The sequence below is a fragment of the Myotis lucifugus genome, unplaced genomic scaffold (genome assembly GCF_000147115.1).
Source record: "Myotis lucifugus unplaced genomic scaffold, Myoluc2.0 scaffold_138, whole genome shotgun sequence".
NCBI classification, from domain to species: domain Eukaryota; kingdom Metazoa; phylum Chordata; class Mammalia; order Chiroptera; family Vespertilionidae; genus Myotis; species Myotis lucifugus.
In genome coordinates, this window is record NW_005871186.1 from 2,548,368 (window position 1) to 2,600,755 (window position 52,388).

Sequence of the window (52,388 nt, forward strand, 5' to 3'; positions counted from 1 at the left end):
ACATAAAGGAATAAAGTGTCAGATAGAGTCTGCAATGAATATAAGCCCAAACCTAATAAAATAAGGCAGTCAATGCTTTAACCAAATGATGCCATTAGGACGTAGGGAGTGACCCCAACACTACCTAGTTCTTAATGTAACCTTGGACAAGTTGCTTAATGTCTCCATATCTCTGAACGATAGGATGAAATTATGACTTAGTTCATAGATTTGTTATGAGGAATAATTTCACTTATTGCATAAAGAAATAGGTACACAGTATATGCTCACTAAGTGTTATCTGTTGTCATAATATTATAAGTGTATACTTATAACTAAAGGGACACACCTTATTTTCAAAAAATTATTGGGAATAGAAATATTTTGAGGCATTTCTTTTCCCTTCTTTTTTTTTGATGGGAAGAAAAGAAAATTTATTGGGGGAAACAAAGCTTGAGGGAGGGAATACACAGACTAGGGGGCCCAAAATGGGTTACCCTATTTTCCTATATATTTAAATAAATATTACATATATTCAAGGTGTACAACATGATGGTGTGAGATACATATAAATTGTGAAATGTATTACTACCCTCAATAATTAACATATCTTTTTCTGAAAGTTGTCATTTTGTATATGTGATGACAGTAACTGAGATCTACTCTCCTCGCAAAAAAATTCATATTGTATCACTTACTATAGTCATCATGCTTTGCATTAGATCTCCAGATCTATTCAACCTACATAACTACAACTTTGTACCCTTTGACTAACACCTCCCTATTTCCCCCTCCTCCCCACCCCAGTAACCACTCTTCTATTCTCTGCTTCTATGTATTAAACTTTGTATTCCACATATAAGTAAGCGCATGCAACTTTTTCCTTCTCTCATTCTTTTGTTTTAAACGTTGGCAGCAGATTCCACTTATTTTGAAACACCATTCAGGCCTTCCAAAATAATTCTATGAGAGATACTTAGAATGGGCCATCATGTTGCGGCTTTTGGTCTACCTTCTCTCTCACCCTCACATTGGCCTTTTCCCTTTACTCACTGTCCCTGTCATAGTGCCTTTCTACTAGTATTCCTTTGACCAGTGAGTGTTTTCTGAGGCAATCTAAGACCTTACATTCTGGTTTAGAAGGAAAAACATCAATGGCTGATTTTTGAGAGTGAGGAAGTAGGACAGCTCAGCCCAACACAGATGATATAGGATCTTCTATAAAACTGAAAATGAAAAAGTCAGTGTGATGCCCAAGCTGGTTTGGAGAAGTTAACACATAGAGAAGTCTTACAGTAGTAATATTTGGGAGGACTCTTATTGTAGGCTCTGAAAAGGGAGGTGCAAGGAACTTGCAGACTTTCTTCATATTTTTGTATTTCTAACTTATCACACAGCACTGCCCCTAGCATGGTGTCTTGGCCCTAGTTAGTATGTCACACAGACTGAAATAGACAGATAAGTGTATGTTTTGGGTGCAATGAGTTTCTAATTACAGCTGGGTAAACAGAGATGCAGTGGGTTAGCCCTAAGTAGTAACTGAAGACTATAATACATGAATGTTCTCTTCCATAATCAAATGTGCAGCTTGGCCGAGGGGTCAAGAGGTCATTTGGGCAGGTATGGGCCTCCAGTGTTATCCAGCCCTACCTATAACCTATAATTCAACAATCTCTGTAATCCAAGATAGAGCCTCTTTCTATTCGGAACTTGTTTCTAGTTTGTTTGTTTGTTTGTTTGTTACTTCTTTACCTCTCAACTTTCCTAAGGAGATGCAACCATGTTGAGGAAGTATATCTGCAAATGTGGTTTGAACTCTGATCTCCAATCTCCAAAGAAAGTGGGTGGTAGAGGGTAAGGGTAGCTACTTCTGTTTCTTGGGTCCACAGTGGATGTCTGTGTGGGTGTTTTGTTTTGGAAAAAGCACAGTCTCTGCAGCAGCAGAACTGAGCCCCATCCCAGCCTCACTAGCTCAGTGGGCTTAAATAGGTTATTCCATCTCTTTGACCAGGCAGGTAGCAGGAGAGCCCAGAACACCTGGGTTCAAGTCACTAATTGGCTACTTCTTAGGTATACGTCTTCAATACATTTTCTTTTATTTTCTGTGCCTCGGTTTCCTCCTCTTAAGAAACATTAATCTACTTCTGAATATTAGTATGAGGATAAACTAAGATAGTTCATATGGTGCACTTTATGTATATTCTAGTATATACTAAATAATAAACAAAATATTACTGATCACAAGCATGAATTATAAAACGTTCAATACATATAACTCACAGGTGATTTAAATACCCTACAATGGCACCAGGCATTTTGAAAGATTTCAATACTAATTCCCATCCCCTTTTCATTTTCCTCTGGCTTAAATCCCTCTATTTCTTAAAGTCTATTCTTTGTTCACAAGTTCCTTAATCACTCTGTTTCCTGTTTAACTCCTGGTCAGATTCTTAGTGGACTTTTCATGCTTCAAAATCTTGGGTTGTATATACTCCCAATAAAGTGAGATTTTTTTTAACTCCAAAATTGTTGTCAGCTGCCTTCGTCTGTGCCCAGTGGCTTGAGGCTTCAACCCTTAAAGCTAAGCTCTGAATGTGGACCCTAGGACCTGGGAAGATGGTCTTACTGGGAGAAAGGGAAACTTCTGTTGTACAACATCTCAGGTCATTGCCAAATTAAATATTGGACTTTGAGCGTGCCTCTACATGTAAACAGTAGTTGGTGTTATTTTCTAGAAACTCTCTGCTGCTTTGAGACCTCTGGTCACTAGGAAGCCTACATTTCTGGCCTGAATTGTCGTCATTGGTTTAGAAACTGTGTAGCTCTGGATGCTCATAGTAACCCCGTTAGATAGATACAACTACTATCCTTATTTCATAGGTAATGAGGCTGAGCTCAGAGGAGTTAAGGCATTGCCCCTTGTTGATGGTGAGTCTCATGTGATAGTAAAATGCTGCTGTGCTGTGACTCCCTCCCCTTTCCCATGCTCAGCCCTTAGCTCACAATCTATCTCCCCTGAGACTCATGAGCTCCACCCAGAGCCACCAACCTGACCTGACCACCTATCTGAGCCCACAGACCTATAGCTCTTCTGGGCCCTGATAGCTGGCAGCTACCCCCGCCCCTGCCCTCCCTGCAACTTCCGATAGGCACATCTTACACACCAGCTCCCAAAGTCCCTACGGGTGCCTTGGGTTTGCTGAGTCAACATTTCCCGGTTCAAGCTATGAGAGACTCCTGCTCTCAAGTCTACAATTACCAATTTATCCATTCCCACTTCCTTCATCTACAGCTCAATTTCCATGCTTCCCCAGCTCCATCCATCAAATGCTCCTCGGCAGTGCAGCAAGGCTATGAGCAGTACATTCGGTGTCTGACTGGGTCCAGGCACTAGCATTGTCCCTTATATGTCTGACTTTAGACAAAAGCCTCAGCTACTCTGAGTTTAGTCCTGTCATCTAAATACAGGAATAATAATTGTACTTATCTTACCAAGTTAGTGTGAGAGATATAGAAAGAGATATGACACACGGTCTATAAAGCAGAATTGATTAGACTTTAAAATAAAAAATAAATTCTCAAGAAATAGGATATTTTACCATCCATTAACCCTGTCCTTCTTCACCCACAGCTCTCCTACTCACTCTTTATATTTTTATACACTTTCATTCCTCCTATTCATTCTCTCTTCCTTATAGTGCTCCCCCTTAAAACTAGTGATGCCAGGTATAAGATGGGATTTGGAAATAAGCCATTAAAAAGGGAGGAATTTCTTGAAGAGGCCATACTTACCGAATGGATCATCTCACATCTCAACAAGGTTCCGGGAGGAGGGGGAGGAAGGATTAAGGTCAGTGGATGGAGCCAAGGAAGGAACACCAGGAACTGGACTCACCCACCACCCTCCTGCTCTCCTTCCTATTCACCCACCTTCCTCTGTATTCTCATGTGTCCCCTGCTTTGCCTCACCAGGACCCCCACCTTTCACCTTATTTCCTTCTAACCTTATTTCCTGTTCCAGTGCATGTCCCCTTAAATAGAGTGCAAGAACATTGTGGAAGGAGAACCAAAGGACAGAAGATTGAGCGAATACCCCCACCCCTGGGCCAACCAGGTCCTTTATACATAATTACAACACAGAGATGTCCAGAAGTCAAGGAGGCCCCCGGCCAGGAAGTGGGGGAGGCAGGCAGGACTGGAGAGAAAAAGGAACCTAGCTCCACTTCACGGGTACGGGGAGCAACTAGTAAGAGGTGCTTAGTTGCCCTCCACTCGGGCAGTGTGGCTCCAGAGTCTGTGCTCTTAACCACTGCTGTTTACTACCTATGCCTTCCTGCAGCAAAAGGTTTGAGTCTCTGAAATGAATTAACGGGGATGGCTATGTGGGGACAGTGTCAATTTCTTTCCTAGTGTGTATGAGAACGGGAGAGAGAGGCAGCCTCGCTTCACACACCTAGTACCTACTGGGCCTGGCTGAGAAAGAGAATTTCATTGCTGAATAAAAGGACCTGGGGACATCTGCTAGTTCAGGGGTATTGGGTTCAATGACATTCCCAGTTTAAGAGCTGAGGGAGCTGATGAAATTAACAGAAATTCCCTGTTGGGACAAGGTCCCTCGATTCCAACCTATGTTTAGAGAAGAGGAAACTGGAGCTCAGAGAAGGGTAGGGATTTCCTCAGTATGACTTCATTTGTCATGAAAATGCCCAGACCAGAACTCAAAGCTCTGGACTTACTGTTCAGGACACTTGCCCTGAGCCCCTTTGCCTCCAAATGCTCATTCTGAAAGAAGGAACAGAGGGCATCTGAAATACCTCAGGTCATTTTCATGCCACAGCCAAAGCTGGGCAGGCTCCAGGCTATCTCTTTAAAAGTAAATCTATCATTTAAATACACAAATAAGCAAACCCTGCTCAGGGTCTGGGAGGGAGAGGTTGCCCTCCTGGTTCTTGGCCCCATAGATAGTGCTATCAGAGCCCTGCCAGGACCCCTCCAGTGCTGGGCCTTGGAGTGAGTCAGCCTCACACGGGCAGGACAAGCCATGTCATTCTGACCTGGAAACTGAGTGTGAGAGAAGAAAAAGGGCTCACGGTTACAACCTCAGGCTGTGGCTATAATTTCTCCCTAAAAAAGGAACAACACTCAGAGTTCTATGTATACCCCGTGTTCCCTTTTGTGTGCACCTGAGCCCCAAAGAGCTCTCTGCTCTAAGAGTGAAGGCAAGGCCACTACACTATGTGCCGTCTCATCCAAACCCTGGTCTGGCTTCACATACCAGTCATGATCAATATCCCTCCTCCCAGGCCAACATGCTTGCATTTGCATATTAGTCAAGGAATCATTGAGAAAAGTACTCTTTCACTGTTTTCTATTTTTCTTGCTTCAATGGCTCAGTGAGAAAAAATGTAGGTGTTGTTTTTTTTCTCATACATTGACAATAGATTTAATTTAATAACAATGTTGTTGTGTTTGTGTAAATTCACAACAGTTTTTAATGGCTAGTGTCTGGGAAAGTTACTTTATGGTGAATAAAAAGAAATCCATTATGAATGCAGAAAATAAAAGCTATCATCTCTAGGCCTGTTTTCTTATCAATAATATAAATATTATAAAAACTACCCACATTATTGTGATAATGTATATACAGCACCTAGTTCTATGACTGACACATGGTAGAAAATCAGGGAAAGGCTTTAAAGAGTATTTTAATGACTCGTTTCTGATTCTATTTGATGGATAGTAGACAGTAAACAATACATAATCAATGTTCCAAAAATGTGACTAGGGTAGGGTTAGGATAGAGGTAAGAATTCAATATTTTATAACCAAAAACATTTTAAAACAAGAGCTTGAGTTTTTCCAACAGAATGGACTGGGGTCCTATGCTTCCTGTTTAGCTATCCTCAGGTAGAAATCTCTCCAAATAACTAGTAGTCCCAAAAGGGCACTGTTTAAAGGTAAATGTTGCCTCCAGAATGGCCATGTCCTCTTTTTAAAAAACACAGTCATTTCCTTCTTCTGTTCCCTGAAGCCATCAGAGAGGTGACCTCTGCTTACCTTCAGGGTTAGAGAAGACTTAAGAAGTTTGGGTGTGCCCTTAGGGGTTGACATAATTTCCTTCTTTGTCTACCAAGTTCAATTCTCCTGTCTACCTCCAATGCCTGTGGCAGTAGGAGTGGGACTGGAATTGTTGAGAAGCTGGGGATTCAGATGAGAGAAAATAGGAGATATTAGTGTCCTTTCCCTATTAACAGGCTCTTAAATCATTTATGAGGCAGGGTTGTGGATTAGAAATTGTTTTTCAAATTTTTTGACTGCCTTTGACATCAGAATCTAACCTAGGCAGCTAGGATGAATTAAGGCCAGGTATGTCAGACCTGGGATAGACACATACCTGCTATCTTCCATTTATAGTTATGGAGTTGAATATTTGTCTTAAGTGCAGTGCATTTGCTTATCTGTATTACAATTTATTTTGCTGGTTTGTTTTCTTCCCCTCTGTCAGCAATACTTTTGGATCTAGTTGCTCAACAGTCATAACATTTTATAATGATTCCAGGAGGCTTGGGTGGGTTATCAGAGAAGCCATGGCTAGTGAATGAAACAAGGGCCACGCTGAGAAGTCAGATATAGGGAGTGACGGGAGGATGTCTCATGAGGGAGCATTCGCAAGAAGAATAGAGGATAAAGAAAGGAGGAGAATGATAAATATACTACAGACCTAAGTCCTGAGTGATTTCTATAAGGTTCATGAGTAAGAGAGATAGAAAGACAGGAGGGTCTAGCATTTAAAATTTGGATGTGGGAAAGTTCTGGCTGAGGAAAATGTCTTTAGAAACAGGCATGGAAAGAATGGTCAAAATGTAATGTAAGTGGAGGCTAAGACTAACCAGGTGAAAATTACTGGGAAATTGCAGGAAAACCGTTAATATCTATGCATTGAAACTTCCATCTGAGAAATATTACTCAACACTTAAAGAGGAATGAACTATTGAAAAATACAGCAGTCTGGATGAATCTTAAAGGCATTATGCTGAGTAAAACTACTCTCAGAAAGTTACATACTATGTGATTTTTGTTGTATAACATTCTTGAAAAGATAAACTACAGTGATAGAAAGCAGATCAGTGATTGCCCAGAGTTAAGAGTGGGATGGATATATATGACTATAAAAGGTAGTATGGAGGAGTTGTTTTGGTGTGTTGGAAGTGTTCTGCATCTTGAATAAGTCAATTTAATAGTATGCTAATTAAGAGAGGGAGAGGGAGAGAGAGAGAAAGAACCAGGTCTAATACTCTTGTTTTACAGATGGAGAAACTGAAGACTGAGGTGAGTCCTGGAGAAGATCACATGGCCAGTGAGTGTTTCTGGAACCATCCCTCCCCCGCCCCCACACACACATATACACACTTGCATGCAAAGCCCTACCCATGTCCACCAACCACCCATGAAGGAAGGGGAAGGAGATAAGACCTAGAGAAAGGACTTCTTAGAGGCTTAGTTACATTTTAGTTAAATGTTTGGAAATGTGGAGGTAAACCTTTTTTTTTTTTCCAGATTTCAGGTAAAAATAAAGAGAAACTTCACCATCTTCATTACCATGCTTAAATTATTAAATGTCTAAAACTAACACCTCTCCTCCATAAATCAGAATTGTTATATAATTGCCAAGCTCTGTGTGTCCTTAAACAGGATGTTTGAAAGCTGCATGCTACTTAGATATTTTTGTCCCTTCTCAGGAACTGCTGAGTTGGCATAAACATGCAACAAATTGATCCATGTAAAGCTCTTGGACTAACCCCTGAACAGGATGTTGACTCTGATTATGAAAAATTAACATCTTTCATGAATTAAATAAATCAACTCTAGCCACATCACACAAATAAAATTGTTTATTTGTATTTATTTATTTTGTTTACAGCTTTGGAGGTTTATAGAACAGCAGACAGTAATTCTTGAAAAGACCAGAAGCTGGTGAGGGAACATAATTACTCTCCTGGCTGCATTTGTACTATGATAGAGAGTACACTGCAAAGCATAGGCATGACTCCTGATTTGTGTCAGTACTGACTCAAGATGTTCTGTATGGGAGGCTCGTAGGTTTGGCAAACTGGATAGCAGAGGTCAGAATGAGAACAGACTGAGGCTTATCTGAAAGCTGCACTTATTTGGGAAGATTCTGTTTTTACTTAAATTCTCCTGTAAATATCCTTATATATGACTGGGTTGGTAGATAAATATTGATCTATTAATTAAAAAAGATTTTTCAAAGGAAGTAATTATTTAAAAATGTTATGTGTTTTATTTAAAATTGAAATTTATACATGTATATTTATTTTTAAAAATCAGTATTTTCAATATTCCATGTTTTTTCTGTCAATTTTTGACAATTTATACAGGCTATTTAAATATCAGTAGAGTGTAAAATTATATTATGGCATCCCTTGCTACCTACCACATAAATAAATTTGGGTTATTAACTCGATCCCATCACTTTTCCTTATTTACATTTAGGTTCCTCTATTCCTTTTACTAAATGGATGAGTTCTGTATTATACGTGATTTTATTTTTCAGCACCGTGCCTCTAAATTTGTACCACACATTTATTACTGTAGGGCATCTTCCTGTAACAATCATGCGAGTAGTGTTGGAATCCTCTTCTCATGATTTCTTGGGAAATAAGTTAATACATTTCATTTTCAATTTTTATCAAACTTTTTACTTGTCTAAGTTTCAATGCCATCAGACCTTTTCTTTTTCACTTATTGCCATCCCTGCAGTGGTCCATAGAGATGCAGGCTCCCTCTGTGAGGTTCATACTCTAAAATGGTGCTCATTGCAGACCACATGACAAAGGTAACTAGCAACCTATGTCCCTAAATGAAATGCACTTAATATGGCAACTTTAGAAAAATAAAATAAAATGGCACTTAGAGAACAACAACCAAAATAACCACGAATAGAACCCTCAGGTCCAGCTTTCCAAGAAGCATCACTAACCATTTGCACAATGACTGAATCCTTTAGAATAATTTTATTAATTTTGAGCTGTCCTGTATCCATATACTAGCATTCCTCCTAATTTGAAGGAATTCATTATTTAGAATTTAGCTTTTTATTAGTTCTGTCCCATCACAAAACTTAAAGGATGAGATTTTTGCTCTCTCCACACCCCAAATTCAGACTCAGTCTTATCCAGATTCTGACATTTAGAGTCTATAACTTGGTTCAAGAATGCTAAAAAAGTAAATTGAAACCTGTAACTTGGTTCAAAAGTGATATTAAAAAATAAGGAATAAGCTCTAGCTGGTTTAGCTCAGTGGATAGAGTGTTGGCCTGTGGACTGAAGGGTCCTGGATTTGATTCCAGTCAAGAGCACATGCCCAGGTTGTGAGCTCGATCCCCAGTAGGGGGCATGTAAGAAGCAGTAGATCAATGATTCTCTCTCATTATTGATGTTTCTATCTCTCTCTCCCTCTCCCTTACTCTCTGAATGATTTTTTAAATAAATAAAAATAAAATAAAAAATAAAGAATAAAATGTAATGCCTGGGAGTTGTAACCATGGTGTCCTCAGCTCTAGGTTTTATACCTGTGGCAGAAAATCCCATGTCTTATTTCTGCTAAAAAGAAATTGATGGAAACCTACTACTTATTCCATGGAAAATGCTTTATTTCCTTTGCAAATAATGTTGAATGTCACCCAATTATTCTGCCAGTAAATGTCATTTATTAGTCTAAGAGAGTCAGAATCTCTAACTTGAAAATTCTATTGCTTACAAATATTTCCAATAATACAGTAAATCTTATAAATGTTATTTTTCACATTGGTTATTATCTGAATTTTCATTTCTAATGAAAATATATATTAGAATGTATATATAGTATATTATATAGGTTATAATATATATTCTAATAAAACATTCTATAAATACTAGAAGCCTGGTGCACGGATTCATGCACATTAAAAGGAAATTAATTAGAAGAAATATTTTAGAGGCCGGGAAGGGACCATGGGAGATTGGCCAGCCAGGGAGGTGCTGCAGGAGGGTTCCAGGGCATATCTGGCCCATCTCTTACAGTCCTGATTGGCCAGACCCCAGCAGCAAGCTAACCTATCGGTCAGAATCTCTTCTCCCTGGTGGTCAGTGCATGCCATAGCGACTGGTCAAATGGTCAAATGAACAGTCGGACACTTAGCATATTAGGCTTTTATTATATAGGATATATTCTATTTTAATATGTATATTCTAATACAGGCTTAATATTACATATATATTTTTTCAAGTAAACTTTTAGCTTTATGTAATAATTAAAATCTCATCAAACTCTGAAAAAAAAAGAATATAAAACCTTTCCAATAATAGAAAAGGGCAAAAAATCCTACAGAGCTCAAGATTCTGGAATGAAGGCTCAAGCCCTACTGTGCCCAGAAAGACGAATGATACTTCTCTGAATCTGCTTGGTCTTGACACTGTATATAATGGGGTTCATGAATGGAGGAAAGAGAAAGTAGACATAGCTCATAGTAATGTGGACCACATGTGGGGCATGTTTTCCAAACCTGTGGATGAAAGTCAGGCCAATCACAGTGATGAAAAAGACTAGAACACAACTAATATGGGAGACACAGGTGTTGAGGGCCTTAGCTCGCTCTTCTATAGAAGCGATGGCCAGAACTGTCTTAAGGATTAGGATATAAGAGAAGAGGATAATCATAGCATCTAGGAAGAAAGTCAAAGCAACCAGAATAACTGGGTATATACGATTAAATGTAATATCAGCACAGGCGAGTTTCATAACATCTTGGTGGAGGCAAAAGGCATGGGAAAGAACATGGGAACGGCAATATGGGAACCAATAGAGTGGCAGAATTGGGGGTACAATGGACACAAAGCCCCTCATCAGTACCCCAAGTCCTATCTTCATCACCCGGGAATTGATGAGAATGGAGTTGTAACTCAGAGGATATCGGATAGCAATGAAACGATCATATGCCATAGCAAGCAAGACACCTGATTCTACAATGGCCAGGGAATGAATGAAATAGGATTGGGTAAAACAGGAACGCTGGGAAATTTCCCTCCAGTCCAACAACAGGACACTCAGGACTGTGGGCATTGTAGTTAGTGTCATTCCAAGGTCTGTAGTTGCCAGCATAGCCAGGAAGTAGTACATGGGCTCATGAAGATTGTGGTCACTCAGAATAAGGACGAGAAGTATGCCATTGCCAAAAAGAATGGAGAGGTAAATGATAAAGAAAGGGACAGAGATCCAGTGGTGAATTGCCTCTGAGCCCAGGAAGCCAGTCAGCAGGAAGGGAGCAGCACTGTTGTTGGACCACATGGTAGGTTTTACAAGTGGAGAAGAGCTTTTTCAGGGGATCTGACCTTTAAATGCTTAGCATGATTTCTTACTCTCCATCTTCTTGTAGCACATTGTCAGGTGATATTTCCCTTCCAAATGTACAAGATTTTGTGAATTATCTCACTCTTAATTATGTCTGTATTCACAAAGCCTTTGCCTGGAATAAGGAACAACAGTAATATTAATCACAGTAATGAATGTCAACAACTTACTCTTTAGCATCCAACCTTTATTCTGTCATTCACACAATTTACATCTGTTTCTAGTCTCTACTTCTAGTCCCCAAAAATAATTCCTTTGGCTCTATGTCATTGTCTTTAGTATCTTATTCCTCTTCTTATTATCTTTCCTACAGAACGTTGATGTATTTTTTTCCAATTTGAAACAATTCTTATTTTCTTTCTTGAAATCAATCAGATCTTTGTTTCAGGCGTAATCACTAAGGAAAATAATTAATCCATAGAAATGAGTCCATCTCTATAAAAATGTTTAAGAAATATTGTTATTGGTATTGCCATCTCAAATGACCTGTGAGATTCCAGAGAAATCAGAACAAGTGGGCAGAGTTGATAAACTGATTTTATAAGTGTGTGATTACTCAGTGGAATTGGGACTCAGGATGTGAGACCTGCAGTACCAGAGGCAAAGTTTAAAACAGGAAAAGACAGGAGCTGAAAGCTCCTAAAACAAAACAAAACAAAACAAAACATTAAAATGAAGACAGACTCCTAGAACAAAGGTCTCTTCAGATGCCAGAAGCCTAATACTTATCCTGAGCTCGAGATTTTAAGAAAAATGTATGATATCTGAAAGGCTAAAGCAATATCAGAATTTAATGATTGAATGCATATACTTTACACAAGCAGCTCTGGCAAGAAGATTAAGACTCAGATGTAAAACTACATTGCTGATGGAGACAATCACATGGGTATTCTAATATTCATGAATCTAGAAAGTCTACATTTATAAAACTTAAATTTGACTTTTATAGGGAACTTTAAAATAGGACTTCTTTATAATTATGATCTTATCAAATCAAATGAGCATTATTTGCATATAACCAACGATTTTTTGGCAAGTTGATTATGATAACAATTAAAAAGAACCACAAGAAAAACATTCGTTTCTTCCAAATTCAGTGGAATCTATATGTGTCCACAGTCTTTTAAATATTGTTTTCTCTCATAAGCATCACTACTGGTACCTTTGAAGAGGAATTCAGGAAGAATAAGGTGATAGTAATCTTTGCACCACTTCCATTTAATAAAAAATCTTTGAAAACAAGAATAATTTTTTCCTGAGATTTGGCACATGGTATCATCTCTACTAATGAACAGTCTGGTTGGTAGGAGAGATGGGTAGAGAAAAGATCAGTATGTTTTGGAAATGGCCGCCACTTCAGGGGACACTGTCAATGACAAAAAAGGTCAATGTAGGCACTGAAGTAGCAAATACTCTGAGGGAACTGATGTCTGCCATCTGGCTAGATCAACTGAACCACAGCTGATGTGGGGCTCAGCTTGACAATGCTTTTCTACCTCTGCACAGAAGTGATGTGTATGTCATCACAAATTGTAACCCCTACCTGCTAACATTGTAACCCTTAACCTTCTAACATTGTCTTTCCAATAAAACACATGAAATGAAAAGATAGAGAATAGATAAATGAATGCCACAATGTATTATATGGGACGGGGACAAATGACCTCTTTGGACCAGCTGTTGCCAGGAAGTGGACCAGATGGAGGAAGTAGGGGAAAATCCAGACTTGTTATTACTACATGCTGTTATAAAAGTCTGATCTATGGGTTTGGGAATTTGAGCTGAAGAGGGTTTAGGTATCAAAACTATGTGATAATCCCTTTGGCTAGAATTATTTTGATTCATTAATATTTTTGATTGACCTAAGTTAGAAAAGAGTATCCTATTTACTATCTGCAGTCCCTAGCAGCAGCCACATTGACTTTGATTATGGCAATTTGTCAGTGCCAGGAACTGCCCACATATCCCAAATATGCCAGGGGAAATAGCTGCCCAGTTTTGAGAGTCTCTTAATATGTGGTGTGACATTAGTGACAGTGGAATTTCTCAACACCATCCGGCAAGCCTAGAGTCTCCATCAGGGATGCAGGGATGACAGGAATTTGCTATCCCCTCATCCCACTCTGAGGGTCTTATGTGGGCCGAATCTCAGAAAGCAGCTAGCCCTTAGTCCTCCATAGTTTCTGGGAGTCACACAGATACATCATGCAACTTGCCATGCTGACTAGAGGTGGAAAAACTATTCCAGAAACCAGTTACAAATACATAAGAAGTTGAAGAATAAGGAAGAGAGAAGAGGGCACATGAGGATCATGATGAGAAAACAGGAATATCTTCCCTTTACTTCTGGATAATCTATAAGCACTCCATAAATCAGTGTATCCTGCCCCACTCCATTCATACAATTACCTATTGCCTGAGAATGTGTGCGCCCTTAGGAAAAAATAAATCTGAAATACCCCAGCTTTTAAGTGATTGACATCAGTTGTGGTTCAGTGAATCCAGTCAGTTGACAGACATCAGTTCCCCCAGAGCAGTGATCGGCAAACTGCGGCTCGGCAAATGGTGGCTCGCGAGCCACATGCGGCAATTTGGTCCCTTTACTTCTGGATAATCTATAAGCACTCCATAAATCAGTGTATCCTGCCCCACTCCATTCATACAATTACCTATTGCCTGAGAATGTGTGCGCCCTTAGGAAAAAATAAATCTGAAATACCCCAGCTTTTAAGTGATTGACATCAGTTGTGGTTCAGTGAATCCAGTCAGTGGTTTGCCGACCACTGCCCCAGAGTATTTGCTACTTCAGTGCTTACATTGACCTTTTTTGTCCTTGACAATATCCCCTAAAGTGGTGGTCATTTCCAGAACATATTGATCTTTTCTCTACCCATTTCTCCTACCAACCACATTGTTCATTAGTAGAGATGACACCATGTGCCAAATCTCAGGAAAATTTTACTTAGGTATGAATTAAAATGGGAAAGTATATGTGGAGAGAAATGTAAACCCAGGAAAACCTTCATTTTAGGACATAGGAAAAAAGGTATCAAAAGAGATGGACAAAGAAGTAGACAGAAATATAAGAGGACCATGAAGATGATCTGTTATTACAAAGCCAGTGAAAAATATATTTTAAAAAATTAGGTAGTAGTTTAATAGTGAAAAGTAATGTCAGAATTGGCAAGTAAGATAAAAAATTAAATGTGTCCATTGTTTTTGGCAAATAGGTCTTTGGTGATCATAACAATTTCAGCAGAATGGTAGTAACAGATGCCTAATGATTGTGAAATGCAGTCAATAAATAAAAAGAAAGTGAAAACAATGTATTATTTACATTCTTCAGATGAGAAAATTCACCTTCAAGAGTTTAAATATTTGTCCACGGTCACACAATTAAATTTGGCATATAGGAATTCAAATTCAGGTTAATGGGACCCCCAAGCTCATGTTCTCAACCTACATCCATTTAATATAAATTGAGTTCTCCTGTCCAAGATTGCCTTTTCCTGAATTCTTCATCTCATTAAAAAAAAGGCTTAAGTGCTTTCTTATCCTTTACAGAAGAATCACATGCCATGTGGAAGAGTTACTCTTTTTCCATTTAAAAATGTTTTTCATTTACTGTTACCATTCAATATTATTTTAGTTTTAAGTGTACAGCACAGTAGTTAGACATTAATATAACTTATGAAGTGATCCCTCAATAAGTCTTGCACCCACCCGATACCATAAATAGTTATTACAATATTGTCAACTATATTCCATAAGCTGTACTTTACATCCCCTAGAAGAGTTACTCTTAAAGCATCCTTGCTGAATGTGAATCCCTGGATTTCCTTACCTAAGCCACAGCTTCCTTTTTGTGGTAAGCACAGTCTGATGATTAGTTTGTTGCTGTAACCTCAGTATGTGTTCAGAGTCCTGATGAGAGGTATATTTATTAAAGAAACAACTCCCAAGGGAATATTTCTAACTCATTTCCACATAGGCTATTGGGAATGCCAAAATAATCCTTTTTTCCCCTTCCATCTGAGAAAGATCTATGCTTCCATTTCTTCTCTGGATGGCGACTCTAAGAGAAGCTGTCTCTAATGTCAGATAAAACAAGTTCTAAGTCACTCTCCAGTGTTTTATGGGTCATATAATTGAAAGATTGGTCAAATTTTCTTCTTAAATATTGGCCTTTAGGAAACAATATCCCATTCCTCTTCTTTAAAATTGTTCATGAATTATATTCCAACACACCATAGTATTTTTAGGAATAACAATCCTAAAAATTGGAGAGGGTGCAGGCTGGGCTCTGGGACACCCACCTCCCCCACCCTGTGCATGAATTTTGTGCATCAGGCCTCTGTCTAGTATCATAATATAAAACAATAAAACAAATAAAATATAGTAGATGCTACTTTTGTTGTTTAAACTGATACTTTCATGCCAGCCAATGTTCTTTGATGTATAATCATTCATTATGAAAGTATACCACAATTTATTTATCTATTCTTCTGTTAGTAGGCATTTGAGAAGTTGGGAATAATTTTCAAAAATATTTCCTATGAAAACACTAAGTTGAAAAAAATCTGTACCTCTACGTTCATTGCAGCATTATTTAAAATAGCTAAGACATGGTAATGACTTAAGTGTCATTAATAGATAAATGGATAAAGAATTTATGATACATTCTTTCTCTCTCTCTCTCTCTCTCTCTCTCTCTCACACACACACACACACACACACACACACACACACACTGGAATATTATTCAGCCATAAAACAGCAACAACAATACACAAACAAGTAAATCCTGCCAGTTGTAAAAACACAGATGAACCTTGAGGGTATTATGCCAAGTTAAATAAGCCAGATAAAGCCAAATACCATATAATCTCATTTACATGGGGAAAATAAAACAAACAAACTCATGAAAAGATAAGATTTGTGGTTACCAGAGGCCAAGGTAAAGAGGAGGGGAAATTAGCAGAAAGTGGTCAAATGTAGTAACTTCCAGTTACAAGATAAATAAATACTAGAGATGATAACTATATTTAGCACTGCTGTACAGGTATGATATACTAGTATATGTGAGTTATTAGGAGAGTAAATCCTGAGAGTTCTCATCACAAAGAGAAGTATTGATGGTTTTTTTTGCTTTCTCTTTTTATTGTGTCTATATGAGATGATGGATGCTAACTAAATGTATTATTGTAATCATTTCACAATATATGTAAGTCAAACCACTATGGTCTTCACCTTGAACTTATACAGTAAATGTATATAAATTGTATCTCAATAAAACAGGAAAAATATTTTCTTCAACAAAATATGATGGCACTTAGAAGAGAGCATTCAATCTCCATCCCAGAGTTTAGGAACAACCTCATCAATAAATCCACCTCTCTACAGTCTGCTTCTTCCATCTTGGAAACAATCCTGCTTATCCAGCAGTGAGCAGCCCTCTTCTACCTCTTTAGGAACAATAAAAGATGGTCATGTCATTTCCCAACCCACGGTGTGCCCAGCAAGCCTCCAGTGATGCAGCTTCACTGTAGCTTGACTCTCCTATTCCTCCCAGACATCATTTATAGGGCATTAAATAAATAAGGCCTTGAAGATCCATGCCAGGTAGCTGGGATCTTTCTCACTTAGCATGAGCAAATTAATAGAGTTTTTGTTCAACTATAGTTTACATTCAATCTTATTTATATTAATTTCAGGTGTATAGCGTAGTGATTAGACAATCATATACTTTACAAAATGGATCCCTCGATATTTCATGTACCTACCAGGCACCATACATAGTTATTACAATACTAGAGGCCCAGCACTTGATATTGCGCGAGACCCAGAGGCGGGACCCAGACTGCCTCCTGACGATCTGGGCGGGATGCGGGATCCAGAGTCAAGTCCCCACCCACCCAAGCATGCCTCCCCTGCCCACCCGCGTGCGTCAAGTCCCCACCCACCCAAGCATGCCTCCCCTGCCCACCCGCGTGCGCCTTGCTGTGCACGCAGCCTCTGGTTGTTATGGCGTGATGGTGTTAGGGCCAAGGGGTTTTTATAATAGAGACTATTGACTATATTCCCTATGCTGTACTTTCCATTCCTGGGACTAACGGTCAGATAAAGAAAGACAAATGCCACATGATTTCACTTATATGTGGAATCTAAAAATCAAAATAAGTGAGCAAACAAAATAGAAACAGACTCATAGATACAGAGATACAGAGCAGCCCTCTTCTACCTCTTTAGGAACACTAAAGATGGTCATGTCATTTCCCAACCCACTGTGTGCCCAACAAGCCTATGAGTCTGTTTCTATTTTGTTTGTTCATTTATTTTGATTTTTAGATTCCACATATAAGTGAAATCATGTGAATTGGGGAGCTAGGTGAAAAGGGTGAAGGGATTAAGAACTACAAAGTGTTAGTCAAAATAGTTTTTACTTAAAGAGCTTTGACCAATTCATTGGGGTGTCTTCCATCAAATGTAACGTGACAAAAGAGGCAGCCCACACTTAAAAGTTAACTATCGAAGTGAGATACAGTATCACAGTAATGGGTGACCACCACAGGTTTCCCACAGCTTCTAGGCTTCAAATTGACCTGCAAAGTCAGTCTTCCCAGCCATAAGAATCTCTGCACCAAGGTTATCACATGAAATGGGAATAATCTGGGGTGAAATGTTCTGTTAAGATGCTTAGATGTGTTATAGGCCTCCCGGGAAAAGTATGAAAGGCAGAGGAAGATTTGGTAGGATACCAGATTTTAGGATTTGGGTTTACATTCTGTATGAATGGCTTTAGTATTTTACTCTGGGGTACATTTTCCCCCTTATGGAGGAATAATTCAGCTTCATAAGTAAATCAGCCTGAAAAAGCCATACAGAAAGGTTATTTTAACCCCCAAATTTAAGCATTTCAGGGACTGGATTATATTCTTCTCCATATTGTTCTGTCTTCCTAATATAGATCACTGTATCAAGGATGCCAAAGGCAATACTGGTTGCAGAGAAATCACCAGTTCTTATCTTTCCACTTGGGGATGTACCTACAAAGTATAGATTTCTCATATTCTTAGTTCTCAAATTATTATATTTCATTTTCTCTATATAGTCCTGAAATTTATATCCTGTCAAGTAGGACAAGGGAAACATTTATTTAAATCATCTGAGCAGAAATTGTACTTCCTCCAAGAAGCTTGTCTAGTTTTCTCCTTCAAGAATTTAGTTTAGGCAACAGAATATTCAAAGTGCGAAGAGATGGAGAGTTACATATATATGTAGGATTTGGGCATTCTTAGATGAATGCTTTGCAAATTGGAAAAACTCTTTAAATTCTCTATTTGTTAGCGACTTGTGACTTTGTTTGGAAAATATAAAATGCAAATCATGGCCCCAGAGAGCTTCCTGACCCAGGTAAGGGAGTATTTAAAAGGATATCAAGAGAAACTGATTTAAAACAAAACTTAAAGTACTCCGTTCTCACGGTGAGAGTAATGAAAATCTTTAATATTAGAACTTATTTTTAGAGAGTAATGATGATAAAATTATTTTTGTTGTTACACATGTGGCATTAGCATGTGTACACACACATGCATGTACATTCACTCATTGATGCAAAGGTGTGTGTGTGTGTGTGTTTTCTTAGATATGATTTGTTGGACTAGTTCTTAGAATTTGAGTAGAGAGGCTAATTTCCAGGTGCATTTGACAGAAGAAATTGAGTCTGAACGTTTCCAGTTCCATGGGGTCTTCCTCAGAAATCTGTGACACAGCATCTGTGAAGAAATGCCCAGCCCTGTGGTAACTTATTAAAGCTTTTGTGAAAGCAAAGCAAAGCAAAACAAAACAAAAACACGTTATTTTCCAATGCTCTTTGCTTAGAGAGGAATCTAGGAGTTAGTTCTTTATTCTATCTTTGTCTTTATATCTATATCTGATTCTCCATCTCTAACCAATTGCTGAATATCATAATTTATGTATTATTTTGAGCATTTTGTTTAGACTATTCATTTAGAACTGGCTCATAGTTTTTCTCGTACACACTGAGTGAAAGCAGTGGAAACTAATCTAGCCTATTCTTTTCATTGATAAGAATGCAGAGACTCATGTATTCTATCAGCTTTTTTTTTCTAGTGTCAATGGCTCATTTACCCCCCTATTGTCTTATACCCCATTATTTGTCAGCACATATTGACATAGACCTAGGTTTTACTATGTCAAAAAGATACACATACTAAAAATTATTTCAATATATGACTACTTAATGACTCTTAAAAGCTTAATGTTACAGCATAGAATATTTCCTTTGGTCATTTTAATAGGTCGTGACTTCATCCCTTGGACTTTTACTGATTTTCAAATTTTCAGAATATTTAAAAACATATTAAAATTTTTCTGTTTGATACATAGTCAGCAATCATTTTTGGACTGATAACACTAATGCTCTTATAAACAATCCAGAAATTTAATATTATATTATTTCTTCCAAAGTTTATATTCAGATACTTTTCTAAAAATGCCTGCAAATCTCATGAATACTTTAAATAATTATTTTTATTTTAATTACAGTTGACATTATATTACTTTCATGTGTACAACCCAGTGATTAGATATTATATAACTTGCTAACTAATTACCCTGATAAATCTAGTACCCACCCACTTGGCACCATACTAGGGTATTGCAATATTATTAAACATATTCCCTGTGCTGTACTTTACATCCCTATGACTATTTTTAACTACAAATTTGTACTTCTTAATCCTGTCCCCTTTACCACTCATCCCCAAAACTACCATCCCATCTGCCAAATGTCAAAATGTTCTCTGTATCTATGAGTCTGTTTCTATTCTTGTTCATTTATTTTGTTTGTTTGTTTTTTAGATTTCACATATAAGTGAAATCACCTAGCATTTGTCTTACTCTGACTGATTTCACTCAGTATAATATTCTCTAGGTCCATCTATGTTGTTGCAGATGGAAAGCTTTCATTCTTCTTTATGGCTGAGTCATATTCAACTGTATATATGCACCTCTTCTTTTTTTAAAAATATATTTTATTGATTTTTTACAGAGAGGAAGGGAAAGGGATAGAGAGTTAGAAACATTGATCAGCTGCCTCCTGCAAACCCCCTACTGGGAATGTGCCCACAACCAAGGTACATGCCCTTGACCAGAATCAAACCTGGGACCCTTGAGTCCACAGGCCAACGCTCTATCCACTGAGCCAAACCAGTTAGGGCAACACATCTTCTTTTTTATCCATTAATCTATTGAAGAACACTTAGGTTGCTTCCATATTTTGGCTATCTATATGTATAAAAGCCCAGCGACCAAACAGCAGAACATCCTGAACGACCAGAATGATGGGTCATTATGACGTGCACTGCGGCGGCCAATCAGCCTGATCTGGGCCCCAATTGGTCCCCCAACCTCCTGTGGCCCCTCCCCCTGACCAGCCCCACCCCCTATCTGCTCTCTCTCACCCTGATTGGGGATGGGGCTGGCCGACCAACCACCTGAGGCCCCTCCCCCTGGCCAGCCAACCTCCCAGGGTCCCTTCCCCTGGCTGGCCCCCTGATAGGCCTGGATTGCCCACCAGGCCAAGGGACCTCACCCATGCATGAATTCATACACTGGGCCTCTAGTGTTAATATAATGCTCTTAATGTTTTACCTATTTATGGTAACTTTTGATTAGTGTTTTGAGTTTCTTCAGATAAATCCCTAGAAGTGAAATTGCTGGGTCCTTCTTTGTATTTTGTTATATAGCCTTTATTTTAAACTTTATTTTGTCTGGTACAAATATTGTTACCCTATCCTTTTTTATTTATTTCTATTTTAATGAAATACATTTTGCTATCCTTTTACTTTCACATCTGTGTGTGTCTATGGATCTGCAGTGAGTCTCTTGTAGATAGCATATGTAAGGGTCTTGTTTTGTTATCAGCTTCCATATGTCATTTGATTGGATCATTTAATTTATTTACATTTAAAGCAATTGTTGATAGATATGTATTTATAGTCATTTATTATTCATATTTTTATCTTTTTGTACATTATTATTAAAGATACCCTTTAGCATATCTTGTAATACAGGTCTGGTGATGATAAACTTCTTTAGCTTTTTCTTGTCTGAGAAGCTCTTATCTGTCCTTCAACTCTAATCTTGGTTGTAGGTCCTTGCTTTTTATCACTTTGAATATCCCTTTCTAGCCTGCAAAGTTTCTGTTGAGAAATCAGCTAATATTCTTATGGATGCTCTCTTCTAGTTAACTAACTACTTTTCTCCTGCTGCTTTTAAAACTCCCTCTTTGTCTTTAACCATTGCTGTACTTTACATCCCCATGATGTGCCTTAGGTGGGCCTCTTGGGCTCATCTTGTTTGGAACTCTTGGACTTGTATGCTTATTTTCTTCACCAGATTAGGGAACTTTTCCATCATTATTTTTTTTTCAAATAGATTATCAATTCCTTGCTCTCTTTTTTCTCCTTCCTGCACCCCTGTGATGCAAATATTGGTATATTTGTTTCATGTTATCCCAGAGGCTCCTTATACTATCCTCATTTTTAAAAAAATCTTTTTTTGTTCTCACTCTTCTGATTGGCTGTTTTCTGCTTTTTTATCTTCCAAATCTCTTATTTGATCCTCTGTTTCATCTACTCTAATGTTAATTCTTTATAATGTATTCTTCATTTTAATTAATATATTCTTAATTTCTGATTGCTTTTTTGTTTTCTATAGTCATTTAAAAAATAAATATATACATATATTGATTTCAGAGAGGAAGGGAGAGGGAGAGAGAGAAAGAAACATCTCAGTCCACAGGCCAATGCTCTATCTACCAAGCCAAACTGGCTAGAGCTCTATATTTCTTTTTATGTTTCTTTTGTTTTTGTTAAAGTTCTCAGTAAGTCATCTATTCTTCCCCTAAATTTTTTGACTATTCTTGTAACCAGTATTTTGAACTCTGCATCTGATAGATTTCTTGTCATGAGCCTCTGGGACAACATGAAACAAACATACCAATATTTGCATCACAGGGGTGCAGGAAGGAGAAAAAAGAGAGCAAGGAATTGATAATCTATTTGTCTGATAGATTTCACTTAGTTCTATTTCTGGAGTTTTTTTTTTTGTCCTTTCATTTGGGATGTTTTTATTTCCTCTTCATTTAGCAGCCTCCCTGGGTATGTTTTTATGCATTAGGCAGAGCTGCTATGTATCCTGGACTTGGTTGAGTAAACTTATATAGTAGGTGTCCCGTAGGGTCAGGTGGTTATGAATGATGGTTATTCTATAGTTTAGTTGTAATTTTGAGGTGTTGTGGGAGAATTTGAGTGCCTTATTTACCTATGCTGCCATCTTGATCAGAACCCTACATCTCATTAATTTGATTCTAAATATATCTCTTATGTACTCACTAAATTCATTTTCACTTAAATAATTTTAGCTATGGGTATCTCTTTATGGAATTGCTACACTCTCTCTTTATTTTCTTTTTCTTTGCTTGTATCACTTAAATCCACATGATATGTGAACTTATAATCGGCCAGTATCACTGAAATCATGTTTCTCCTTTGCTTAGAACTATTCAATAGCTTCCCGTGACTCTAGAATAGACATGTAGACCCCAGCAATGGCAAATAGAATGCTATTGATTTAAACACCCTTTTTCTCCTCAACCTCTCCTTACAACTATCAGCCGCATTTTAAAAAGGTTCTATGATTCAGTCCTCCTACAGCCTCCTCACATATTACCTCTGCTATAACATCAGTATGTCTATTTTCACCAGTTAATTTCTAATCTACCCCCATATCTCAGTTCAAGGCACACTCTTCAGGGAACTTTTCTCTAACCAGTCTCAATGTGATTCTTTTTGAGACCCACATCCTCAAAGCAGTTTATTTTAATATTTTTATTGCTAGTCATGGGGATTATTTTAAATTTAGATTTATTTGAAATTTGATTCTCCAGTGGACTGTGATCTGCATAGACAATATTTTATATCTGTTTGCTTGCAGTTATAACATTTTTGTTTAGTGTTATTCCTGTCTCATACCTTAAAATAATGGCCAAATGAATAGTGATACTACCTTGAGGACTAATTTCCTTTTCTCCAAATATTAACCTAATATAAAATAAAATATGTAAAATGTTGTTCAAAATATAAAACAATATGTAAGTAAACATGAAATTAAGGAAGTCTTTATCAAATGGTCTCCAAATCTTAATAACACAAATATTAATAAAGTTATTTACACATAAAATTTAAAAATATATATATGTATAGTGGACATTTTTCAATATCAATGACTCACGGGGTTTATTTATCATAATACACTCCCACAAATAAATTAGGAAAGCATGAACACCCTAATAGGAAAATAAGCAAGCAATATGAGCAGAGAAGTTCAAAGACAGACATGTAAATTGATACATCAAACTGAAAAACTACTAAAATCTATGGTTTATAGCAATAATATTAATTAAATATAACAAAAACAAATTATACTTAATCTTCCAGATGTATCAGAAATATTTATTTTCTCTACTTAACATTTAGAGAGAAGAACACAGGATAATGACAAACATCAATCCGTGAACCTAACGAATGCCAAATTTGTGAAGTCAAGAGCAGACCCCTGATGAGCCTAATAGATGTCATTGTATCATTTGAAGAAGTGGAGGCTGCTACAGAAAGTTTTGAGACCTTGTGAATTTCTTTGCTCTCAATTCAGAGAAATCTCTGATCCCCACCTTCTTTCCTGGGCAGTCACCCACATCAGAGTTTAACTTTCAATTGTATGTTTAGTTAAAAGGCGGCGAATGCCATATTGAATTTGCTTGGTCTTGATGCTGTAAATGATAGGATTCATTAAAGGAGGAAAGAGAAAGTATACATAGCTCATTACAATGTGGACCACTTGTGGCACATTTTTCCCAAACCTATGAATAAATGACAGACCGATAACAGTGACATAGAAGATGAGGACACAACCAATGTGAGAGATACAGGTATTGAGGGCCTTGGCTCTGTCTTTACCAGAAGCTATGCCCATGACTGTCTTAAGAATTAGGATATAGGAGAACAGGATGATCAAAGAGTCTAAGAAGATCGTTAAAGAAATCAGAATGACAGGGTACAGTCTATTGAAAGTTATGTCAGCACAGGCCAGTTTCATGATTTCTTGGTGAAGACAGAAAGCATGAGAGAGAACATGAGAGTGACAATATGGAAATGAAAAAAGACGCACAATTACAGGCACAATGGATATAAAACCCCTCATAAAAGCTCCCAACCCTAACTTTACCACTCGAGTATTGGTGAGAATGGAAGTATATTTCAAGGGATTGCGAATGGCAATAAAACGGTCATAGGCCATGGCAAGCAAGGTACCTGATTCTACAATGGAAAGAGAGTGAATACAGTAGGCCTGCAGGAAACAGGCTCCGTGGCTCATCTCCCGATGATTCACCCATAATACACCCATTACAGTTGGCATCGTGGTCAATGTTACCATCAGATCTGTTCCCGCCAGCATGGCAAGGAAATAGTACATGGGCTCATGGAGAGTGTGGTCATTCTTGATTAGGTAGAGGAGAGTGCCATTGCCAAAAAGCACAGAGACATAGACTGCAAAGAAGGGGATGGAGATCCAGTGATGAGCTGTTTCCAGGCCTGGGAAGCCAGTCAGCAGAAAGGGGGCAGCACTAATATTGGGCCACATAATATGTCTACAGGTGAGGAGCAGCTTCCCAGAAATCTTTAATCCAGGAAACCAGATTTTTCAGTAGTAATGTATCATGGCAGTATCTTCAAAGTCACCATCTTTAAAGTTTGGAATAATTAAATATAACTCTGCAATTATTTCCCTGCAGGAGAGTAGAGACTTGCAGGTATTAGTTGAGATGAGGAATGTTGGTCTTTCCCTAATTAGAACAAAAAGTTAGGTTAATGGTTAGCATATTCTCAAATTAAAAAAAAAAATTATTATTCTTAAAACATCAGTTCTTACTAGTATGTGTATCTTTAAAATATATATATATAAAATATATATATGTGTGTGTGTGTATATATATATATATATATTATTGATTTTTTACAGAGAGGAAGGGAGAGGGATAGAGAGTTAGAAACATCAATGAGAGAGAAACATCGACCAGCTGCCTCTTGCACACCTCCTACTGGGGATGTGCCCGCAACCAAGGTACATGCCCTTGACCGGAATCGAACCTGGAACCTTTCAGTCCACAAGCCGACACTCTATCCACTGAGCCAAACCGGTTTGGCACTAGTATGTGTATCTTTAAATTTTTTTCAGCAACAGTGATAACAATGACAAACAAGATAAATAGATACAAATGAGTAATAATCACACTTAGCTGCTTTCTTGCTCTGATTGCTAACTTTTAATACAACTTAATTATGATCTTGATTTTTTTTCACAATCATGAAAAACACATACACATATTATTTTTTTCAAACACTTCTTTGTTTTTGAAATTGAATGTCAGTGTTTTGGGAACACAACAAGCATCACTACCCCTTCCAATTGCTTTGTTGCTCCAACAATTACCCCTTTCTTGAGACTGGTCACCAGAACTATGGTCCACCAACCAGCGACAGCTAATGAGTGTGTGGATGTGTTAGACATGATGCCTTAACCTCCACTTCCAACTTCCTGAATCAAAATTTGCATTTTATCACAATTTCCAGGTGATTTGAGTGCACAGTAATATTTGAGAAGCATTGCTCCAAAGATATCCTATTTATTCCACCTTTGGAGATAGATGCTTTTTTATTTTTCTATCTGGTTGATTATCTCATTCCTTCTAAGTATTCTCATGCAATTGTTTTTATTGTTCCTTCACCATTCAATGGTTCTTGTTTCCAAAATCATTTCACATAATTATGTGTTCAGATTCTTTCTCTACGTTTTCACTTAGCCCTATCTCCTTTTCCTCTAACACTTAACTCCTGAGAAGTTGTTGCTTATGTGACTGGTCACATTATAATGCTCCCACACCTTAAATATGTCAGTCATCTCCACTATGCCCATATTCTTGGTTGCCACAATCCAAAATTGAAGACATATTACCTTTTATGCTGCAGACTTATTTCATCAAACATTTGGAAGCATCAAGGCATGTCTCCATACTCAGCAGGAGAATGCTTTCCTCCTTCATAAGATGTCCTTAATAGCAGAAGTAGACCAGAATCAGGACAAATCAACTCTTGTGTTACAGAATACTCTGACGTTACATCTGCATTGACATGGTACTCATTGAGATAAAAATCACCAACACTGGGAGATTCCTAAAATTAAAGTACATCTAAGTCATATAGAAATGTAAATTATAATTGTGCAAATGTTGTTCTGTACATGAAAGATTCTTTAGGCTTAAAAAGATGGACCTTAAAATAAAATAGTGAATTGTGAATCCATCTCAAAGTCCAAATAAATAAGTGGCCAGAGAAGATAGTGTGATACCTCTCCCCTCCACCCTTGTCTGTTCTTTATATACACTCCACCCTTCCTGAGCGGAATAGAGGAATGGCTCCCATAGGCACCAGGGTGATGGCCAGAGCCAACATCTCAGGATTTATCCTTGAGCCTCATTGATAATTACCAATGTCCTTTATAAGAGAGCAGTTCCTTAAGTAAACACAGTCTTCTGTTAGGATCTAATAAAAACTATAATTCTCTATCCAGACAAATTAATAAGAGCACATAATGTCACATTCAATTTAGGGCATTCACAGTTATCCTTCTGCCAATCTAAGGGTCCAGATTAGAAAGTACAAATCCAATACACTTTCTTTAATACACTTATTGGAAAGAAAGAAAAAAATCTGGCTGTAGTGTTGCCCATATCAGCTGAGATCTTCGCTCTATGCAAACCTCTGGAAAAACTTTTAGAATTGTTTTCCTTGATTGCATCTAACTTTAGAGGGGAAAGGAGTGAATTCATATTTCTGTCCCTCACATTCATCAATTCAGGTCTTATTATTGGGACAGGTACCCATTGCTGAACTATTTGAAGACTCAGTCCAGGTGATTTCTTCGTGTAGCCTCCTCAAGAGGTCTCATTAGCAAGCTATGTATGTAGAAATCACCTCCCCAGAGTTACATCTTTATAGCCACTCAAGAGATTCTTTGATTTCTCTACCTTCTCTCTTCTCTCTAAACAAAGTGTTTCCCAAAAGATGTGTGAAGAAAACTGAAAATTCAAAGGCCAGCAGATATAGAAATGTCAGGACTTGGTTATGTGACATCTTCCCTACACCAAGAATCCTAGGCATTGGGATTTAAGAAATCAATGAATGTCCTTTTCTTTGTGTCCTTCAAATGCCAAACATGATTTAGTTTATCCCAGGGATCACTTGTACCATCTTTGTTCCTAGAACTTATGAATTCCAATTGCATTTTTGTTTTTTCTGCTTCTTTGGAGGAAAATAAGTTCTGATACAGAAGAACATCAATAAATTCCTTAGTAGCCATGTGCATGACAGTCAATTTTTTCTCTTAAAATTATTTAATTTTTACATAATTGATCAGTTTGTGCCAGGTTCACAATGAGCAATGTGGTCTCTTTTTTCCACAGAATATAACATAATAGTGGGTATTAGAAAGAAAATATCATAAGTTTTCATAGCACTGTTACTGCACAGATGATAGCATGCTAAGGGGAGCACATAAAAAATATTTTTGGGATTGGAGAAAACTTCCCAAGGACATTCATCTTCTCAAATTAAAAAAAAAGCCATGGGCTAATTATTGATTGAATATATTGGTATTTCATTTGCCAACATATTTTCTATAATTTTGCATAATGTGCAAAATTCTTTCTAACCCTTCTTATCTCTTGATGAAATAATAACACATAGCCTTTCTTCATATACTGCTAAAGTACAGACGTTGATCATGTTGACTTCTATAAGGAATAAAATGCATGGAAGGCCCTACATTAACTTTGTGTTTCAAAACTATAACATTATAACATTTCTTGAAGGCAGTTTATTACTAACCTCTCATTCCAGAAAAAAAAGATGTTATTATTAGAATGTTTCCATTATTTGAATCTCTTTTTCATATGTAGAAGTTATGAATTGCAGAACACAAAACAAAACCTTAGGTGTGCAGGAAATGGAACTTTATTTTATTATACTAGTAGGTAATTTGGAGTACTCAGCTCATTAGTTGGAAGACATCAAATATTATCAACTAAAGGTCTTCTCACAATTCTTTGTGGGTTAACCACGTTGGCATCTGCTGAAATCTTTCTTGTTTGACTTCTGGTTGTTATAACAGCAAGACCTCTCTTGGTCTGAATACCTTATTCTCATCTATTTCTGATCTACTCTAATGCCATGCAATACCAGCAGGGTGGGGGTGGGGGGTTCTAAAACCAAGGCACAGAGGAAATATTTGAACTGTTTTTTTCACACAGTGCTGGAAACTCTATCAACCTCCTTTCTTTGCGTAGGCCCTGCAATCATTTCAAGTGTCATTGACCTCAAAACCATTAAGACTAATGATTCTTCCAGCATAGAAAATAGCAAACCAATCTACCAAGCAGTGCAACAAAACTAAAGCCAATGTCATTAGTGATGTGATGGGGCAAGGAGCTGAGAATAAGAGCAATGGCTCTATGTCTTTTAAATGACAGGAATTCCAATCCTTTTAATTCTAAGACACATTGGCATCATATAGTTCATTCTGCTGAGAAACTCATCTTTCAATGGGGAGCATCCCCTAAGTAAATAAATCAAGCTCAATTTCCATGGAAAGAGAGAAGGCGATTGATACCATTCTGAATCTGCTTGGTCTTAATACTATAGATTATTGGATTCATAAATGGGGGGAAGAGAAAGTAGATATAACTCATGATGATATGAACTACATGTGGCACATATTCCCCAAATCGATGAATGAGGGTCAGCCCAGTCACAGTGACATAAAAAACCAGTACACAGCTAATATGGGAAACACAGGTGTTTAGAGCTTTTGTCTGCTCCTTACCTGAAGCAATGCCCATAACAGTCTTAAGGATTAAGATATAAGAGATAAGGATAAGCATAGAGTCCAAGAAGCCAGTTAATGAGACCAGGGCTATAGGATAGAGTCTATTGAAAGTGATGTCAGCACAGGCCAGTTTGATCACATCTTGGTGCAAGCAGAAGGCATGGGAGAGGACATGGGACCTGCAGTAGGGGAATTTAGAGAGGGTGATGATTATGGGCATAATAAGTATAAATCCTCTCATTAGAACCCCTAGACCTATCTTCACCACCTTAACATTGGTGAGAATGGAGGTGTATCTCAAGGGGTTGCAGATGGCAATAAAACGATCATAGGCCATAACAAGCAAGACTCCAGACTCCACAATTGAGAGTGAATGAATTAGATAGGCCTGGAAGTAGCAAGCTCCATGGCTAATCTCCCTGTGATCCAGCCACAGAACACCAAGCACAGTGGGCATTGTTGTAAAAGTCACTCCTAGATCTGTGGCTGACAAGATAGCCAAAAAGTAGTACATAGGCTCATGAAGAGTGTGGTCTTCTCTGATGAGGAAGAGGAGAGTGCCATTGCCGAGGAGGATGGAGATATAGATGACAAAGAAGGTGATGGAAATCCAAGGATGAAATGTCTCCAGACCTGGGAAGCCAGTCAGTAGGAAAGGGGCAGCACTAGTGTTGGACCACATGGTGGACACCTGCATTGAAACAAACAAATAAAAATAAAGTCTCTCTAAATTAGTCTTGTCCAGTAGAAATATAATTTAAGCTACATATGTGATTTTAAATTTTCTAATAGGCATATTAAGAAGATTTCAAAAAGGGAAGACTGACAAATAGTTTCAATAATGTATTTTACTTAATCTGCTATATTCAAAATATTATCATTTCAAATATAAGCAGTATAAAATTCATGGATGAAATATTTTATATTTTATTGTACTAATGCTTCAAAATCCAATATTTAGTTTACACTTCCAGGAAATACTAACTCAAGCTAAGCACAGCCTACAGTATTGGATAGTACACCTTTAGACTATAAAATTAATTTTGTCCTATCATTAAAATAAGAAATCACAGTCTTTGTATAGAATTCTGCTAACCTTGTATCCCACCTTTATAAATTTCTCATTCCAGTTCTCTAATTCCAATATTTTCTAACCTTTTATTATCTGGGTCAGAATCCTCAGCTAATGCTTATTCAAATGTCTGACCTGATCTCAACTGAAACCCAAGGTCCTTTGTCCAATCCTAGAAGACAGAAGTCTTCTAGTTTATTCTCATCTCTATTGTAAGCATATTTTACATTACAGGAAAGAATTTGATAGTTTAATTTTGGATTCACCATTCATTCATGTTATGTGTTCATTGATTTAATAAATAGGAATTGATGGTAACTACAAAAATGAACATTAAGGGCACAAACTTCATGATCTTGTGAGAGAAAAAAAAGCTTTCTTTTGCGATCTTTACTTGAATTGACTCACAATTTTTTTATGGCTAAATTATCATGCAAATCTACAAAACCACCACATTTAGGGAGCCCCAAAGAAGGGTGCCTGAAGTCTTTTCAGATATTATCTGACTTCATGGGATTTTTATATACCTAAATTTTATAGAGTTTTACAATTTTCTGCTTCAAGGAAGTATTGTATTTGTCTTCAGAAGACAGAATGTGGAAACTCCCCCCCCCCAATTCCTAATGTTTAATTAAAGGCAAAATTAAAAGCAATCAGATTTGTCTATATTATTCAGTCATCTGATATTTCTTGCTTCTTTAAATCTCATAGTTTTGTGCTCAATTCAGGGCATATAGTGGTAAAAAAAAGCAGATATTTATACACTTAATAAAATGGCCATAATCCTGTATATCGACAACTACCAAATACTGGCAAGGATATGAAACAACAAGAATTCTGAGCCATTGCTGATGGGAATGCAAAATAATACAATCATTTGGAAATCAGTTTGGCGGCTACATACAAAATGAAACCTACTTTTACATAAAATGTAATCATTGCACTTCTTGGTATTTACCCAAAGGAATTAAAAATTTATGTCTACACATATTCTAAGCGGGAAGGTTGGACTGGGTGGGTGGGAAGAAATCAACTAAAGAAATCAACCATATATGCATAACTCATGGACACAGATAATAGGGTGGTGAAGGCCTGAGATGGGGGTTGGGGTGGGCTGGAAGGGGTTAATGGAGGAAAAAGGGGACATATATATTACTTTCAACAACACATATTTTTTTTAAAAAGCAACAACAACAAAACAAACAAACAAACAAACAAAAACTTGGAAGCAAACAAGATGTCCTTCATTAGATCAGTGGATAAATTAACTGTGGTACATCCAAACAATGGAATATCATTAAGCACTGAAAGAAAATAAATCAATGGTTCTCAACCTGTGGGTCGAGACCCCTTTGGGGGCTGAAAGACCCTTTCACAGGGGTCGCCTAAGACCATCGGAAAACACACATATAATTACATATTGTTTTTGTGATTAATCACTATGCTTTAATTATATTCAATTTGTAACAATGAAATTGGGGTCACCACAACATGAGGAACTGTATTAAAGGGTTGCAGCATTAGGAAGGTTGAGAACCACTGAAATAAATTATCACACCATAAAAAAACATGAAGTAAACTTTTGTGCATCTTACTAAGTAAAAGAAGCCAATGTGAAAACACTCCATATTGTATGATTTTATGACATTCTAGAAAAGGCAGGCACCTGAGACTTTTAGTGCCACAAGAAACTGAATTCTGCCAACAATATGAATGAATTAGGAAATGAAATCTTCTCTAGACCCCTTCAAGTAAGTGTCCGACAAAACTTTGATTTTGTCCTTAAGATTTCTTAAGGAGAGAACCCACTCAAGCCTGCTAAACTTCTGACCTACAGAACTGTGCTATTATAAATGAGTGTTGATTTAAACACCACAGTTTGGGGCAATCCATTCCAAGCAATAGAAAGCTAAGGCAGTAGGGATTGCTATTAGTCGTATCTTATCTATTAGTAAAAAGCAATATTTAGTTTAAGTTAATTATTATGTCAATTAGCTATTGACACATGGAAATGCCCTATACAACATTCACATTTGTTTTTCATTTATACGCATAGTTCATCTAATTTTGGGTAACCCTGGAAGATGCCTGATGACTTCTGTCTGTTTTGATAATACACCTAAGTTTTAACTGGATGTCATCTCCATCCTGTCATTCGCCTGCTTCTTCCTTTTTATATCCATTACACTCTTTTTGGTTTTATTACAATCTTATCCTTCACTTTGCCCCTCTTCCTCTAACTAAGTTCCAGATGTCTTTCCTGTATCACCCAGGCTTCAGCACAAAACTTAACACAAAATGTTTTGTCTTTCACATTTCTACTATCAGTCCCTCAGACTTAGTATCTTTAATTAAATCATTCTAATTAAAACATGGATGTACTTCCCTGGCCAGTGTGACTCAGTTGGTTGTGTGTTGTCTTGCGCACTGAAAGGTGGCCAGTCGATTCCAGGATAGGACACAGGGCACATACCTGGGTTTTGGGTTCAATCCCCAGTCGGGCACTGATGTTTCTTTCTCACATTCTCTCACAAATGTTTCTCTCTCTCCCTCTCTCTCTCTAAAAAAATCAATAAAAACATATTTAAAACATGGGTGCACTTTCAATCCAATACTACCATTGTTTAATATTACTAACTGCTATATTAAGCATCAATTCTCCTGGAAGAAATGACAGACTTTGGCCTGCTGATCATGAAATGATTTCTAAAATTTTAATTATATTATTATTAACATGATGCACTGCCTAGCTGGTATGCTGATGGTTAAAATCATTTATGTAATGGCACTGACTTTCAAATAATACTGATACCATAATTGGCTAATGTGTAAGTTGTCTAATCCATACACTGTCTTTTCACAAATGTCCAAGTTAGAGATACCAATAACTCACCAACTACTTATATATGTGATATCATCAGGCCCTCCAGACTTTAATTTTCCCCCATTTGTGGGCATGATTGATTGATCAGTTCTGACTTGGTCTCAACCACTAGAGTTCTTATGCAATATTTACTTCTAATCCTTAATGGAACAGCAACTCTTAAAGATAGGAATTGTTTTGTTCTATAACTGAGAATTAGTCAAATCACTGAAGGCAAAAGGCACAAAGAAGAGGAAAGAGATAGCAGCAATGTCACAGAGAAAGATATGAGAGAAAGAATACTGAACACAGAGAACAGAACCTAGAGGAAGAGAAGATGCAGCATAGTCCTACATGTGTCATGAAGATCCCACTCTGCACATTCACTCTCAATATCAGTCTCTCTTCCCCTTCTTGCCTCTTCCAAAAAAAAAAATTGTCTTCTGTAGGAAAAATATTCTTGATAGCTCTAGGCTAATAATCCATTTCACTGGACAGGTCCATAGAGACAAATAATAGCTTTCCTCGGTTTTCTATTTACCTTCTTGCAACACCTACATGAAGGAAGGGTAGTCCAAGAAGAGCAGTTATCTTTATTTTCCTTTCTGTTATCTCCATTCTGTTCTTCTATGACAATCAGAGCCTTACCTGGGGCACCAGGAATTAATGGGAGAAGTAATTGCTGGATCTTGACGTTGAACGTGGTACGCATGTTACTTTTGAAGACTGCTAACATTATTAATTGGTGAAGTTATCTGTACAGAAAAATGGTCCCCCAGGGTCCCTGCAGCTGTAGATAATTAGGCTTCTAGGATATCTTTTCCTGGCCTCTTTGGGAGAAAGAGTTGGACCCCCAGAGCTGTGTCCTGTATTCCCACATTTTCATTGCAGACAGTAAACAAAATTGTAGCTTCATCTAAGAGATGAAAGTCTTGCTGTCAGATCATCGTGGTCCCTTCATATCCTCACCTTAAAAAAGAGAAGATACCATAAAAACTACATTTGACTTTGTTATTTCTAAATCCTGGAGCAAGTAAACTCACTAAATTAAGATGAAGCTTGATCATTTCCTGACACCTTTCCTTGGTTTAAAATGAGATTACTCATTACAGTACTGGACATATGCATTCCTGAAGTTATATTTTCTCATATATGAGTGAAATTGCTAATAAATTCAAACAGTGAGCTTTTTATTTATCTCTTAGTCTTACCCAAGGTCATAGTTCTTGTTGCTAAATCAATGCAAGTCAAGTGAAAAATCTTTCACTTTAAGTATCTTGTAGTAAGATGATGCCATGGACATTGATGAAGGTGTTCTTACCATCCTTGAGTTTCTGTAATACTTTGTAATTGAGTAGAAAGGGTATATTCATATGCTGGCAGAGATACGGATCTGAGGAACTCTATTGTTTGAGCCTTGTCTTCTAAATTTATCCTGGATCCTAGCCCAACTGTGAGACTTTAAAAGGAGGGTGTATGCAATGTATTCAACCATGGAGGTCACATTTTGGCGTTCGACATTTCAGATTCAGTTAAATTCCTCCTGAACTCTGCTGTGCTCATAAGCCTTTGTGAAACTTGGTTGGATTTGGAAAGTCATGATTAAGAGACAGTCTCTGGAAATGTCTTAAATGTCCCTATGCCTGAAAACTATTTGTATCGAGTACAAATTTAGGGGTGACGATATAGGACAGCCATAATTTGAACTCAAAATGAGATGAAAGTAGTGAGCACCCGAGGTAATCCACATAATGTCCAAGCTGTCCTCTCACATATCGAAGATAGATTTATCCTTTCATCTATATAACTCTCCTACCCCTATACACCATTCCTGGCAACACACTTTCTCTAGAACAAACGGAAAGTCATTTGAGGCAAGATGCTCCAAGGTTAGGATAACTTTCTAGTGAGGCAGAGGACAAATCTCTGGAGAACAGGAACAGCTCAAAACCGCCAGGTTTGGGGGCCTGGGAGGAAGTGAGCAAAGCACATTGGTGGGGGGGAGGGAGTGTCCCTCAGTCCAGCCTGCACCCTCACCAATCTGAGACTCCTCGGGGGATGTCTGACTACTGGTTTAGGCCCGATCCCACCAGCAGTTGGACATTCCTCTAACAATCTGGGACTGCTGGCTCCCAACTGCTCGCCTGCCTGCCTGCCTGATTACCCCTAACTGCTTCTGCCTGCCAGCCTGATCACCCCCTAACCACTCCCCTACCAGCCTGATGATGCCTAATTGCTCCCCTGCCATCCCGATTGCCCCCAACTGCCCTCCCCTGCTGGCCCGGTCCCCCCAACTGCCCTCCCCTTCTGGCCCAGTCCCCCCAACTGCCCTCTCCTGCTGGCCTGGTCACCCCTAACTACCCTCCCCTGTCAGCCTGGTCACCACTAACTGCCCTCCCCTGTAGGCCTGGTCCCCACCAACTACCCTCCCCTGCTGGCTTGATTGCCCACAACTGCCCTCCCCTGCCAGCCATCTTGTGGCTGTGGGTGCCACCATCTTTGATGGCAGGGCAGCCAATTAGCATATTCCCTCCTTATTGGCTGTGGGTACCACCATCTTTGAGGGTGGGGCAGTCAATTAGCATATTCCCTCCTTATTGGCTGTGGGCACCACTATCTTTTGTGATGGTGTGAGGGTCAATTAGCATATCCTCTCTTTATTAGATAGCATTATTAGATAAGATTAATAGATTGCTCTGCATGAAGGAGATTCACTGATGTGTTGGTATGTTGGTCTAGTGCAGTGGTTGGCAAATAGCGGCTCGCGAGCCACATGCGGCTCTTTGGCCCCTTGAGTGTGGCTCTTCCACAAAATACCACGTGCGGGCACACACGTACAGTGTGATTGAAACTTCGTGGCCCATGCCCAGAAGTTGGTTTTCAGCCTGAGCGAGTCTATTTTGAAGAAGTGGCGTTAGAAGAAGTGGGGGGTGTTGGTTGGTCGAGCTACGGGAGACGCGGTGCAGGTGGGCCGCGGGATACGCAGCACTGGGGAGGTACATTTGCTGAGGTCGACCCCTTCCAACTCTCCCATCCACACTCGTCTATCTGAAACAAGTATACAAGATGAATGTGAATGGGAGAGTTGGAAGAGGTCGACCTCAGCGAATGTACCTCAATCAGATTGAGGACGTTTTTAGCAAAGGCCAGCTTAGGAGTACCCTAATTAAGTTAATAACAATGTACCTACCTATATAGTTTAAGTTTAAAAAATTTGGCTCTCAAAAGAAATTTCAATTGTTGTACTGTTGATATTTGGCTCTGTTGACTAATGAGATTGCTGACCACTGGTCTAGTGGACCACTCTGAAATCTACCCTGCTTACATATACAAAACCTATTTGTAGTTTGCTTGGGAGACACTTTTGCAAAATGATTGCTAATAATATCTAGCATTTTACCACAGTAAGACTTATAGATAATTGAAAACAGGACATAATTTACCATCATACTCACACTCACATTTGATATGTGGTATTCAGACAGTGTTACTTGGATGTCGTAGAGGATAAATGGATTAAAATGAGTAAAATAATAGTTTTTCTCTTTTTATAACCTTATCCTTTTCACAATTACATTTATTGATGAAATGGAAAAAAAAATGAGAGTTGTAGGTTTCTTATGTTGCAATCCCTATAAGCAAAGCCTGAGACAGGAATTTGGATGCATGCAATTAATTAATGAATGCCCTCAGGAGACAGGAAATGATGAAAAGCAGAGGATACAAGGAAGGAGATAAGTAAGGACATACAAACTCCAATCTGGAGTTGAACTTCAGAAGGCAAGATGGTCAGTATATGTCCACAGCCTTCTTCCTTGGCACCAGGGGCCATAATCTTGGTGAGACAATTCTAATTGGGTTGAGAGTAAATAACTTGAAGAAAGCTGTAATGTGGACAATGAGAAGCCAACAATCACAGGAGCAAGGAGTAGGTGTACAGTTTTGCAAAGCGATCTGGACAAAGGACCAATGATGTCAATAATATCTTCTATCTAATTCCATTTCCTGGCTCACTTGGTTCTCTTCCTGCTCTGATTTAGATGTAATGAAGACATAAGCTACACTTTTTGAGGATATTTTAACTTGGGTCACAGGTCCCTTACTAACTCTTCTAAATTTTTGATCAAATAAAAATAATATTTTAGCCCTGACTAGTTTGGCTCAGTGGATAAAGCGTCGGACTGCAGACTGAGGGGTCCCAGGTTTGATTCCAGTTGAGGGCAAGTACCTTGGTTGCGGGCACATCCCCAGTGAGGGGTGTGCAGGAGGCAGCTGATCAATGTTTCTCTGTTGTTGATGCTTCTAACTCTATCCCTCTCCCTTCCTCTCTGTAAAAAAATCAATGAAATATATTTAAATAATAATAATAATATTTTATTTCTTGGGACATTCACACTTTATAAAATAAAGTCAGGATACATCTAGAAAGTGACTATTTTTACCAAAAGATATGAAAACCTATTCCCTCAGTCCCTTAGGCCTTATTCATAGCAAAAGGAGAAATAAGGGAATTGCCTCTTCTACTCAAACAGACTAGTTAGTCTCCGGTAAGTGTTCTGGAGATGGTACCAACATCAGAGCTAAAGATTGGCGTAGTAGGATAGTAATGAGGACAAAACTAGAAAGTACAAGGACTAGGTCTATTTCTTCTCATTTATTCATGGTTTCTTTTATCATTTGATGGAGGGGGAAGGAATCAATCAGGTAGTTGATATGACAATTATAACACTATTTAAGAAAGAATTCATACTTTTTTCTCAGGGAAATTCTGGGCTTCAGTGACCAAGCATATAGGTCCCTATAGTTTGTATGAATATCTGTGGGGGAATTTGTGGGAGTTTGAGGTTGAATTGGGTATTAATATACAAAACTCTACTCTATTTCACCCAAACCAACTCATAATTTTATAACTCTGTTCCTGCTGGCCACCATTCTAACTCCAAAGAAATTCATGATAGTTACATTATAGACACAACTATAAACACCTAAATTAGTGTTATTACAAGAATTGAGTGTCAAATAGAGATATTTAGTATACAGGTTTGTTTTTTATTATTGCACAGACTACATTAGGTCTAAGACCTGAGCTTAAAGAGCTATCTTAGAATAATTTGTAGCTCTACTTTGATAATTATTTTACCAAAAAATATGATCATGGGTGGTTGATATGAAACTTCTTTGTTCCCATGTCACAAATCAGAGTTCTCAAATGAAGGGCTGTAATGGTCAGAGATCAGGGTCTAACTTTATGGGTAGTAAAAAGATGAAGAATACCACTCTGGATCTGCTTGGTCTTGACACTATAGATTATAGGATTCATTAGTGGAGGAAACAGAAAATAGACATAGCTCATAATGAGGTGGACAATATGTGGAACCTCCTTCCCAAACCGATGAATTAGAGACAATCCAATCACTGTGATGTAGAAAACCAGGACACAGCAGATATGGGAGACACAGGTGTTGAGGGCCTTGGTCCGCTCATCTCTGGAGGCAATGCTCAGGACACTCTTGAGTATCAACACATAGGAGATGAGGATAATCAGAGAATCCAGTACAAATATAAGGACTACAAGCACAACTGGATACAGCCGATTGAAGGTGGTGTCAGCACAGGCCAGTTTAATGACATCCTGATGAAGGCAGAATGCATGGGAAAGGACATGGGAATGGCAATATGGGAAAAAGTAGAGGGGTAAAATTGGAGGAACAACAGATACAAAGCCTCTCATCAGTACTACCAGCCCAATTTTCACTACTCGAGTATTAGTGAGTATAGAGGTATATCTAAGGGGGTTGCAGATGGCAATAAACCGATCATAGGCCATAGCCAACAAAACACCAGACTCTACAAAAGAAAGTGAATGTATAAAGTAGGCTTGAGAAAAACAGGCTACATTTCCAATCTCCCTATGATCCAACCAGAGGACACCCAGCACCGTGGGCATTGTGGTTAAGGTCAGCCCCAGGTCTGTGGCTGCCAGCATGGCCAGGAAATAGTACATAGGCTCATGAAGATTGTGATCTTCCTTAATGAGAAGGAGGAGGGTGCCATTGCCAAAAAGGACAGAGATGTAGACAAAAAAGAAGGGTATAGAAATCCAGTGGTGAGCTGCCTCCAAGCCTGGAAAACCAGTCAACAGGAAGGAACTGAAGCTGCTGTTGGGCCACATGTTGGGTTTATTCAGAAGAAATGTTCTTTTTTTCCCTCAGTTATTCAGCTACCACAGAAATGTAGCTCTATGTTCAAGGTAGCACTCCAAATATGTCGTCCCAGAATTCTTACTTAAAGGTAATAATAACATCAGTATAAGCCATTGTTTCTCAAAACATATTCTTAGGACAATTTTGTGTTCTTAACTCATATTCCAGGGACCATAATATTCTTGGAGTTTTATAGGATTATCTGCATTTTAACCAGCTCCCCAGGAAATTTTGATGTTACAACTTAAAAACCATTCCCATCAACTATGCAGACTTCACAGAAGAATCCATACATGAGGGATTTCAAAGAACCGAACCCTTACCTTACTCCACTCTACTACCCAAAGCTATGATTGACTTCACAGTAGTGATTCCTAACCCACATTATCCTGCATATGCATGATTCCTTTGGATTCTCAACAAAAGATCCAGGAGTCTATGAGAAAAGTGGGGGAAGAGAAGCTGTGTCACTAGCACTTTTGTTAAGGAGAAGATAGATATGAAAAAGAAATATTTTGCTTCCCAATTCCATAGATTAGTGATGGAAAGACAAAACAAAAATGTTTACATTGTGTTTGTTAGCTTCTTCCTGGACATGGCAGAAGTACTTAATCCTTACTACAATAGCCCAGAGTAACTGGAAGTTAGATGGTCATAGATAGTTGAGCTGAAATAAATGATTAGGTCAGACAAGGATAGCACTCATAATAGTTTCTCCTTCAATTTGAAAAAATTATCTTTTTTCTATAGAGCTTCTTTCTCTTTCCCCCATTATTTTTCTGTGGTCCACTACAGTATATCCCCAGAACCTGATTTCTTCCCTTAAATTCTCCATTTGTATTTAAGCAACCACTGTCCTGATGTCCTTCCTCTTATATCCAGCCATAACTTTCTGAACCTGTCATATCCAATACTAAATGAGATCTCTGTTGCTACTAACAGAAAGTTGTCTGTTAGTAGAGGAAAGAATTTAAGAAGGTTTAACATCTCTTCTGCCACTAGGTTGTGAGTTTCTTTCATATAGAAACCACACTTTATTTGCCTTGCTCAATGCCTAGCAAAGTATCTAACATATGATACTATATATACACATACTACCTATACATATCTATTATGCACATATACATGTGCATATATACCTAGATACACACACATAGACACACACACACACACAAATGCACATATGTGTATATATAAGTACACATATATACATTACTTTACCCAATATTTTTTGAGCACCCACTGTGTAGGCATGACATTTTAAGCAGTGGAATTAAATGATAAGACAAAGTTTCTGATTTTGTCAACCATAAATTAAATTAGAAAATAAATTTTAAAAATTTAGATAAATATAAGTGCGATTAAAAATAGCACTATTTAATGGAGATTGAGTGATGTGGATTGCATACGTTTAGTATAATAATTTGGATGATCTGGGACTGCATCTCTGAGGATTTGACTTTTGACTTGAAACCTGAATAACAAAGAAGGGCTGGCCATATGAAGACCTAGAGAAGAGTATTTCATTGAGAAGGGGAAATTAGCATGTTTGGAGCTGGTGAGCAGACTGTAGAAGGGCAATAGGTAATGTCAGAGACGCTGGCAGTGCGTGCTTTCATAGGCCTAATAGACAACACCAGGAACTTTGTTTTTACTATAATTGTGATGAGAAGATATTAAAAAGTTTAAAATCACAATGGAGGAGAAAATGGTGACATTCCGATTTGCATTTTTAAGTTATCACTTGGACTGCTATGTGAAGAGTAGATAATCAAACAAGATAAAAGCAAGGGAAGTAGTTGGAAAGTTATTGCAATACTTCACCTGAGGAATATCTTGATTTGACTAGGAGAGTAGCCGTGGAGGTGAAGACAATGTAAACAGAAAATAATGCATTGGTGGTAGTTCCAAGGCTTGCTGATACGTTGGAAGTAGGAATGAGAGAATTACTAAATGAGATTGACTCTAGATTTCTGGTTTGAGCAAATTAGAGAATGGTTAAGTCATTTACTCAATAGGGGAAGTCTGAGAGAAATATATTTACTTGGGAGAAAATTGTCATCAGTCAATACTGCTGAATTAGAACAAATGCATGTCCTATTTTTTTTTGTCACATACCAGAAGAGTTTCCTAAGCTGTTCCCCCCCCCAAATTAAAGGCTTTAAAATATTCAAATATAATTTTTGAAGTTATCTGTACCTGTAGAGATGGGATCCAGCTGCAAGTTTTCAATAGTGCTGAGGTGCCAGACATCTGGGCATGGGGCAATGATTCAGCACTTTTAGCCTGACCCTAAGGGATAAAAAATTGACAGAATCACTTCTAATTTTTCATATTCTATTCCTAGGAGTGAGAGACATAAACCAAAGTTTAGTGCTTACTGAAAATATGAATGAAGTTTATTCTTTAGTCACTAGATGCAAAGATAATCCCACATAGCTGCTCCTCTTCCTATGTTCTTCAAGTACTACTTCACTCACTTCTCTGACCTGTCAGCAATGATCTTTAATCTAAACTCTTACTGCAATTTTGTGAACATTTTTCTCTAGTAAAAGAATATGTAGCACAAGCATTAAATTACTGCAGAAAAAGCTACCCAAAGTGGAAGGGACCAATTCTATGTTGCCAATAACCTTCAACTCAGTTTTCTCTTTACTATTCCCAAGAATTCCATGCAAATTTACCTGTCTTTCATGCTCTGGAAAATTCACATGTCTTCAAATAACAGCTTCTCTTGGTTTTTAAAAAGAACCTTTATAGAGGAGAAAATAAGCTGAGAAAAGACCATAAGAAAAGAAAGAGGTTATTGTGAATATATAGTTGAATATGTAAAAATTCAAGTAACTTTCTAACATTTAGTTATAACCTCTCTCTGCCTCCTATTCTTATAGAATAGGAGGTGCTTCTGTATTTATCCTCTAAAAAGCATAGGAGGCATATGGGAGGACCAACCATATTCATACCACAAGGCATGGCAGATCTTCTGTATTCACGCCCAAATCTCTTCCCAAGTGTTCCCAACTTCAGACTGAGATCTGTTCACTCATTGAGAACTATAAACTATAGAGATCCTTCCCTTTTTCTTCTCCTATCTTCTCTCTCTAGACAGTTTGTATAAGAGTCTCCTAATCATACTTTCTGTATTTCTGGATGTTTTCTCATACTCACATGCAGCAGAGCTTGGTTTTTAGGAATAAGAAGCAAAGATCTTGGCTCTGAAAAATCAGATCATATGGCTTTTTCTCAAAGTCAGTGAGGTTATTAAATGAAGAAAGCCAATTGAAATCTTAAGGAGTATTTTCTCCATCTTAACCCCTCCTGTGCAGAAAATGGAACACTAAATTAATCTTCCCCAAGGTATTAAAGCATCTTCTCCAAGTAAGGTATGGAGCTAATAGAGCCTCAGATGGCAGCTTTGTGTGTGAGGACACAGAGCACTTGTCTTTATGGCCCCAGGAGACCCTGGTGAACCTATGGGAGGCCATTTATTCTCCACATTTCCTTCAAAGGTCAATTATCTCCAGTTGCTCTCATGAGGATATTTAAACATCTTTTTGTAAGAAGTCATTTGAATTCTATTTTCTCCCAGGCTTATCTCAAAGTTAGTTGATGAGTGGAAAGTGAAATGACCTAGAGTCGATATAGTAAATGCATGTCCTCCTCCCCCAGTACCATACATGAACCCACAATCTGCAGCCCACACTATTTCTTTTTTAGTTCATCTTGCCAGGATTTTTCTTGTTTTTCTAGAAGTGCAGTCAACATACTGATAGCACGGTGCTTTAGGTAATCACACCACATCTCTTTAGTGCCAGGCATGATAACATCTATAGTTTTCCCTCCACTCCTGATAGGAACTACACTGCCTTTAACCGGTTTTAGGTGACTGAGGAGAGGTTTCAATATTCTGGCCATTTCAATCCCAACATGGAGTAAGACTTTTGAGTATACTTGCTGCAGAGCTTTCTGGTAGCTTGGATGAGGCTTTGTCAGCCTGTATCTCAGTCTGATTTCTTCCTCTGCCAAATTCTGCTTTCTTCTTTTTTTTTCAAAGGTTTTAACATCAAATAAAAACCTTTCACCCAAATTCGGTCTCAGCACCTGATTCTAGAGGACCAGCCTATGACAAGAGCATAGCCATTAGGTAGCTTGAAAGCATATATAAAAGCTTAAATTGCCTTGCTTGTCATTCCACTGGTGATATTATGACTGTTTCTGCTAACAAGATGATGTTGGAACTAAATGAAAGGGTGCAAGAGGGTGCATCTGACCATGGTTTTAATCTCCAGAGTCCTTACTCGATCGGAATATAATGTAGGCTAATCAAAGACACAAAATTAATCTGGACACAAAAATGATTCTTGATATCAACATCATACCATGGACAAAGTTAAATTTGTGGTAGAGTTATTAAAAGCTTAAAGCTATTGTAATATAACACAGGGATTTTTTATTCATTGTTTTTATATTTAATAGCTCTTAAATATTTTACAAAACCAAAACCATAAATAAATTTGCATTAAAAATAACTTATTGCCATGAAAAAATATTTAAGAAAATAAGGAAGACAGCTATAGAGTAGTAAAGATATTTGTCTTATATATATCTGACCCAAGACTCACATAAATAACTTATAAATAATATCTAAAAATCAATAAGAAAATATCAGACAACCTACTTTTTTTAATGGGCAAAAGACAAGAACAGGTTCTTCCAGAGATGAGGTAAGTAACTAATCCTATATAATAAAAGGCTAATATGCAAATCAACCGCAAGGCAGAATGACCAGTCACTATCAGACTTAAGCCAGCAGTTGGACATCCCCTGAGGAGTCCCGGACTGTGAGAGGGTGCAGACTGGGCTGAGGGATTCCCCCTCCCAAGTGCACGAATGTCGTGCACCAGCCCTCTAGTAAATATATAAAAATGTATACAACAACATTATTACTCATCAGGGAAATGCAATTCAAAATGACAAGATACTACTACATACTCAGCTTTTTTTAAAAAAGCTGTAAATACCTAGTGTTGTCAAGGATGTGAACTAAATGAACCTTATGAATTACTAGAGGCCCAGTGCATGGATTTGTACACTGGTGGGGTCCCTTGGCCTGGCCGGTGGGGATAATGGCCAAAACTAGCTCTCTGACATCCCCCAAGGGATCCTGGATTGTGAGAGGGCACAGGCCAGGCCGAGTGACCCCACCAGTGCATGATTGGGGCCAAGAAGGGACTGTGGGAAGGTTCCAGTGCATATCCTGCCTGTCCCACCCAGTCCCAATTGGCCGGAACCCAGCAGCAAGTTAACTTGCTCCCTGGTGGTCAGTGCACGTCATAGCAACTGGTCAAACGATCGAACGAATGGTTGAACACAGCATATTAGGCTTTTATTATATAGGATTATTAAAATATAAAATTGTGTAATCACTTTAGAAAATATTTGTCAGTATCTACTATAAATAAATATGTACTTATCCAAGGAATTATATTCCTATGCTTAGGCCCAACAGAAATTCATACCTACGTGCACAAAGCAAACAGTAAAATAAATATATACCTTAATGATGAGCAGCACTTTTGCAATAGTTGCAACTATTACTATCAAGAATCAAAAAATAAATATAGGGTATATTTATACAATGGGATACTGTATAGAAATGAAAATGAGCAAACTACTGCTACATGCAAACACATGGATATTTCTCACAAACTTAATGATGAATATTGATGCCAGACAAAAAAGAACACATAAAGTATGATTCTACTTTATAAAGGTTACAACTATGTAAAACCTATCTTGGAGGTGACTGGATAGGGCCACAAAGGGGATTTTGCTGAGCTGATAAAATTGTGTTTCTTGTTTATAGTGGTTGGTACAATGGAGAACTTATTTTTGTAACAAATTCATTGAGTTAGATCTTTATGATTCATTCACATTTCCTTCTGTAAATTTATAATATTTTTCACTAAAGAAATGCTCACTTGCAGCCATTCCTGATTGTCAGTTCAGGTTTACCTAAATATTTTCTCAATCTTGTTTTCATCCTCATGTTGTCAATAATTAGTTAATTAAAATTAATTTAATTTAAGTCATAGTTAAGTTGAATCTCATCCTAAGTCATAGTTAAGTTGAATCTCATCATTTCCTTCATGAATAAAGAAATATATCTGAGTGTTTATCTGTTATTCTTTATACATATTTCTATGACTAATATCTAATGTAGTAGACTTTTTAAAATTTTTTTGCTAAGTAGAATGGTGCTCATGAGTTTGTGACTTTAATACAAAAATGAAAATTGCTCTCCATCAATCAGAGACATATCATTAAATTGCCTGTGAAATCATCTACCTCCAGTAGAGAAATTGGAGACCCTTACATTGATTCTACAGTTTAATCATTTAGATATCTACATGCCATAAAATTGTAAAAAATGGAATCTATTTCTCAAATAGTTGAATGTTGAATGGGGAAAGACACTCCAAAATACAAATCATTAAAATAAGTGTCATTGATTATAACAGAATAATAGCTAACATTAACTAACTGCTTATTACATGTTAAATACTATTCTAAGTGCTTTATATTTAAACCTCAACACAGTCTTATGCAGTAATTATGATGTGCATTTAAAAAATAAGGAACAAGGGGGTTACATAACTTGCCCAAAGTGGCAAAGCAAGAACCAGAGTCACAATGTAAATGAAGTACTCAAATTCCAACATAAGACCCCTGGATTCCAGACAATTGGCATTATGATTCCTGTCCTCAATATCTTACTGATAACTTGATTAAAAATGACTCTCATTCATTAACAAAATGACTGTTGCCAGGTAGAAGGGGGGAGTGGAAATGGGTGGGTGAAAAGGTGAAAAGTTTAGAAGTACAAATTGGCAGTTACAAAATAGTCATGGGATGTGAAAGTATAGCATAGAAAATATAATCAATAACATTGTAATAACTATGTAGGTGGGTAGTAGACTTATTGAAGGGGATAACTTTGTAAATTATATCAATATCTAACCACTATGCTGTACACCTGAAACTAATATAAATATTGAATGTCAACTGTAATTGAAAAATAATAAAAAATAAAAAGAAATGGATACATGTGCCACCAAGGAGGGAGAAAAACTTCCATCTTGTTCTGTCTTCTTAGGAGATGGAGGATGTAGAGAGACAAATCAGGGAAAATCAGCCACTGGAAAGGTGTTCTCTCTTTTTCATGAAGTAAGGCTCTTAGCTCCAGTGGCTGCAGCCAGAAATCAAAACTATGGGGAAAAAAGGTGGATGGGAAGAAATTTTTTAATCCTCACCAGAAGATATGTTTTTATTGATTTGTTTAGAGAGAGAGGAAGAGAGAGAAAGAAAAACAACAACATCAACATGAGAGAGAGCATCCACCAATTATTTCCTGTATGTGCCACAACATGGGATTGAACCCACAACCTAGATATGTTCCCTGAACACTTTTGGTGTACTGGGACGATGCTCCAACCAGCTGAGCCACCTAGCCAGGGTAGAGGAATTCTTTTACTTCACCAAAATGAATGCCTTGCTCTACATCCTTCCATATACTGATGGATATAATTTATCACTTTCTTAATAATAGGACTTAAGGAAAAGCTAACACACAGCTGGAGACCTTGGGGACTGCTGTTCAAAGCCCCAGATCTCCAAAGCCAAAGCTGCAAATAAGGATGAAAACGATGCAAGGCAGGAGGCATCAAGGGAGGGAGGACAACAAGGGAGGGGCAATGAGTGGCCTAAATTAGGAATGGACCCTGGAGGGGTGATCCTAAAATAAATGTTCCTACCAGCCAGAAATTGTGCAGGTTATGAAAAAGATGGTGTTATGACTAGATCCTTGATAAGGCTAAGGAGTCCAGATTCAAGATGATGGAACTGAAGAAGGAAGAGAACCAAAATTCAGGTCAGTGGGGGTATCTAATGAATCTTCTCTCTCAGGTCTCACTGAAGGCACCGGGATAGAGAGGGCAAGATAGGGAACTGGCTTCTCAAAGAAGAAAAATGATAGTATTATCTGTCAAGAGTATGTACAGAAAAAGCACAGGTCCTTAATATTCTCCAGCACCTCTAAAATTTGTTGTATTTAAAGATTACATATTAAGATGTAGAAAACAAGGTCATAGATAAATTCTGGAACCTTGAGGCAAAGAAGAGTTGTGGGAGTAAACCAGATGATGGGTGTAGACTCAGTGATAAAATATGTTTCTGCTTCTTGTTCTCTTTGTGTCTGAACTTTCCACCTCTCTGGCCCCCTTCTAACCCTGTGACTTCCTGTGACTTCCCCTAGAAGTCCAGATGAGCACCAAAGATAGAGTCTCTTCTAAAACTATAGGAAGAGGCAGCTCTGTAATCATCAGAGGTTCAGACACTTTCTGGAGAGAAGTCACTATCTGACCATCATCCAAGATAATAAGCCAAGTCAAAATTAACCTTGGATGGAGCCTGGGCTACATGGGCCTTTAGATCAGGAATGGAGATTTGCATAGCTGTGTATCTTTAGCACTTGGAAAAACACACAGAGCACAATGGGCATTCAATAATACTTCCTGGAACTGCTCAAATTCAGGCCCTTAAGAGGCTCAAAAATCAATTTGTTTGTGTAGGTGAAACAACCATTCAGTGACTAAAAATGAACACAAATATTGAGCTAGGCATTGTGTGAAGAGTTAAATATTGAGAATGAAGCCATGGAAAGCCCTGCAGATAGAATAAACACGAGAATGGATTATAAATTTGAACTATACAAAAAGGAATGATAGGGATAAAAGTTAGGAGATAAAACAAAGGAACAGACCAGGGAGAGAAGAATTAAGTATTTGAGATAGGAAAGGAAGTGTCAGAAAAAGTGAAGGAAAGAGCCTGAGGGGAAGGGGAGGGAACACCTGAAAGGAAAGTCTAAGCAGCTGTATCTGCATGGGCCCACAATTTATGTTTGAGAGTTTGATTAGCTTCTCATCAATGAAAAACCAAGTCCACTCTAAGAAAGAGACTGGGAATGATGAATGGTTTCAGGGAAAAAGAAAAGCCTAGAATATTTAACCCTCCAAAACTCACAAATAATCTCATGTACCACAAAGACAATTCCCAGTAAATCAAATACAAATGTTCAGTTTTTCACCATTAAGTATACCCCTGTTAACAGAGTGTGGTTTTACCCTCAATCTGCTCCAGGCCCAGTGCTCCACTCTTGATGACATCAGTAGCTACCATCAGAAGTTCCTACACTCACCATTCTCCTTCTCCCCTTTCCATTTCTGCTCAAACATATCATCTTTTATCCGGTGTTCTGATGGTTTCTAGTTTAATACTTTTATTTACAGTCAAATCTAGCCTCCTCAAAACTCCATTATCTTATATCTGTTCCCCAGGCTTCTTAATAAATTTGACACATCTCAGGATCAATGACTAATCCTGCTACATACCCACTAGATAGGGAGTGGGGAGGCTCTTCCAAGTAATAACAATCAAATTTCAAAAGTGAAGAATAGCATTCTTCCCAAAGCACTTCCCCATTTGCAATTCTATTCCATCCTCACACCCTGTGTCAAGAGCATGACTGGGCAGAAATTGCTAGTACCATTTCAAGATAATGAAACCAAAGCTTAAGTTTGAGTGACTTTCTTAATATCATTATTGTTACACAGTAGTAGAACTAGAACTTCAGCCAGAGTATTCTGAAGTAAAAGCCCGTTAATCTTGCAGACATTTTTCCATGGACAAGAAGGGGTTCAGGAGTCATGCATTCAATGTACACCAAGATGTTTCTTTTCAGTCCATACTAACCATAATAGAAGGTGGCTCCATTTTTCTACAGCTGATGCCAGAGGCACCAATTCATGTTCTTTTTACTCAGAGATTGGCTGTCTGCCCCAGAGGATACCTTAAAATTTGAATGTCACAGAGTCTTCTCACTTTTGTTAAATCTCACCATACTCCATAATTTAAATAAACATTTTCCTCAAACCTGCTTAAATAACTAATTTCTATCTTTGTATCTGCAAATAGGTGACATGCCACCAGTAATTTGTCTTGTACTCTTAATAAATAGTGCTCACAAATGCTTATCATAAAATCCACCTTACTTACTTTTGTATCTATGTTACAGAATTTTGAATTCTTTGAAACACAGTACAATAACAACTGAAGTATTTTGCTGCTAGGCAACATGGATTTTGAGGTCTATGTATTTTGAAAATACACACATATAATTAAAATGTATCATTTCTACTGTCTCCCAAAGTCTCTAGAACTTCGTCAACTGAATATTGCCCCCAGATATATTTAGCCTTAGCCATTCCCTCAAAACAATGAGTCTATTTCATTTACTTGCTTATTTATTGTTTATTAGTTTTGCCCTAGGATGTATGTACTTGCGCTTTCAACACTGCTCAGGACCAACTTTCTACTGATCTTTTAGGTTTCATGCATTCTGGAAAACCTTCATATCCTCCCTGATACCACCAGTCAAGATGAGGGGCACCATAAAAAACACCCTGTAAGTTGCAACATGATTATGACACTCTTCAAATATAGTGATTTCTTCTTTCATTTTGTCTTTATTTTCTAGGTTATGTAATTTGTAAGGATATAAACCAGGTCTGTTCTGCATACATTGCCATATCCCTGGCATATTGTTCAATAACCTTACATATAGGCAATCCTCAATAATTTGTAGAATTTTTTTTTATACATTCTATTTTCCAATGCCTAAAAGCCTCTAGGGGATGACTAAATTGCCGTCCTTGATATCCCTGGAAGACAAGACTAATAAATATGTTATAAACAGGTAGCACATTCCAGGGGCAAACTTCTAAAGAACTGGAGCTTCTATTGCATTATCTAAAGGACTTATTTTCGTCTCTCAAGGCCTGCAATGTGGCTCAATACCACTACTTCCTCATTTCTGCTTACCGGCTTCCCAGGCATGGAGAAGGCACATCACTGGATCTCCATCCCATTATTGGTGGTTTACATCTCCATACTTCTTGGTAATGGCACCCTTCTCTTTCTCATCAGGGATGATCATAACCTTCATGAGCCCATGTACTATTTCTTAGCTATGCTGGCAGCTACAGACCTCGGAGTGACATTGACCACAATGCCCACAGTTCTGGGAGTCCTGTGGTTGAATCACAGAAAGATTGGCCATGGGGCCTGCTTCTCTCAGGCCTACCTTATCCATACACTTTCTATTGTGGAGTCTGGTGTTTTGCTTGCCATGGCCTATGACCGTTTCATTGCCATCCGCAACCCCCTGAGATATACTTCCATCCTTACAAACGCTAGAGTAATGAAGATTGGGGTGGGGGTATTAACAAGGGCCAGTCTGTCAATTATGCCAATAATTATTCGCCTTCACTGGTTTCCCTATTGTCGATCCCATGTACTCTCCCATGCTTTCTGTCTACACCAAGATGTCATCAAGTTAGCCTGTGCTGACATCACCTTCAATCGTCTCTATCCAGTCGTGGTTGTATTTGCAATGGTCTTGTTGGACTTTTTCATTATCTCTTTTTCTTACGTTTTTATTCTCAAGACTGTCACGGGCATTGCTTCTGGAGAAGAAAGGGCCAAGGCCCTCAACACATGTGTCTCCCACATCTGCTGTATCCTGGTCTTCTATGTCACTGTAGTTGGTCTAACATTTATCCACAGGTTTGGAAAACATGCTCCTCACGTGGTCCACATCACAATGAGCTACATTTACTTTCTTTTCCCCCCTTTTATGAACCCTGTCATCTATAGCATTAAGACTAAGCAGATCCAGAGGGGAATAATTCGCTTATTCTCTCGGCCTCACAGGAGAGCATAACTTTAACTCATTGTTCTGCTTACATAGAAACATAGAAAAGCTAACAGCTTGTTTGTAGGAGCAATTAGGGAAAGGCATGTCAATGGAAACCAACCTCTGCTATTTAGAACATAATCTTGCCCTGCCTATTTATTGCTGAGTAGTATACAATATAACATATGTACAGTGCTAAGCATATATGTCAAGTTCCCAACTAATTTACTGTTTTCCCAGGTAACTCACCCTGTTTGGTGAGCCTATATTTGGATCTATGGTGCCCATCACCAGCATTTGAGTCAAATTCCATTGTTATCCCATATGTTCTTCATGTATTGGCTCTGATATACCTAGTAATTACATTCTTCACCTCAAATATTCATCTGTTTTTTTCACTTGCATAGAGCTGGTTGCTATCTACAGAAATGCACTAAGTAAAGCAATGAGCCTTACCTTGTCCTCAATTTAATATGCCAACTCTAGGGCAAGTATATCCAAGTCTATTGAGTTAAATTTTTGCTGAACACTTTTAAATATTATTTTTGTTAATAATATGTGTAAATAATATAACAGAGATATAACTATATAAAAATAAAAAGAGATGTGTCCTGGCTGATATAGCTCAGTTGGTTGAGCATTTCCCCATGCACTGAGCGTTCACTGGTTCAATTCCAGGTCAGGGCACATGTTTGATCCCCAGTAGGGATTGTGCTGCAGGCAGCTGATCAATGTTTCTCTCTCTCATCGGTGTTTCTCTTTTTCTCTCCCTCGCCCTTCCTCTCTCTAAAATTAATTTTAAAATCATATATTGATTTTTTAAGTTATAATTTCTAATTTAGATGGCCATTGTCTTGATGAGTCAGTCCCAGATACTGAGAACAAATATGTATTTTCAGATAATAAAGTGGCATGAAAGTCCAGTTTGGAAACATGTCATAGGTAAAGCTAAATGAGTGTTTCTAAAATGTGCAAAATACCAGAGATGAGAAAGATTTGGTCATATGTGTGAGTGGGGAGAAA

The 52,388-nt window shown here is 37.9% G+C and overlaps 5 protein-coding genes across 5 annotated transcripts; 1 reads left to right on the plus strand and 4 right to left on the minus strand.

Annotated features, from left to right (window-relative positions):
- Positions 1-10,392: 10,392 nt before the first annotated feature.
- LOC102432227 (olfactory receptor 51B4) lies at positions 10,393-11,325 on the minus strand. The gene has a single exon (XM_006094543.1). It carries the CDS (start codon positions 11,323-11,325, stop codon positions 10,393-10,395), a length of 933 nt encoding a protein of 310 aa, XP_006094605.1.
- Positions 11,326-24,177: 12,852 nt separating this feature from the next.
- LOC102438123 (olfactory receptor 51B2) lies at positions 24,178-25,116 on the minus strand. The gene has a single exon (XM_006094626.3). The coding sequence runs from the start codon at positions 25,114-25,116 to the stop codon at positions 24,178-24,180; it is 939 nt and encodes a 312-aa protein (XP_006094688.1).
- Positions 25,117-29,164: 4,048 nt separating this feature from the next.
- LOC111827151 (olfactory receptor 51B2-like) lies at positions 29,165-30,100 on the minus strand. Its single transcript, XM_023758761.1, has one exon. The coding sequence runs from the start codon at positions 30,095-30,097 to the stop codon at positions 29,165-29,167; it is 933 nt and encodes a 310-aa protein (XP_023614529.1). The 5' UTR covers positions 30,098-30,100.
- An 8,424-nt stretch (positions 30,101-38,524) lies between these two features.
- On the minus strand, positions 38,525-39,573 carry LOC102432551 (olfactory receptor 51B5). The gene has a single exon (XM_006094544.1). The coding sequence runs from the start codon at positions 39,520-39,522 to the stop codon at positions 38,584-38,586; it is 939 nt and encodes a 312-aa protein (XP_006094606.1). The 5' UTR covers positions 39,523-39,573; the 3' UTR covers positions 38,525-38,583.
- A 10,880-nt stretch (positions 39,574-50,453) lies between these two features.
- On the plus strand, positions 50,454-51,392 carry LOC102432854 (olfactory receptor 51B6). The gene has a single exon (XM_006094545.1). The coding sequence runs from the start codon at positions 50,454-50,456 to the stop codon at positions 51,390-51,392; it is 939 nt and encodes a 312-aa protein (XP_006094607.1).
- The last annotated feature ends 996 nt before the right edge of the window (positions 51,393-52,388 follow it).

Bases quoted from the DNA above. Each gene is read 5' to 3' on its own strand.
- LOC102432227 (XM_006094543.1), bottom strand. From the start codon at position 11,325: ATGTGGTCCAACAACAGTGCTGCTCCCTTCCTGCTGACTGGCTTCCTG.
- LOC102438123 (XM_006094626.3), bottom strand. From the start codon at position 25,116: ATGTGGCCCAATATTAGTGCTGCCCCCTTTCTGCTGACTGGCTTCCCA.
- LOC111827151 (XM_023758761.1), bottom strand. From the start codon at position 30,097: ATGTGGTCCAACACTAGTGCTGCCCCTTTCCTACTGACTGGCTTCCCA.
- LOC102432551 (XM_006094544.1), bottom strand. From the start codon at position 39,522: ATGTGGCCCAACAGCAGCTTCAGTTCCTTCCTGTTGACTGGTTTTCCA.
- LOC102432854 (XM_006094545.1), top strand. From the start codon at position 50,454: ATGTGGCTCAATACCACTACTTCCTCATTTCTGCTTACCGGCTTCCCA.